The sequence below is a fragment of the Oryza sativa genome, chromosome 10, assembly GCF_034140825.1.
Source record: "Oryza sativa Japonica Group chromosome 10, ASM3414082v1".
Lineage (NCBI taxonomy): Eukaryota > Viridiplantae > Streptophyta > Magnoliopsida > Poales > Poaceae > Oryza > Oryza sativa.
In genome coordinates, this window is record NC_089044.1 from 17,897,486 (window position 1) to 17,967,008 (window position 69,523).

Below are 69,523 nucleotides of genomic sequence, written 5' to 3' on the forward strand. Positions count from 1 at the left end.
AGCAGCAATTGGCCTGAAATTGGAACTGTTTAGTTGTACTAGCTGCGTATAATTCCTTTGCCAGAAGTCTGAAATCCGACCGTTGATGTGTGGTTATGTTATCACTCTATAGCACTATAATTAAACAGAAGTGTTTTTACGTCATAGCTAGCAGCTTGAGCTTAGTAGGACGCTAGGACGTACTCCCTCTAAAAGTTATAAATATTTAACGTTTAAAATAGGATTTAATCAAACTTAATTTTAAAACTTTGGCCACCAATAATTTCTGAATTTCTTTGTTTAAAAATAAACTAGCTGGGTGGCTCGCGCAATTGCGCGGCTAGCACCCATATAAAATTATATATTTTTAATATGATTTTACTTCAAATTTATTAAATAGTTATCTCGTTGTCTTAAGATTTTTAAAGACTAAACCTTATTATCCTCGTGTTTCTAATTTCCTTAGTTTCTAAAGTCACAACAACTGCTACCCCTTACTTCTGTCATATTATTCTTTATTTGCTTGCTCGATCTACCACCGTTTTCTATTCATTCTCCTTAGAATCTTTATATGTTTTAGAGTTTATTGTCCTATTGGGCATCTTTTTTATAATTTCTAGAAGTCCCGTCAAACACTATCATTATACTCATCTATGTTCGTCCATTGCATCTTCTCTTTATTGTCATTGCTATTTTAAAAATCGAACATAATTATCCTTTAGGTTTATTTTTTTACTTTCTAGAAGTTTCTCCAAAACGTCAGCGACTTTGTCACTATACTACTCTACGGCTCACCCGCTGCCGCCCTTCTTTATTGTCATTGAGATTTTAAAATCAAACAGGATTATCATTGGGGTTTATTTTTTTTACTTTTTAGAAGCCCGAACCTTTAAAAATTGGAGTTTATTATCTTGTTGGGTTTCATTTTTATTTTATAATTTTTAGAAATCCCATCAAACGTTACCACTATACTCCTCTATGACCCGTCCGCCGCATACTCTTTATTAGGATTGTAAAAGTCAAACATAACTATCATTGGAATTCATTTTTTTTACTTTATAGAAGACCCACCAACCATCGGCGACTTTGCCATTGTACTCCTATACGACCCGGCCGCTGCCTCTCATTTTATTATTATTGAGATTTTAAAAATCTAATATGATTATCATTGGGTTTATTTTTTTACTTTCTAGAAGTCCTGCCACCTACCTTGACCGATTGCTTCACGACCTGCCCGTTGTACTTCTTTTTAGTCATCATTAGGATTGTATTTGGTGTTTTATTAATAGTTTTTAGATGTCCCATCAACTGCCACTACTCTGCTTATATTTTAATATTGCTTATATTTAATTCTGAATTTTAGTTAATTTTAAATTATATTCCTACTTGAACTCTTCTTTTCTTTTCCTTTTTCTAATTTTGATTTTTTTTATTTTTTATTCCGAAATTTAATTAATCTCGTATTGGATTCTTATATGACTCTTCTTTCAATATTTCTTATTTTTAATTCCGAATTTCTGCTATTTTTAAATTGTAATCCTACTTGGACTCTTTTTTTTTGGCTAATTTCCGATTTTATTTTATTTTTATTCCGAATTTTGATTAATCTCGTATTGGGTTCCTATATGGACTCTTCTTTCAATATTCCTTATTTTTAATTCCGAATTTCAGCTATTTTTAGATTATATTCCTACTTAGACTCTCTTTTTTCTTTTGCTAATTTCGGATTTTATTTTATTTTTATTCTGAATTTTGATTAATCTTGTATTGCGTTCCTATATGGACTCTTCTTTCAATATTGCTTACTTTTAATTCCGAATTTCAGCTATTTTTAGATTGTATTTCTACTTGGACTCTTCTTTTCTTTTCTCCGATTAATGTGGAAATTTCTAGCCCCCACAGTGAACGTAAAAATCAAATATGATTATCATTGGGTTTATTTTTTTTTACTTTCTAGAAGTCCCGCCAAACGCCTTGACCGATTGCTTCACGACCTGCCCGTTGTACTTCTTTTTAGTAGTCATTAGGATTTTATTTGGTATTTTATTAATAGTTTTTAGATGTCCCATCAACCGCCACCACTCTTCTCCTATATAGGCATGTTACTTAATTAATCTCGTCATGTGTTTCAGATGGTCTTTTCTTTTAGTAATCTTTATTTTTTTATCACCAATTTTAGTTATTTATAAATTGTATTTCTAGCTGATATCTTATTTTTCTTTTTCTAATTTCAGAATTTATTTTATTTTTCGTATTGTGTTCTTTAGATTTTTTTATTTTTATTTTGAATATCAGTTGTTTTAAAATTGTATTTCTACTTTAACTCTCTTTTTAATTTGCCTAATTTCAGATTATATTTTATTTTTTATTCTGAATTTTAGTTAATCTACTATTGGGTTCTTATATGTACTCTTATTTCAATATTGCTTATATTTAATTCTGAATTTTAGTTAATTTTTAAATTATATTCTTACTTGAACTCTTCTTTTCTTTTCCTTTTTCTAATTTCGATTTTTTTATTTTTTTTATTTCGAATTTTAATTAATCTCATATTGGGTTATTGTATGGACTCTTCTTTTAATATTCCTTATTTTAATTCCGAATTTCAGCTATTTTTAAATTGTATTCCTACTTAGACTCTTTTTTTTCGCTAATTTCGGATTTTATTTTATTTTTATTTCGAATTTTGATTAATCTCGTATTGGGTTCCTATATAGAAACTTCTTTCAATATTGCTTACTTTTAATTCCGAATTTCAGCTTTTTTTAAATTGTATTTCTACTTGGACTCTCCTTTTCTTTTTTTTCTTTTTCTCCGATTAATGTGGGAATTTCTAGCCTCCACAGCGAACGTGGTGCCTCCTTTCAAAGCTGTTTAATAATATAATAGATAGATAGATTCTCCCTAAACGTCAAATACACCGGCCAGAGGAAGCAGTAACCATCCATCAATATTCAATCACGCGCGTAAAGCGCCTTGATGCAGTCACCTTTAGGGTTTCCCAAACCGCCGGGGCCAGGGTTACCGCGCCCCAGCGGTAAGCACGGTTATCGCGGTAACCGTAAAAAACCGTGTAAAATTCATCAAAAATTTAAATTATTTTTTAAATTTAAGAAGGTTACCGCGGTATTTACATTACCATACCTCCACGGTAAACGCGGTAAACCCGGTAACTGCGGTAACCACGCGGTTACCGGTGGTATGGTGAACCCTAGTCACCTTCCTACACTTTCCTCCTCATCGCGATTGTCTTTCCTAGCTCTCTGCCTATATATCATCGTCTGTCATGCATATTGCTCCAACGAGTGCAGAGTGCTTATGCAGTTATGCTTTACTGTACTAATTCAGTTTCATCACCAAAACCTTTCTCGATCGGCAACGTGGACAGCCATGGTCCTAGCTAGCTGTTTGAAGTCAGGGCCGGGCCGTTAAATTTGTAGGCCCTGTACAAAACACTAAGTGAGGATACAAACTATAACTAAAATAATATATATACTGCAGAGCAAATGCGATATATCAAGAATAGTATATTTTTTATCACTTGTTTTGCATAATCAGAAACTGTCAAATTGAAAATGGAGAATGTTCGTTGTTGTTGCTGGCTTGCTGCCTAGTGCCTTACTTGTTGGTTGCTTGCTAAGTTGCTATTCGCTGGTTGAATGAAAATTTGAAATTGGATGAGCCGGCTGGTGGCTTGCTGCTCGGAGGAGACAAGACGTCGAGACTCGAGACGAACTGAATAAGTCACAGATACGAAAAACGAAAGAGAATACAAAACGCCGTGGGGTCTCGGGGCTCGGAGTTGAGAATACGAAGCGCCACGCACGCGAAGTCGCCGCGCGGAGACACGCGCGGACTCGAACAGGGTTATGGCGCTCTGGCCTCACACAAATGCATGGGCCTTATTCAGTTGGGCTGATTTTCTGAGGCCCTAAAAATTTGGAGGTCTATACGGTCGCATGGGCCGCATGCCCATGTGCACGGCCCTGTTTGGAGTGCATTCGTTCGCAGCAACGACCGACCACGCGATATCTGAACTGAACACACAGATTGTCGTCGTTTGAACAAGAGACACGGCCACACCGTCATGTCAGCCAAACGGGCATAAATTAAGCCCTGTCGTAGCATGGCAACATCCAGATATCTCGCCTAAACTCGACCATTGTACAACCCTCACTGTAGCTGCAAGCTCTCTCATTGTTCATGTGACATTATATTTCCCCCACGTTTTGCTGTGTCAATTGTAAAACGTGTAGATGTGTAATATGCCTCAGACGCTAGCTAGTGGCGCTCAGATGCCTACGTACGGCCGGGAATATAATGACTACATCGATCTGCATAGATATCTTTCACGGGGTTTAATTTTTCGGTTTGACCGATTCTATCGGAGGTCACGGATATACCAAATTTCTAAAATTTTGATCCGAAATTTCTGAAATTTTGAACAAATGTTGGTCAAATTTGAACAAAATATTATCAAATTAAAAAAATTAAAAAAATCGGCCGAAATAATAATGTATGGGGTCCGAAATTTCATTCCGGCCGGACTTTCAAACCCTAAGTTTCACGCACAACATTTCAATTCGGCAGCAGTTCGATCGCGATCTCGGCCACGTATCCACGCATGCATCTGGCTGCTTCCGCTTTCGCCGTCCACTACAACATTTCAGGACGGCAGCGAGCATCGATCGATCGCGCCTCGACACGCCGACTGATCTATCTCCAAACGATCGATTATTCCGATCGATCAACATAGCTTTTGCTCTCCTTTAATTTATGCTGCGATGGAGACGGCCGCGTTCGATCGCCATTTCCCACCTCACTGCTCACGCTACCTAGGTTAATTAGCTACTCCCTCTGTTTTAAATTATAAAATGTTTTAACTTTGATCAATGTTAAACTCCTTTAAATTTAACTAAGTCTATACACAAATATAGTAATATTTATAATAACAAATTAGTTTCATTAAATCAACAATTGAATATATTCTCATAATAAATTTATGTTGAGTTGAAAATATTATTATTATTTTCTATAAATTTAGTCAAACTTAAAGCAGTTTAATTTTAATCAAAGTTAAAATGTCTTGTAACATTAAAAACGGAGGAATACCTCTAAAGCAAAAGGCTTAGCCTATATCTACGATGCTCTCCTCCTCTTTCTTGGCTATCTCCATCCATTGTTTCTGTCCTTGACCACAGCGGCAATGGGAGAGAGAGAGAGAAAAAAAGATACCTGAAATCCACTTTAGCCCGGACCATTCCGGCCGGCCGGTGAGTGGCCGGCGGGCCCCGCCACCGGCGATGATGCCCAGCCATCCTGCGAGCTTTATATAAGCCGCAGGTGAGGGACGCTAGCTTAGCTCACAGCAGCGCGGCGAAACAAGATTTGCAAAAACTCCTAGGCTTGTGTTTGATCTCGAGTACAGCAAGTCGATCGAGAGAGTGATCTTAATTTTGTCAGTGAGAAGAGATGGCGTTTCTGGACGGACTGTACGGCAGCCGGAGGAGGATGGCGACAGCGAAGGGCGCCGGCGTAGCAGGGAGGCGGCGGTCGTCGTCGGCGGTGGCGGCGCCGCGGCCGGTGAGGCAGCTGTACTGGAAGCTGAGGTCGAGGTTGCGGTCGTCGTCGAAGAGGCACGCCGGCGGCGCGGCGGCGGCGAGGTTCGGGTACGACCTGCAGAGCTACTCCCGCAACTTCGACGACGGCGTCGGCCTCGTCGTCTCCGGCCACCGCTTCTAGGCTCTCTAGCTAGGTAGCTCATTCGGTTCGATCCCGAGATCGCGCGCCCTGCCATTGCTGGAGACCGGAGATTATTGTTCTGGTCTACCTGCAACTCTGCAAGTGGTATTAGTGTTAGATTGTACTACTGTTTTTTTTTCATAGTGCTCATCTGGGATGGCAAAATTAATGGAGAAACTACGATCCTAACACGCTCTTGTTCATGTATTGTGTACATATACTGTATGGACAGTATGGTATGGGATGTATATATACGTACGTGACACATGAATATATTCGGTTGCCATAATAAGCCTGAAGCTGAAGATGTTTGTGTATTATACATGTATATGTCAATTTGGAGTGACATGAACAATTGAGCGTACATATATATCTGGTTGCCAAAAGCATGAAACTACTGAAGAAATTATTGTATTCAGTGATTAATTTTTTTTCTTGAGACCTGATAGCACATGTTTTCTTAATTAGGCGAATTTTGTTGTTGGGTTCATGTAGGGATATCTGAAATCTGAACAGAGCTTAGCTGCAGCTGTGTTAATTAAGGTGGTATGTGTGTCTCTCTGAATCTCTGATGAAATTAAGATCTCTTGCTCGAAGCTGGTTCGCCATGGACGCCGGTGACTCTCGGATAATTTGACAACCGTTGTTTTCTGTTTGAATTTCCCAATCATAATTAAAAGATGCCACACCATGGCCGTCCTTTTGTGAGATCTGTGAATCAGCCGATCAGGTGGGTGAGTCATCAGCTCATCAGCTAATCCCCTTTGATCTCGTAGGTAGATTTAGCTTTAGCACTTAGTGGTTTTCCTTTTTTGCTTTCCATCGTTTTCCTGCGATGCTTACTGTGTTACTTTATACCTAGAAGTGAGTACTGCAGATAAGATCATAAGATTACTAGATAAATGACATCATGTCACTAAGTAGATATGTGTTTATCCTCTTTAATTTGGGCATGCATGCATGTGCTTTAATTTAGCATCACCACCACTGATTTAATTAAACTTGATGGATATTTCTTCTGGAGATCTTACTGCAATGACAGTTCTGTTCTTGTTGACGAATTAATAATGAATGAAATTATTTAGAGCTTTTGGTCTGAGGTGAAGCCTGACTAGGATCACTTGTTTAGTTCCAAGTCTGAAATCTCACACGAGATGCACTGTTGTAGAGTACTGCAACCGTTTAAATATATACTCCCTCCGTAAAAAAAAAACCATTCCTAGCATTCCAAAATGAAAATAGTGGAGAGCGATAATGACTAAAATATCCTTAATCATTAAAAAAAAGTAATAAGAGTGGTAGGTAGGTAAAGGTATTGAAGGGATAAAGCTTCTCGTTTGAAATAGTGGAGAGTGAGAATGACTAAAATATCCTTAATCATTAAAAAAAAGTAATAAAAGTGATAAGTAGATAAAGAGTATTGAAGAGATAAAGATTCTCGTTTTACGTGTTAAGGATATGTATGATGGTAGAAGTTAGTTTTTGTGGGACAAAATTTAAACTCTATAAGTTAAAATTTTTGAACGGAAGGAGTATGATATTGCCAGCTTATCACTTCTGACACGATGTTATCATTCATCTCATTCAGTATTATTTATTTTATTGTGAATTGTTTTAGCATTAAAGATAATTTAAGTATAACTTATATTAATCTTCCTATTAAAGATAAGACAAATATTCAAACGTCATGTTTAAATATACTAAAAATGGAAGGACTGTCATTTAGCGGAAATGGATTGGGTCATGTCTTCAATGACACTAGTATGCTTTTCCATTTTTTTTTAAAAAAAGGTGTGTTTCCTTCCCTCCATCTCCTAACAGCTTAGTACAGGACAGTACTAGTTTTGTTCTTCTTTTGATATCGTAATGATCATGCTGAAAGTTGGTATATGGTAGACCGTCGTAGCCACAGATCGATCAGCAGATGTTCAGTTAAGCAAAAAGTAATTAGCCAGTCGGTCTCGGTCTCTTTTGTGCAAAGGATTCGGTTGTTCCACGCGGCGCTAATCAGCGCCAGTGCGTTCGTCAGAAATTGATTTAGAACTCGCGGCTTACACGTTACACGTCAGGTTGATCCATGGAATGGATATGGCACACAAACCCATCGGTCATCATGCGCGTAAAGCGTCTCGATGCAGTCATCTCCCTGCACTTTCCTCTCATCCTATCCATCTACGATCATTTCGTAGCTGCTTCCTATAATCTTGATCTATATATTGCTCAAGTGCTTATGCTTTAATTTAGTTAATTAATTACATTATATCACCGACCTCAACCTTTCTCTCGCAACATCGTCGTACGTGGACGGTCAGGGTCTTCGCCGTACATTTGCAGCAAGGATCGTGGATCGTGTGTTATCGTCACCATGCATGTCAGGCTGAATTACATGGTGATGGATGGTCGTGAGATCAGGCACTTAGACATAAAACCCTCTTAAAATGGATTGAGATATTCTATCTTTAAAGTCACCGTACATTTTATCACTCAGATGTGGATTATCCAAGGTTTATTAGATTCATATATTTTTTTATATAATGGAATTTAACGTCCCAGCCTTTGCTAAAAAAGAGCTACAACCAATTATTATACAGTAGCATCCAAGAGTGTAGTTCAGATAAATAGAACACACCAAACAAAAACAGAGGAAACTAAGCCAAAATAAAGAGAACACATTTATTGAAGTCTATTTATGAACCTCCATTCATAATTGGCAAATAGTTGCATAACCATCGACTCCAACTTGCGGCATGCAACCTTTAGGAACTCCGCATCATCCTCACACCTTTGCAGCTGTGCCCAAAACCGGAGCCAGTGCGTTGCCCTGAAAATTACCTGCATAAATAAAATAGATGGTGATTTGTTAAAAACCAAATCAGTTCTACTCAACCATAAAGCCCAGCAAATGGCAGAAGCTTCAACCAGTATCAGTTTACTCCTTTTCTTGTCAACCCCCATAGTTCAGTATTAGATTCATATGTCAAGGATAAAATCACGTGACTTCGAAGGTAGAGTATTCTGATTCACACAGAACATGCATCAGATTCAGATATATCTCCCCTAAGGCTATGTTCTAGTGAGGTTGAAAGAGAAAAAATTTCTCTAGTTTTTCACATACTTCTCAAATTGCTAAACAATGTATTTTTCTTAAAAAATAATATAAAATTGTTAACAGTGAAATTTGGTAAGCCCAAAGTTACCATCGGCTTAGAGTCAGTATCGGCTTCAAAGTTCTAGAATCAGTCGATGGGAGTCAAGTCGCCACGATGTCGTGTTCTTGGTGGAGTCGGATCAATCAAAGGAAGCTTATCTAGAAGAGTTCGAGTTCAAGAAGGATGCGACATGACAGTTATCTATTAATTAGGTATAGTTTGTTAGTTTCCTTTTATCTTGAGGAAAGTGTGTTTAGTGTCCGGTAAGGACTTTATCTTTTCCTTTTTAGTTTCTTTCTTGTCCGACAAGAACTAGTATCTCCCTATGGGTATAAATATGTACACCCGGGGTCATTGTAATCTATCAATCGCTACGATCAATACAATTCGGCGCATCGCCACCTTTTACCTTTTCTACTTTATTTTATCATCTGGCGGGACTTGGCACCTGACGCGGGGCTGCATCGGTGTTCGATCTCCGGCGAAGGGGTAAGTCTAATGTTCCGTCGGTCCAGGCAATTGTATCGTCTACGTCGGCGTCGTTCAAGGCTGCATCAGTACATTCGACCACTTGGATTGCTCTGGTTTGGATGATATATTTGTCTACCTATTTATCATATGTCTCTGTTAATATAGTCCTAGCATATCAATTTAGCTCTATCGGCTGCTTCTTGTTTTAGGGTTTCTGCCGGTATCGGCTAAATCGCGTTGCTAGATTAGATTAGCTTAGACATCTACCACCCTGAAAACTCAGTCAACGGTTTGATTGTCTAAATATTATGTTTCTTTTCATACTTAGTTATGCATCAGTTGAGTTTGATCTACTAAGTCGTGCTTAGAACCATAATCTCTAGCCTGCTTCTTGATTGCCAATAAGGGTTTCATCGGGGTTTCAGCCGGTGAGTTATGTGGACGTTGCATCGGCTCATAAGGATTGCAATACATATAAGTTCGATTTAGCCGATGACAACAAAGGTTTCACTGTTTAATCTAATCTTGTGGATCTTGTGACATCGGACCTCCAGCCGATATGTGCTTTAACCATCGGATCAATATTTGTTTTACTGTTTCATATTGTTAGCCGATTGGTTTCTACTGGATTATATTGCTATATTATATTATCATCAGCCGATTGCCTTTATATCATTATCTACATTGGACATATAGCCGATTGCTTAAACCCTACCGCTATCGGCTGGTATCGGCATCGGCTATTATCGGCTATCGGCTGGAACTACTCCATCGGCTTGTCAGCCGATTGAGTGTTTGATCTATTATTTGCAAATCTTGTCAGTTGCAGGATCAAACTGACTGGCACACCTGCATCTCATTAATCTTTGGACCTGCACAGGAGCTAAGCAGATCTCCTAGACCGGTGTATTCGATTTTTTCGTCAACAAAAATTTACTTAAAATCATATTAATCCTTTTTTAAATTTTAAAATAATTAATACATAATTAAATATATACGCTAATAGCTTACATCTCTTCTCTTTTCACTTCCACTTAAACACGCCCTAACTCGACCACATGTTGTTAATTAGATCATAACACGCGCTTAGAGTGGAGCTCGTCACTACTACACAAAGGCTCTTTCCATGCGGTTGGGAAGCATCTTTGCATACGGTTGCCCCAACCGCATGGACGAAATCGTCTGCAAAAACCACTCTTTTTGCATGTGGCCGGCGCATCCGCATGTGAAGATGGGATTTTCGCATACGGTCGCTTATATCGGCCGCATGCGAAAATAAATTCAGCAAACAAAAAAAATAAAATCCAAAAAACCCCCCAAAAAAATAAATATCAAAAAAATCCCAAACCCTAGCCCGCCACCGGAGCGACGCATCCATGCCGCACGCCGTCGCCGGCGGCGGATCCGTCGCCCCTGCCACCCGCCGTCGTCGTCCCCACTGGATCCGTCGTCGGCTGCACCGGATCCGTTGCCCCAGCCGCCCGGCGTCGTCGCCGGCGATGGATCCGTCTCCCCCGCCGGATCCGTCGGCGGTGGCACCGGATCCGTCGCCCCAGCCGCCCAGCGTTGTCGCTGGCGGCGGATCCGTCTCCCCCGCCGCCCGCCGTCGTCGCCCCCGCCGGATCCGCGCGGTGCGGCGGCGCCACCCGAGGCGGCCAAGCCGCCCCCGCCGCCGCGGCATTGAGGAGGGGGGGAGGGTCGCCTCATCGTCGTCGTTGTCGGCGGCGGTGAGGAGGGGGTGGCGGGCCGCCGAGTCGCCGCCGTAGCCACGCCGCCCGCCGATGCCATCGACGTACGGAGCAGGGGCTGTAGCTGCTATGCCGAGCCATCGCCGTAGACGCGCCGCCCGCCGCCGCTGTAGCCGCTCCCTATGGCGGTGGATCCGGCCCTCCTGAGGGCAGCGCCGCCAGATCCGCCACCCGCCGACGCCATCGACGCTGTCGCCATCCGCCGCCCGGCTGCTCTGAGAGAGGGAGAGGGAGAGAGAGGAGAGAGAGAGAGAGGGGAGTGTAATAAATTAATTAAAAGGGGAGAGAGGAGATGAGGTAGAAAAAAATTTAAAGTGGTGGGAAAATGATTTCATCTGAAAAAGAAAATCACTTTGTCGGATGAAGAAATGACAAAAATAGAAGTTATAGATCTTGATGAGTTATATAACTTTGTTATTGATGACTTTTTCCGATGAAATCATTTACTGCTTCAAAATATTATTTGAACTTTTGAAATTCAAAATTTTAATTGATAAAACAAAGTCATAAGAAAAAACAGCCAAAATAATACCAGTAAGAACACGATATTCTATCATGATTTTAGAAACATTTAGAAAAAAATTATTCAATTTGGAGTTCATATGAGTGAGATACACTAGTTTCAAATTTTATTTTCGCATACGGCTTCTTAAGTGGTCCGTATGGAAAAATCGATTTTTCCATGCGGGGCGCTTATGTGAGCCGTATGCAAAAATGAGCTCATTTTTACATGCGGCCCTCTTAATAGGTCCGTATGGGAAAATCGATTTTTTCATACGGGCCACTTAAGCAACCGTATGGAAAAATGACTCTCGATTTTTACAGACGCCACTAGTTATGGTCCGCATGGAAAAATGAGGGGGCCTCATACAGAAAAATCACTTTTTTTAAGTAGTACGTTAATTGTGGTTGTACGTTACCTACACAAATTAAGCTCATTGTTCATGTGACGTATACGAACATCTCAGTATGGCACACATGCCCATAGAAATGACCACATTGATCGATCGATCGATCTAGCTCTTAATTAGCTCTGCATGAGTTTCGCGCACACGCACGCATCGATCGGCATCTGGTCGCGCCGCTTTCGCCGTCCACTCCGATCGAGCAGAAAGACATACACCGAGCGAGCTTGGAGCATCAGAGACTCATACGGGTTTCACATTCTCTATTATAGTAATACTATTATTATAAACATTAACATATAAAATAATAAAAAATAGCATAGATCAATTAATATAATGATCGTGATATTATGACAGAGAATCCATAGTCGATCGAGGATTCGAGGCCAGGCCGATCGACCAACTCTATCTCTTCCAATCCTTTCATTTATTTTGTTCCTAGCTTTGGGCGAGGGTGACGGCCGCGTTCGCCATTGCCACCTCACTGCTCACGCTACCGCCTCTAAAGCAAAAGGACGATGCTCTCCCCCTCCTCTTTCGTCGTGGCTATCTCCATCGTCTCTTTCCTTGACCACAGCGGCAATGGGGTAGAGAGAGAATAAAAGATACCTGAAATCCACTTTAGCCCGGACCATTCCTGCCGGCCGGTGAGTGGCTCGCTGGCCCCGCCGCCGGCGGTGATACCCACAGCCATCCTGCGAGCTTTATATAAGCCGCAGGTGAGGGAGACGCTCTCGCACCGCAGAGCAAGAAGAGTTTGCAGATTAACTCGATCTCTGGACAAGCTTTGAGTACTGATCTCGGAGTGATCTTTGTTGTTGTGAGTTGTGACCGGCCTGCAGCCGGAGAAAGGCGGATCGAGATGGCGTTTCTGGACGGACTGTACGGCGGCGGCGGCGGCCGGAGGAGGATGGCGACGACAGCGAAGGGCGCCGGCGCAGGGAGGCGGCGGTCGTCGGCGGCGGTGGCGGCGCCGCGGCCGGTGAGGCAGCTGTACTGGAAGCTGAGGTCGAGGTTGCGGTCGTCGTCGTCGAAGCGGCACGGCGGCGGCGGCGCGGCGGCGAGGTTCGGGTACGACCTTCAGAGCTATTCCCGGAACTTCGACGACGGCGGCCTCGATCGATCGTCTCCGGCCAGCTACCGCTTCTAGGCTCATGTAGCTAGGTAGCTAGAGAAGAGTGCCCTGCCATTGCTGGAGACCGGAGAGTGCAATATATTCTGGTCTACCTGCAATAATTATGCAAGTGGTATTAGTGTTAGATCTACTTGTAATTGTAGTGTTGTTCTGTCTTCATACAATTTGGTCAGATTTGCTTTTTTTTATATTGCCATAGATAACTAAATTAATGGAGGAACTAAAACTTGGTTACGTATATATATACTAGCAAAATGTCCGTGCTCCGCTACGGATATAATAAAATTAGAATAATTAAAGTAAAACTTAAATTATTTTTTTTAATCGAAGCTATTTTCACCCAGTGCTTTTGCTCGCTAAAATAAATCTCAAATTACGAAGGAAAATATGATAGCTCATGATAAACTAATTTAAAAGAATAGTTTTGAAGTAAGCATGATTTCCAAATTTACATGGTGCTTGATGACGCATCAACATTTATAGCATGTTACCGTTTGAATACTTCTACTCTATAGATCGTAGAAATTATATAAGCCTTTTTATACTCTCGTTTAAATCTTCATGAAGAATCATATGTTGAGATTATGGTGTGTTTCATAATATCCTAAAATGGCAAGGACTTCTCTATATATTGAAATTTATCTGACTCAAATTTAATCGGGCCGAATCTTGTGTTTGGGCTAGCTCGTAACCTAGCCGAGCTCATGAAGTAGTTTATGGCCCATCAAATCTGTATATAAACACAACCAGAAACAACTCTGCTTTTCATGGACGGTGCATGGAAAAATTAGAAATCGGGAAGGAAACGGTGCGCCGGAAAAATCGGAAATCGAGAAAGAAAATAAAAAAACATAATAATATTTTTTTTTGCAGAAACGTGTTTTTTTCCGCGTGGTGGATGCCTTTTTTTCTCGGTTTTTTTTTCAGCCTTTTCTATTACGGAGTCGAACTTTTTTTTGCGTGGTGTGGTACGAACCGTTTTTTAAGGCATTTTCGTTTGTTTAACAGATGACTTTTGTATTACGGACTGTTTTTTTCGCATCGCAATCGAATCTATTATTTTTCGCCCTTTTTTTTTCTTGTCACGGACGTCGGAACGTTTTAAATTTTTTAAGTAGTAGAGATATGCTGTATGCAACAAAATCGTTTTGAATTTTGGAAGCACATGCAACAAAATCAAAACTCGCCACCATGCTCTGCTGTCTCCACTTCGCCCTCGTCAACGTTCAGTTCGGCGGTTTCTTCGCCACGGGGAATTTCTCTGGCATCAAATCCCAGATTCACATTAGATTTAAAGTTTATATGTTAAATTATAGTGATTAAAAATGTATATTCTATTTTAAATAAAAATAAAATGATTCATCTAAATGTTATCAGCGTGATTGCAGAGCTATAAATTTATAGTATTAGGAATGCCCGGTTTCAAAACATCTTGAATTCGAAGTTATATCAAACAGGATCTAAATGATCCATCAGTGTTAGTACGTGTTCAACGAAGCGAGAATAATGAGCTCTTTAATTAAGTGAACTGAATAAATCTATCGTACATCGGGTCAACCCCATGCGAAAACATGATAAACGAGTTAACAAGATTTAACTGCGGGAGTGGATTTTTATCTCTCGAGGGGATATCCTATCGTTGTATGCATGTCACTCAAATGGTTATGAAAAAATATGAAAAAAATTAAGAAGATGTATTAACATGTGATATATCACTCCACAAACATGCAAGTTGAAATTCAACTTCTACATCTCGCAACGAAAAAAAAATTAAACTACAACTAGTTAACGTATATTCACAGTCAAATTTGTTTTTTTTGTTGTGAGATATGGAAGTTGAATTTGAACTTGCATGTTTGTGGAGTGATATATCACATGATAATACATCTTTTCAAATTTTTTTACATTTTTTTATAACCATTTGAATGACATGCAAATAATGAGGGGATGTCTCCTCGAGGGATAAAAATAGTTTCCCTTTAACTGCTTGTTCAGAACATAGGTTGTATAATAATCCTGCATGATCCATATGAACACATTGGTAGATCGATTAATTAAAGGCCCAGTTGACTAGCAATGTTATTAGTTGATTCCTGCATGGGAGATATGAAATCTGAACAGAGAGAGAGAGATCATGTGAAGCTTTTTTTTTTTTGTTTCTTGCGAGCTTTTGCGCTGATGAACTTTAAGAATATATATACATGCATGTGTCTTGTGTTGTCATCATGCATGGTAGATGATGCGCGAAGAAGCTGGTCGCCATAATCCCCGAGCTGTCAGCCATCGTCGTTCATTAATCTGTGAGATCTATCTGATCGATTAGCTGGTCGGAACTCGGAAAATGAGTATACTCATGAAGCTCATTTTTCATGTGGCAGCTCCACACCTCGTAGCTAGCTATTGGATCATGCATACGCATGTTGATGATCATGTCACATTTCACACCTGATCTGTAGCTGCTAGTACAGTCTTCGTCTCTTCGACGCTAACACATGTACTACGCACACGGTATACATCTCCGTACCATCACGTGTTTCACGCGCGTTAACAGTACGTCGCAACACATTCAGCATCTGGCCCCCAGGGAGAAAGAAGAAGCTACCTGCAGAAATCCACTCTTGCCCGTGCCATTATTGTCATCAGTGGCCGACCACGGCGGGCCAGGCCGGCGGCCGGTGACATTCTCCGAACAATCCGGTCATCGTCGTCGTCGTAGCCAAGTGCGAGCTTTATATAAGCCGCAGGTGGAAGGAGGCGAAGAAACGAGGCCATCGAGTTGCAGACTTGCAGTTAGCTACTCCCTCCGTTTCACAATGTAAGTCATTCTAGTATTTCTCATATTTATATTGATGTTAATGAATCTAGACATATATATCTATCTAGATTCATTAACATCAATATGAATGTGGAAAATGCTAAAATGTCTTACATTTTGAAACGGAGGAAATACCTCTGTTCTGAGTGAGCCGTGAGGAAGAAATTAATTAAGATCCCTGGCAAAGTTGTTGGGAAAGATCCTGGCAATCCGTCTGTCCAGACAGATCAACGGTCTAATCTCGTAAGCCCAGAGTGCGTTTTATCAAAACGCGTTGCATCCAAAACAACTTCCTTTACGTCTCCAATTTGGCAAGGAAAATGCACAGATCCAAGAAACCCACCCTCTTTTTCAAGTTGGACATTGCCAAGGCCTTCGACTCGGTCTCATAGGAATACCTGCTAATACTCCTAGAGAGAATGGGCTTCAGCGCCAAATGGCGCGACTGGGTGGCGTTGATCCTCTCAGCCTCCTCCTCCAGAGTCTCTCTAAATGGTATTGAGGGGGAAAGGATCGACCATCGAAGGGGGTTAAGACAGGGGGACCCCCTATCTCCGTACCTGTTCATCCTTGCAATGGACCCTCTGCACAGACTCCTCAAGATAGCAACTGACGAAGGCCACCTAAGCGAGCTAGCGGATCGCAGCGCGCGCTTCAGGTGCTCCCTAGATGCTGATGACGCGGCAATCTTCATCAAGCCATCTCGCCAAGATGTGGATAGCCTAATCTTGATCCTAAACGGTTTCGGGGGAGCAACCAGCCTCCAAGTCAACCTACAAAAAAGCTCAGTGCTTCCAATAAGCTGCGACGCGGTTGACCTCGACGAGGTTCTACACAATTTCACCGCCCACGTGGAGTCTTTCCAATGCAGTACCTAGGAATGCCCCTCACTGTAAGCAGACTGCGCAAGGTCCACCTACAATACTTAATTGACCGAATCAAGGCACGACTTGCCAGTTGGAAAAAGAAACTCCTCTCAGCCGGGGGCAGAAGAGAGCTAGTACTCTCAGTACTAAGCTCCATGCCAATCTACGTCATGACAGCGCTCAAGATTCCAAAGCAAATAATCCAAGAAATTGATAAAGCAAGAAGAAAATTTCTTTGGGACGGTGGCGATGAGTTCCACGGTGGCAAGTGCAAGGTGAATTGGCAGCGAGTTTGCAGACCGATCAAGTATGGTGGCCTGGGGGTCTCGAACCTCACCAAGATGGGACGGGCCCTCCATTTACGATGGCTGTGGTACGAATGGACCTTCCCAGACAAACCGTGGATTGGTATGCCAACCCCATGTGACGAACAGGACGCCGAGCTCTTTGCAGCATCCACAACGGTGACCATCGGGGACAGCAGGAAGGCGCTCTTCTGGGAATCCCCTTGGGTATCCAGCTCCCCACTAAAGACAATGGCACCAAACCTCTACCGTCATGCTAGAAGGAAGAAAAGGACTGTTGCAAATGCCCTACAGGACAATAAGTGGATCAATGACATCAGACACAACTTGACATCAATGCTCGTCACGGAGTTCTTCAAGGTTTTCGAGATACTTTGGGAATCAAACACTACCCTATCCCAAGGTGTCCAAGACAGCATACAATGGAAATGGACACCAACCGGATCCTATACAGCAAAAGTCAACCTATCAAATGCAGTTCCTGGGCAGCATCCTATCATTATCGGCAACTGCAGTTTGGAAGTGTTGGGCACCGTCCAAATGCAATTTTTTTGCCTGGCTGCTCCTTCAAAATAGAATATGGACGGCTGATAGGCTGCAGCAGAGGGAGTGGCCAAACAACTACTTCTGCCAACTATGCTTTAGGAACCTAGAGACGGCACACCACCTCTTCTATGAATGCCCGATCACAAGAGCAATATGAGATGCTATAGCGACAAGGCTGGTTGTCCCCCAACTACGGCCAGTAAATTGGACCAAGACGACATCCCTTGAGGACTGGTGGACTCAGACCGTTCGCGCAATGACAAAGGAGAAAAGGAAGGGCGTCAAATCAATCCTTACCCTACTATCCTGGGAAATTTGGAAAGAAAGAAATAGTAGGGTATTCAGAAGCATAGAGACTCCGCTGCAGGGAATCATTGACCGAGCGACTAACGAGATCTGGCTTTGGCACGCAGGCAGGGCAAAAAGCCTCCAATGCCTACTACCGAGCAACCATGGAAGTGCAGACGACGCCACGTAATCGACTAATCAAAATCATACGTCTCTTCTAGTAGCTACACCCCACCCACCCTCGTTTTTCTCACTTTCTTTTTTCTTGTAATCTCCTAGCCTTTTTGGCTATTGTACAGTGTTTCCCCTTCTTTAATACAAATATACCCCGTGGGGTTTAAAAAAAAAAGATCCCGCACTGTAGTCTGTATACTGTGGAGCTAGATATAAGAGATGGTGTTTCTGTTGGGGCTTTACGGCGGCTGTGGCAGCCGGAGGAGGACGGCCGCGTCGTCGACGGGTGGCGTGGAGAGGCGGCGGTTGGCAGCGGTGGCGATGGCGCGGCCGGTGAGGCAACTGTACCGGAAGCTGAGGTCAAAGTGGAGGAGCTCGGCGTCGACGCAGCCGGGGAAGAAAGCCGGCGGCGCGGCGAGGTTCGGGTACAGCCTGGAGAGCTACTCCCGCAACTTCGATGACGGCCTCGCTTCTCTGGCTCCTATATCTTATAGTTAGCTAGAGAAACTTCTTCTGCCTCTTGCCATTGCTAGAGTCAGGGGGATCCAAGTCCAATACAAGTTCTGCTAGCACATTTGTGATTTTGTACACATTGTACTATTGTTCATATATATACAGGTCGCTATTGCCATGGATTAGACAGTGCAATGTCTGAGTACTTATCTAGCTGGTCACAAAACTAATGGAGATTTTTACTTTTTTAAAAAAATCTTTAGCTGCAGCTTTCAAGCACCATATTCTCCATTGTTTCGCTTATTAATATGTTTATCCGAAATGCTTATTAGTGAATAAAAAGTTATTTGTAAGTAAAATTTTTATGTATATATTCTTAGTGAATTAAAAACAAATGCTGTAAAATAAACAATAATGAACTAATAAAAATCAAATTTAAAATTAAGTTTTTTTAATCTTAGCTTTATAAGTATAAATATAAGCGAAATAATTACAGAAAACCAAGACAATGGTATCCCGTTGGAACGCGATACCTTCTATAAGACAGTATCGGATACCTGATATCTGTTGTGGTACTAGCTGCATGGTACCTGATACCTGTTACCCGGTACCTGTGATACCTAAAACCTGATACCTGTGATACTCGTGCAAGAGAATAGTTAATATGCCTGTCCCGTTGCAACGGGATCCCGTTTTGTAGTTGCCCTCAAATAATTAATGAGCCCCTTTGTATTTGCATGAACTGGATGTTGCTGAAGAGCCCATCGTTTTCCTGAGAAGGCCCATCGACAGAAGAGCCCATCATCCTCTCTAAGCCCGGCCCATCGTCGCCTCGTGACGTCACCACCCCCGTCCCGTCTCCCTCAAGGCTTCTCTTTTGCGCCTCGCCTCTCCTTTCTCTCCCACACGCACACACACCGCCGTGGACGCCGAGGACTACACTAACCGGCGGCTGCGGCGGCAACTCCGGCGGATCCACCCGCAGCTAGGCCGAGTCGCGCTGCCGGGGAAGAGGCAGCGGGAACCCTAGCCGGCCGAGCCTAGCCCGGGGGAGGAGGAGGAGGCAGGATGCTGTTCCAGGTGGGAGGGCAGGGGGCGCGGCCCACCTTCTTCGAGATGTCGGCCGCGCAGCAGCTGCCGGCCAGCCTCCGCGCCGCGCTCTCCTACTCGCTCGGGGTAAAGTGGATGAACTCGCCTCGCCCCCGCCCCTCTCCTCATCTCCTCCAAATTCGATCCAAATCGCTCGGGATAAGGGTGTTTTGACTTCGTGGCTGTAATTTGTTTAGATGTCTGGGGTTTCTAGGGGGTGATAGAAAATTATAGTGTCACTCGACGATGCTGGCTTCCTGCGCATTGTAGTGGTCTAGCTTGAGGAGTTGGAGATGATTGAATGGTGCGGGCTCTGGGTTGTTGTTTTATTTGTTTCTGTGCCAGATTCTGTTGGTTACTGGTGCAAGCTCGGAGTATAGTTGATCAGTGCTAGTTTTGTATATGCAATTCGCAGTCACAGAAGTTGGTTCTTCTGCTGATGGATATTACAGCTCTTTAGGTTGTTTGGCTAGCTGCACTGAATTGGGTTGATTCATTGGGATCATTGCTATATGTAGTTTTGAGCAAACTTCTTTTAAAGGACATTGAGCTCACATGATGCTGTTCATTTTTCTATACAAATAATATTAAATTGGTTGTTGTATATCACATGTTTAAGAACAAATTGAATGTGACCAAATGATGCAATTAGAATAGCATCCCAACAAACTGAAGGTGAAGTGTTTTGTAGAGCATCTGTGGAACGTATGTAGAAGTATATTACGAAGAAACTCCAATAATACTGTTAAAAAGTACTAAAAAACAGTGTGCACTGGGCACGAAATAGCCAAGAGGATTACATGCGGAATGGAAGTTTTTGGATTGCCCTACACAAGGTTGGACCTTTACCTAGCACAACATACTGTCAAAAGCATGATACAAATTCTGCTCTATCTGGTTCACAAAGATTCTTGCACATGCAGTTAAGTATGTAATTGCGCTTTGTGATTCTTGCACAGGCAGTTAAGTATGTAATTGCGCTTTTACTACTACCTGTTTGAAAAAAGTGTCTCAACAATGGAGAGCGATAAAGCAGAGTTTAATGTAGTATATGCACCATTTTTAATAAGGGGAAAAACTTGTGACTAGAGGAGTCATTTTTTCAGCTGATGCTTTCTCTAAATTCTTGAACATATCACTTTGTGTGTGTGTTTAATTTTAGTACATCATGCCTCTTAAATAGAGTTCTAACTAACTCATACTATTACTCACAGGTTTTTGCACTAAGACGGCCGTTGTTACATAAAGTTTTAGATTACGAGGATGAATTCTTTGCCTTGTTAATGGCTGTCCTTGAGTCCCATAGTTTGCGAACGACAGGTTTGTCATCACAGAAACATAAGGTTCTTTTGCTGTAAAGGATTTGCTGTGTTCATGACCTTTGTACTAACTTTTCTTTGAGACATCTCAACGCCTCTGTGATTATAACTGTCCAGGTTTTTTTTTTCAGATGGTTCTTTTTCGGAGTCATTGTATGGTCTCAGGCGGAGACCTGTTAAGGTTTCAGTAAAGAGAAGTAGTTCTGGTGCAGAATCCAATGATAAAGCCTATGATTCTGTTCTAAGGAAGCGCCAGAAAGTCCTTTCTGTTGTTTTTTTGGTATGATGTCGTTTAGCAGCAAGCAGCTTTAGTGTCAAATATTACTGCTTTTTTTTTTTGGTATTGGCTTTGTTGTTTTCGTGGTAAATACTTTTGAGCTGTTCTGTCTTGCTACTCTGCATATGCAGCTACTATCAAAATCTACGAAAACAGTACCTCTCTCTACCAATTTGATTAAATTGGTTTATCATGACTTCAAGAGTTGAACACCTAGAAACAAATCTAACCCATATGTTAACCTTGTGTGATTTTGCATGGTTCTATTATGTGCCCTGAGCTGCTCTTTTATTAAAGCTGGCCTTGTTTATCAACGTTTTACAACTGACACCAATGCCTAGTCTATTTTTACTATGTACTACTCCAGTATGAATACAGAATGTCCTTTTGCTTTAGTTACAAGCTACGATGCTCTTACTGGATCTCTGTGTTCAGTTATTTTCTTATTGAAAGTTGGTGCAGATTAGAAAAAAAAGTTTCGAGTCTTCAATCTTGCTTTGGTCTATTATCCTTTAATGCGTATTCAGCACCAAAACTTAGTGTAGTTGTTAAATGTATTAGCGATGCTCTTGATGAAGTTGTTATTTTTGGCATTTATGATACAATTTCATGTGCTACCTCAGTGACTCAAGTAAAACGACAAACATATGGATATCACTATCAAAATGCTCATAAAAAATGGGTGTCACATTTTATTTATGTTATGATGAAATTTCTCAGGTTTGGAATATTTTTTTTATGGTGTTCTTAATATGTTTGTAGGTTGTTTTGCCATATTTCAAGTCAAAGCTGCAGTCCATATATAACAAAGAAAGGGAGGCCAGGTTGCAGGCAAGCCTTTGGGGTCAGGGTGATGTTAGATTCGATGAAGCTGACCTTGTTTCAGATCAAGGGGAGACTTCTCAAGCACAAGTCGAGGCTACAACTGGAGAAGTATCAAATATGGCACGTATTAAGAAGAATTTTGCGGCATTAATAGGTGTTTGCTATCCATGGATTCATGCGACCAATGAAGGTTAACTACCCTTATGCCTAGACACCTTGCATAAATCATAAGTGTTCCAGCTTTCTTCTGTATCTATTGATTTTAGACATCTTATTACAAGTGCATTATTCTCAGTTAAAGACCAATAAAGAATGAGATCATTCCAGCGGCCCAGCTTTAGCTTATTTTGTATAACCTACTTTTTATTGTCTTAATCCTTTTGTTTTGCTGTGTGTGGATGTAACTCATGTTTTATACAAATTCAATTACATAGCTGTGCACCGCTGATTTGTTTGTTTCATCAGATGGGCTATACGGTTGCCATAATTTTTACTTATCAGGTCTTAAAATTGATTTGCAGGTCTCTCATTTGCTTACCAGTTGCTGTATTTGTTGGATGGTACTGCATTTTATAGTCCAGCACTGCATGCTCTTGGGCTTCATGTTTGTCGTGCTACAGGACAAGAGCTGGTATTTGATACTTAGTTACTTACTAATTTGTGTCCTTGACTATTGGTTAGCTCAAATATGCAGAAGCCTATTTCTAATCCTATTACCTTGATACAAATGCCCTTTTTCTTTCTTATGATTATGATTTCTCCATGCAGACCATTGTCCTTTTTTAAAATCCAAGAAAACATATCAGATATCAAATTGGGTTAAGTTTTCATATTTAGAGATGGTTAGCCTTTATTTTGCTAATTTATTTTCTATTGTTTTTTCTTGAAAAATTAGATGGAATCATCTTCTAGGGTATCAAGAATCAGAAATCGAGAACTTGAGAGACTTCGTGGTCCTCCATGGCTGAAGGTAGTAAAGGATTGTATCACTACTCATATAGTGGATTTGCTCAAGTTTGAGTCATTTAATAATGGCGCATAACACTAATATTTTAATATTATCCCTGCAGACCATGCAAAGGGTGTTACTTAACTGTATGTACACTAGCCTAGATTATGCACAAACTGGTTTGATTGCTGCAGTTTTCTTTTTCAAGGTCAGCTCTCCAATTTCTGCTCTAGGAACCCAAGTTCTTCGTTTGTCTCGGTGGTCAAATTTGTTTTTCCTTGCACACTCTCTTTATCTTTAATCTTCTCAGTTCTCCCTACAATGGATGTAATATGATGAAAAAACATGATCCCCCATCGTGCTTCGCTTAATGTTCTCTATCTCGTGATCTTATCTAGATGATGGAATGGTGGTATCAATCTGCTGAGGAAAGAATGTCAGCTCCGACTGTATATCCCCCACCCCCTCCTCCACCTCTGCCAAAGGTACATGTTATATGCTAGTCAATATATGCAGAAAGCAGTTACCCTTGTCTGAAATCTCAATTTGCAGTAACATGGTGAACAGAACTCTTTGTTTTGCCACTGTGCAGTTGGATATATTTTGTGGTTTAATAGTTCTTTATATGACTACTGTTTGATTTGAGCGTCTACTTCTTTCATCAGGTTGCTAAAGATGGACTTCCCTTGCCCCCTGACAGGACATTGTGCCCCTTATGCTGCCAGAAGCGCAATAACCCTTCTGTTCTTTCTGCTTCTGGTTTTGTATTCTGCTACAGTTGCATTTTTAAGTCAGTCTCCCAGGTAGATTACTGTCACAAAGAAGCTTTCCATTATTATGATCAGAAAGAAGCAACCCACAATCTATTTATCTTAGCCACCAATCAGTCGCTAATTTGATTTTGTTTTGCTCTACAGCATAAAAGGTGCCCCATCACATTGATGCCTGCCACAGTAGAACAAATCAGACGCCTCTTTCATGATTTGTAGTTTGATTAGACAGAACACACTCTTCTCCCCAAAGATCAGGGGAAGCCGGATATAAAGAATCGTACTATGCAGCTATTCATTTTTGTTGAACAGACCACAAGGAACTCAGCCCTTCTGACACTCAAGGCATGGCCATCTACTCAAGAACAGTGCTGTTGATTCTTCCCCCGTTAGGAAATTCTATGTTCATACAAAGCTTGTATTCGTTTTCTTCTGTTGAAATCAAAAAAACATGCACAGCTCGAGATTTTGGTACTGATGTGCAATTACTGTACAAATGTCACTTTGACGAGGTGACTGGTTACACAATTTGAGAGGTCCTTGCCCAACTGTATCAAATATGAAAGTCATCGAAAGCTTATGGCTCTGTTCGGGAGGAGGGGTTGGGTTAGGAACCCCTCCTCCCCGGCACGCAAAACGAAGTATCTATTATTGCATGATTAATTGAGTATTTGCTAATTTTTTTTGAAAAATGGATTAATATGAATTTTTAAAGCAACTTTCGTATAGAAACTTTTTTTAAAAAACACACCGTTTAGCAGTTTGAAAAGCGTGCGCACGGAAAACGAGAGAGATGGGTTGGGAACTACTTCTACCGAACGCAGCCATAGATATTTCACTCTCATCTCTCTCAAGGAAAACTTCTTGTGTTTCTGAATCTATCATGATGCTGTGAGCATGATTTGTGGAATTTTGGATGTCATGTGTTTATGATGCTGTGAGCATGATTTGTGGAATTTTGGATGAACCTATGACAGACGTGTTGGGCTGGAACGGCATAACGGTGTGGAAAAAGTATGATGCTGTGAGCATGATTTGTGGAATTTTGGATGAACCTATGACAGACGTGTTGGGCTGGAACGGCATAACGGTGTGGAAAAAGTACACCGAAGGTCCCTCAACTTGTCATCGAGTTACAAAATCGTCCCCCAACCGCAAAACCAGATATATGACATCCCTCAACTTACAAAACTGTTCACTTTAGGTCCTTCGGTGGTTTTGACCCTGGTTTTATCTGACGTGGCGGCTGAGTCAGTGTGGGACCCACGCTGGCCTCACATGGTCAGGGTGTCCACATCAACACCTTATCTCTTTCCCCTCTTCTCTCCCTTCTTTCTCTCACTTCTCTGTGCAGGGGCGTAGGCTGGTTGACGGAGCGACGCGGGAGACGAGGGTGGCGGCGGGGCGGGGCGAGGCGGGACTGCTCACTGCACCAAAAGGGCGGGCAGAACAAGCGAAGCGGCGGCGTCGGCGGGCGAGCGCGGCGCGGGGGGAGGAAGAACCCGAACTAGCTTAGGAAGGGGCGGACCCGGGAAAGGGCGGGGCGAAGCAGGACTGCTCACTGCACCAAAAGGGCGGGCAGAACAAGTGAAAGCGGCGGCAGCGGCAGGCGAGCGCGGCGCGGGGGGAGGAAGAACCCGAACTAGCTTAGGAAGGGGCGGCGTCGACAGGCGAGCGCAGGGGGGAGGAAGAACCCGAACTAGCTTAGGAAGGGGCCGGGGGGGGAGGAAGAACCCCGAACTAGCTTAGGAAGGGGCGGCGGCGGCAGGTGAGCGTAGCGGGAGGGGGGGAGGCAGGCGAGCGCGGCGCGGGGGGAGGAAGAACCTGAGGCGCACCGGGAAGAATTTCCCGGTCAGTCACCCATCCCAAAATTGCTCTAGGCCATGCACACTTAACCTTAGAGTTTTTTCGAGATCGGCTTCCGGAAAAGAAGTTGCAACTTGTTGATGAGTATTCTATTAATCCTATTAAGCCCTGAGCCGGGATATCACATTCTCACCCCCTTAAGATACCGACGTCCTCGTCGGTCAACCCAGGCCAGGAATGTCTCCTATTAGCACCACGTATATGCAGACATTTTTCGGCGCACATACGTCATACCATACGACCACATCGTGGATCATCCCGTATACACTGTATGCCCGCGTGCATATTCATATATACGTATAGCTACAAGAGTCGGCTCTGATACCATATGTGACGCCCCCACACTCTCCGAGGCCGGGCCCTTTCTACATCTGGCAGCTTTCCTAGGATATAGACTGCCCTCACAAACCAACACTAGTCTTTTCTGCACACTTTGTTCTCACTCATGCACACTCGGGAAGAATTTCCCGGTCGGTCACCCATCCCAAAATTGCTCTAGGTTAAGAAGAATTTCTCGGTCGGTCACCCATCCCAAAATTGCTCTAGGCCAAGCACGCTTAATCTCAGAGTTTTTTCGAGACCGGCTTCCGGAAAAGAAGTTGCAAGATATGAGTATTCTATTAATCCTATTAAGCCTTGAGCTGGGATATCACATCCTCCTCCCGCCGCCCGCGTGCCGCTCCTTTCCCCACCGCCCACGCGCCGCTCCTTCCCCTACCGCCCGCAACTCCTCCCCCTGTCGCCTGCGCGCCGCTCCCCCAGCGTTGCCGCCTTGCACTGTTGATCTCGCTGAGAAGAGAGAGAGATGAGGAAGGCAGAGAAGAGGGGAAAAGAGAGAGGAGGCTGACATGGCCACGCTGACATGTGGGTCCCACGCTGACTCAGCCGCCACGTCGGATAAAACCGAGGTCAAAACCACCGAAGGACCTAAAACGAATGGTTTTGTTAGTTAAGGGATACCCGATATCTGGTTTTGCGGTTGGGAGACGATTTTGTAACTCGATGACAAGTTGAGGGACCTTCGGTGCACATGAGGCCCATTTTATTTGTGTCGGGAATGGGTTTCGTTTCACGTGAGGCCCATCTATATGGGCCACAAGGAGACTGCGATGTACTTGCGTCCCGTTATAAACGGGCCGGACCGGGCCTCTAGTGGCATCGTGGGGTCGTAGCCCAGGTGAAAACGCAGCACATCTCCCTCGCCAACGCGGCCATATCCAGAAGCCGAAACCTTCTTCCCCTTCTCCTTCTCTTTCCCCTCGGCGGCGGCGGCGGCTTCTCCCTTCTCTTCTCTCTCTCGCATCGCCTACTCGTTCGTTTTCCCTCGAGGAGGAGCAGAGGCGGCGGCGGCGGCGGCGGAGCGGACATGGCTGAGGTGGAGGCAGCGCCGATTGCGGCGGCGGAGACCCCGGAGGTGGCGGCGGCGGAGGGAGCGGCGGCGGCGAAGGCGCCGCACAAGCTGCATAGGCAGTGGGCGTTCTGGTACGACATCCAGTCCAAGCCCAAGCCCGGCGCCGCGTGGGGGACCTCGCTCCGCAAGGCCTACACCTTCGACACCGTCGAGGAGTTCTGGGGGTACGTGCCGATGAAGCGCCCTAAGCCCTTGCCCGATCCGTTTCCCGGTCTTCGGATCTGATCTACTTTCTGTGTTTTGATCCTGTCTGGTAGCTCATATGCTTGATTTAGTGGCTATGCCGTGGGTATTTCTGGTGGTGTAGATCGGGGGTTCTGATTATTCCCATGCGAGCACAATCTAGAATGATTAGAGGGTACTTCGGTTAGTTTTTTTTTTCGCTGATATGTTTGTTGATGCTATCGTTGGCTGCAGTTTTCGTCAGATCTAATTACTACAATGCATCGATGCTGATTACTTTGGAGCTGATTTTAAGTGTAGGCTGCATCGTGGATTACTGATGTTTAGGGATTGTCTGGATGCTTGTTTCCCGAAGTGCAACCCTGGTCGTTTGTTGTGTCTTATAAACAACAATTGTCCCCTCCCGCATAGTCGTAACAACTGATTTTGAATGTTCAGATTTCTCTACGGCTTTGTATTGCTGAACCAGCTGTTGATAGACTAGAATGTTTAAGATTTCTCGAAGGCCTCGTATTGCTGAACCAGCTGTTGATAGAGTTGTCTTATTTCCATACATGCTGCATGGAGTATATTTTCTAGCTTCTTTTATGGATGTTCCGGGACTTTTAATGTGGTTAAATGTACAAGGGTAGCAATTATACAACATATGAACACAACTATCTTTGTTGTTTATTTATTATTCAAGCTTGCATGCGACTTTTTTTTTTGTGTCTAAAGATAAGAAAAATAGTTATACCTTTTGAGACTTACAACTAGAATGACATTCAATATTGTGGGCACATGGAGGCGTAGGTATTAATTACTCTGTTGTATTTTTTCTATGTTTTGGCAAGTTCTTACTGTAGGTATTCCTGCCTATTATCGGATACTTTTGAATTTGATTGTCCTTTTATCCTATATGTGCAGGCATGATCTTCCTTTCATTTAAATCCCCTTATTTCTTGCTGCAGCTTGTATGATCAGATTTTCCGTCCAAGCAAGGTGACAGTAAATGCTGATTTTCATTTATTCAAGGCTGGTGTAGAACCAAAGTGGGAAGACCCAGAGTGTGCAAATGGGGGCAAATGGACTGTGCCATGTAGCAGGAAGACCACCCTTGAGAACATGTGGCTTGAAACGGTACATTTCCTCTAAAATCATTGCTTAGTTTGGTCGGAGGCTCTGAAGTGCTTTGGATATAACATCTGTTGCTTGACCTATCTTCTAAAGTTTCTATCATTTCTGCTGACAAACTTTTCGAACATGCAGCTGATGGCTCTGATTGGAGAGCAGTTTGATGAAAGTGAGGAAATTTGTGGAGTTGTTGCTAGTGTCCGCCAGAGAGGAGACAAGCTTGCATTGTGGACTAGGACTGCCAGCAATGAAGCCGTTCAGGTTGGTTTTTTGAAAAATACTGTAGTATAACAATATGAGTGTATTTGCTCATATATTTGATGTAGCAAGCAATTTAATCTGTAGTACATTGTTTTCCCACCACCTCTATAGTCAACATTAAACATGTTGTTCAAAGCTGCCATGTTCTCTTTAGTATTCTGTTCATCAAATTTGTCCACTTCACTAATTTTGCTCAATTTATTTGGGATACAGTTGACAAGTATTTGATGGTAGGCTAGACTTTACATTTTGTTTGCTTTTCTGAGTTCCATATCTTATTTGATACCATTTATCTGCTTGTTTTATTGGAACAATTTATTTCTGTCTTGAGTAGAGAACTATTTTGTTTGATTTGACTTTCAGTCAATTTAAGCTATGCTTGATAAAGCCTATTGTGTGAGCTAAATCCCTATTAGGTAATTTGATGCCGTGTCAAAGAGACTCAAGACTCTTAAAGTCATCTGGTGCCCACATCATGCAATACTATTGATGGTTGATGCATCCATTATGATTGCCATCTATTTTGTTTCTGATATAGTGATATATTGCATTGGTATGATAACAAAAACATAAACACAACATCAATGCTGGTTTGCATTGATGAGCACCATAATAGTACTAAAACGTTTCACATTTTGCAATGAAGCAATCGCTTTGTAATTCCCTAACTCTTCAACCATCCTGTCTCTTTTTTCTGCACTTCATAAATTTTTCATTGTTACCACAGGTCTGTGCATTCAAAGGACATCTCTATATGTGTTTTTTTTTGAGATTTGAGCATTACCTTTTGAAACATGGCTTCAACCATAGACCAATGATAACTAGAGAAAACTAACATGCCTTTGCTTTGCAGGTAAACATTGGCAAGAAATGGAAGGAGATTGTTGACTACAATGATAAGATGGTCTACAGCTTCCATGTATGTGTTTAGACTATTTTTGTTGTCTCAATAACATATTATTTTTTAGTCACCTGTAGAATAGATCAAATACGTCCATAGCTCATTCTATTTGGATGGTGCTTCAACTTCAATGCAGGATGACGCCAAGAGGGAGAAACCAAGCAGAGGTGGACGGTACAACGTGTAAGTCACCGCAAAACGTTGCAGCTTGGATAGTGGCCATCGAGTGGTGTGCCGATACCGGCGCCTGTTCTTTACAGCCTCAGCTAGTGTTGTTGTCCGAGGCAATTTTTCCGACCTATTGTGTTGCTTTCCTCTCTGATAGCTTATGGTAAAAGATACAAAGATGTTGAGGAGTTTGTACGCCACTTAATTTTGCTCGTAACATACATTGACAATCAAGAGGAGCCATGGCATTGCGATCTGCTTACACGGCATATTCTTACTGGATGGTGTACACTACTTACCCTTTTTAATGCAAGCATCAATCCATTGCTTTTCTCACTGCACACCTGATTCGTACTGAAAACGTGAAACATAAAAAAAAACAAAAATCTAGCTGATGTTGGCTCTCGGGGCCTCGAGTCTAGTTTGTCCTAGATGGCTAACCTGATATGTGTTGGTCACGCTCACGTTTGAACCGAGAAAGAGTGTGTGTGTGTGTGTGTCGGCGTGCTGCTACACCAGAGCCTCCCTGAATCGCAATGCGTGTTAACGCCAGCATCGCAGGATTTCATCTCACTTGACAGGTTCAGATGGCCTTCCTCCTACCGTCTGCCATTTATACACGCAGTGACTTAACGCTTACACGAGCCGGATGGCCCGGATCTCCCCCCTGCACCATCTCACCAGAAAAACGGTGAGGCGTCACCGCAACCCACCCACCAAACACATCCACGTCCCTTCACCGTTGGCCTTCGATTTTGCTTCAGCTGCACTACGACCCCTCCAACACATTTCCCTCGCGTCTCGTTGCGATCTCACCTTACGACGATCTCGTTCCAGCAGCAGCAGCATCGGCAGCGGCGGCTTGCTTCCGAAGCGAGCAATGCATGGCGCGCGCGGCCGCGTGCGTGCGTGCCTTGGCTTGCGCTCTAATCAAACCGGGACGCCCCAACTCACGGTTGGTGCGGGACGCCACCCCGCCACCTTACCGCCCCCGCCTCCCTGCATCTGATCATCAACCAGCTGCTATATCACCTAGCTAGCCGCCGCCTCCTCCTCGCCCACCAACGTCGCTTCCCCGGCACCTCACCATGGACACCGCCTCCGTCACCGGTGGCGAGCACAAGGGGAAGGAGAAGACGTGCCGGGTGTGCGGCGAGGAGGTGGCGGCGAGGGAGGACGGGAAGCCGTTCGTGGCGTGCGCCGAGTGCGGCTTCCCGGTGTGCAAGCCCTGCTACGAGTACGAGCGCAGCGAGGGCACCCAGTGCTGCCCCCAGTGCAACACCCGCTACAAGCGCCACAAAGGTAACATCATGTGTTGTGTCCATGTGATCAATCGCAATTTAGTTCACAAGATCGAGCTTGACAAGAATGTCTGTCTGTCTGTCTCGATCGATCGGTCGCAGGGTGCCCACGGGTGGAAGGCGACGAGGACGACGGCGGCGACATGGACGACTTCGAGGAGGAGTTCCAGATCAAGAGCCCCACCAAGCAGAAACCCCCCCACGAGCCCGTCAACTTCGACGTCTACTCGGTGAGAGCTCAACTCGACTCGATCGATCCATCGCCATTGATTTCTCACTGCAATTGCTCTGCAATCAAGTGCTTGTAAACTGATGCGAAACCTGTATACAACCTTTGTCTTGCAGGAGAACGGCGAGCAGCCGGCACAGAAGTGGCGCCCTGGAGGCCCGGCGCTCTCTTCCTTCACCGGAAGCGGTCGGTACTCAAATCCCGCAAGAAATTGCGTTTCTTGGTGTAACAATTCATCTGAAGATGTGTGTGTGGATTGCTGTGAAATTGCAGTGGCTGGGAAGGATCTGGAGCAGGAGAGGGAGATGGAGGGTGGCATGGAGTGGAAGGACAGGATCGACAAGTGGAAGACGAAGCAGGAGAAGCGGGGCAAGCTCAACCGCGACGACAGCGACGACGACGACGACAAGAACGACGACGAGTACATGCTGTAAGCTTAGCTCTCCAAAGATCTATCTATCGATCGACCTCAGATTTTTCAAATCTTGTGAACTTTGGCATGATCGTGATGATCGAATTTCTGCATGCAGGCTCGCGGAGGCGAGGCAGCCGCTGTGGAGGAAGGTGCCGATCCCGTCGAGCAAGATCAACCCGTACCGGATCGTGATCGTGCTCCGGCTGGTGGTGCTCTGCTTCTTCCTCAAGTTCCGGATCACGACGCCGGCGATGGACGCGGTGCCGCTGTGGCTGGCCTCGGTGATCTGCGAGCTGTGGTTCGCGCTGTCGTGGATCCTCGACCAGCTGCCCAAGTGGTCGCCGGTGACGAGGGAGACGTACCTGGACCGGCTGGCCCTCCGGTACGAGCGCGACGGCGAGCCGTGCCGCCTGGCCCCGATCGATTTCTTCGTCAGCACGGTGGACCCGCTCAAGGAGCCGCCCATCATCACCGCCAACACCGTGCTGTCCATCCTCGCCGTCGACTACCCCGTCGACCGCGTCTCCTGCTACGTCTCCGACGACGGCGCGTCCATGCTGCTCTTCGACACGCTCTCCGAGACCGCCGAGTTCGCCCGCCGGTGGGTCCCCTTCTGCAAGAAGTTCACCATCGAGCCCCGCGCCCCCGAGTTCTACTTCTCCCAGAAGATCGACTACCTCAAGGACAAGGTCCAGCCCACCTTCGTCAAAGAACGCCGCGCCATGAAGGTAAACCTTCTCCACTCCATCTGCGGGTTGAGTGTCGTGGATATACCGGATTCAAGGGTTTAATATATTGTTTTAGGCATTTGTGTTGGGGGGACCGATATAGCCGGTTATTTCGATCCAAAATTATTTTATTTTATTTTGAAAAAAAATGATTAAAATTTGAATAAATATTATCAAATTCACAAAAATTTGAAAAACATTTAAAAGTTTCGTCCGAAATAATATCATATCAGGTTGTCCAATAGAACTGAAATGTCAAAAATTATGTTATGTAATTTTGAACCCTCATTCAATTGGAGCATCTCGTGATCAGTCTGTTTTTGGAGATGTAGGCTATGGCTAAACTTCGTTACCGATATATCCCTTCTCGATGTTGTCATCCAGTTTAGATCGTCTATAAGTTTTTTAACACCTACTCTTGATGTGACAGAGAGAGTATGAGGAGTTCAAGGTGAGGATAAACGCGCTGGTGGCGAAGGCGCAGAAGAAGCCGGAGGAAGGGTGGGTGATGCAGGACGGGACGCCATGGCCGGGGAACAACACGAGGGACCACCCGGGGATGATCCAGGTGTACCTGGGCAGCCAGGGCGCGCTCGACGTCGAGGGCAGCGAGCTGCCGCGGCTGGTGTACGTGTCCCGCGAGAAGCGGCCCGGCTACAACCACCACAAGAAGGCCGGCGCCATGAACTCCCTCGTTCGCGTCTCCGCCGTGCTTACCAACGCCCCCTTCATCCTCAACCTCGACTGCGACCACTACGTCAACAACAGCAAGGCCGTCCGCGAGGCCATGTGCTTCCTCATGGACAAGCAGCTCGGCAAGAAGCTGTGCTACGTCCAGTTCCCCCAGCGCTTCGACGGCATCGACCGCCACGATCGCTACGCCAACCGCAACACCGTCTTCTTCGACGTGAGCACTGCCTTCTTCTCCGGCGTGCGTGCGTCGCGCCGTGACGTGAGCTAACGATGGTGTCGTTTGATGTGCAGATCAACATGAAGGGGCTGGACGGGATACAGGGGCCGGTGTACGTGGGGACGGGGACGGTGTTCAACAGGCAGGCGCTGTACGGATACGACCCGCCGCGGCCGGAGAAGAGGCCGAAGATGACGTGCGACTGCTGGCCGTCGTGGTGCTGCTGCTGCTGCTGCTTCGGCGGGGGGAAGCGCGGCAAGTCGCACAAGAACAAGAAGGGCGGCGGCGGCGGCGAGGGCGGCGGCCTCGACGAGCCGCGCCGCGGGCTGCTCGGGTTCTACAAGAAGAGGAGCAAGAAGGACAAGCTCGGCGGCGGCGCGGCGTCGCTCGCCGGAGGGAAGAAAGGGTACCGGAAGCACCAGCGCGGGTTCGAGCTGGAGGAGATCGAGGAGGGCCTCGAGGGGTACGACGAGCTGGAGCGCTCGTCGCTCATGTCGCAGAAGAGCTTCGAGAAGCGGTTCGGCCAGTCGCCGGTGTTCATCGCCTCCACCCTCGTCGAGGACGGCGGCCTCCCCCAGGGCGCCGCCGCCGACCCCGCCGCCCTCATCAAGGAGGCCATCCACGTCATCAGCTGCGGCTACGAGGAGAAGACCGAGTGGGGCAAGGAGGTAATCCATCAAAAAATCTCCACCATTTTCAAGCTCGAGGAAGATGATCGAAGCTAACCAAAAATCAAAATTCTTGCAGATTGGGTGGATCTACGGGTCGGTGACGGAGGACATCTTAACGGGGTTCAAGATGCATTGCCGTGGGTGGAAGTCGGTGTACTGCACGCCGGCGAGGGCGGCATTCAAGGGGTCGGCGCCCATCAACCTGTCGGATCGTCTGCACCAGGTGCTCCGGTGGGCGCTCGGCTCCGTCGAGATCTTCATGAGCCGCCATTGCCCGCTCTGGTACGCCTATGGCGGCCGCCTCAAGTGGCTCGAGCGCTTCGCCTACACCAACACCATCGTCTACCCCTTCACCTCCATTCCCCTCCTCGCCTACTGCACCATCCCCGCCGTCTGCCTCCTCACCGGCAAGTTCATCATCCCCACGGTAAAGAACCAACCAAGAACATCAAAATTTCCGCTAAAATTTCAAGCTCCAAATGATCTTGCACTGACCGATCGATCGCGATCTTGGTGTACGTGTAGCTTAACAATTTGGCGAGCATATGGTTCATAGCGCTTTTCCTGTCGATCATCGCGACGGGGGTGCTGGAGCTGCGGTGGAGCGGGGTGAGCATCGAGGACTGGTGGAGGAACGAGCAGTTCTGGGTGATCGGCGGCGTGTCGGCGCACCTGTTCGCCGTGTTCCAGGGCCTCCTCAAGGTGCTCGGCGGCGTGGACACCAACTTCACGGTGACGTCCAAGGCCGCCGCCGACGAGACCGACGCGTTCGGCGAGCTCTACCTGTTCAAGTGGACGACGCTGCTGGTGCCGCCGACGACGCTGATCATCATCAACATGGTGGGGATCGTCGCCGGCGTGTCGGACGCCGTGAACAACGGGTACGGGTCGTGGGGCCCGCTGTTCGGGAAGCTCTTCTTCTCCTTCTGGGTCATCCTCCACCTCTACCCCTTCCTCAAGGGGCTCATGGGGAGGCAGAACCGGACGCCCACCATTGTCGTGCTCTGGTCCATCCTCCTCGCCTCCATCTTCTCCCTCGTCTGGGTCAGGATCGACCCCTTCATCCCCAAGCCCAAGGGCCCCGTCCTCAAGCCATGCGGGGTCTCGTGCTGAGCTGCTGCTGCTACTTCTCTGTGTCTCTGCATTTTGCAAGAGGGATGACCGGATGGATGATTCTTGTTGTATGGAGTATTTTGACTTGTTCATGTACAAGTTTTTGTGAGTGGGATAAAAGTGTTTTGGGGGTAAAATTTGTAAGAACTGAGGTGGAGATTATACTCGAATTTAAGAACAATTGTTTTTGAATTTTCTTTTAAGATTTTTGGGAGTAAATTCAGTCCATAGTTCGGCCGAAAAGGTCGTAAAATTGGCCCCTTATTTGAGCGTTAGTGCGGACCGAAAATGAGCGCAAATTTAGCCCATTAGGCCCGTAAATTTGGCCCAACAGTGAGCGTTAGTTGGACCCAATGAGGATAAATTCGGCCATTATTTGACGTAATTTCAGCCCAATGCTTTCTGCTCAATGGTCCGTTGGTTTGCGCATATTTAGCCCATATATGCAGGTAAATCTGACCCAGAAATGCTGGTCAATCTGGCCGACAAGTTTACGTCGATTGAGCCCAAAAGCTGGCGTGAATTCGGCCCTTATGTGAGTGCAAATTCAGCCGATAACTGTGCATAAATTCAGCCCGTAGGAAGGCATCAATTCAGCCCAAACGTTCGGTAATTTACATGTAGATTTTACCTCGCCTTTCGTTAGTACTTTCAAACTTCTAAACGACGTGTTTCATGAAATAACTTTCTCCATAAAACTTGTTTTAAAACATAGATAGATAAATCCAATTTTTAATTTCTTTTTTAAAAAAAGTCAATCAACACTCTTCATCATCTGTTCTCAAACGGGACTAAATATCACTGTACAAAAACTATACAGATGCTAATGAGAATCTACTAACGGAATCACATAAGCACAAAGCAATCGATAATTTGTCACAAATTTTCTCTCTCATCTGTGAGAATTTGTCAGGTCGCCTATCTTGATCATCTCGAACGGCCTGTCCAGGATCGGTCGCCGGCGAGCGGCGAGCTCCTGCGCGACGGCGCGCATCGTCGGCCGGGCGTCGGGGCTCGTCCGGACGCAAGACAGCGCCACGACGAAGGCGAACACGACCTGCCCGGCCAGCTTCCCCGCCGGGGCGTCCAGCCTCTGATCCACCACGTCCTTGAGCAGCAGCCGGCGCGACGCCGACGCCGACGCCTCCTCGCCGCCGCCGCCGCCGCTGCCGTCGTGCCCCTCGGCTGACAGTGACTGCGGCGAGTGTTGCAGCGAGCTGATGAGCCCGCCGGGGTACTTGCCCATGAGCATCTCCATCGCCACGACGCCGAAGCTGTACACGTCGCACTTGGTCGTCACCCTCATGTACGCCAGCTCTGCGGCAAGACCGCAAGATAAACATGGTATCAGCGTCAATGGCGGATTCGGTGTGTATAAGGGGTGAAAATGGTCACGAAAATTCTCAATCAATTGGGCGCCGTTTATGTTTAAGGGGCACTGTTTTCAACGGTTTTCCTTTTTTTTTTTGGCTATACTAGCTTAGAGTCCGTGCATTGCAACAGAAAACAAATTAAATTTCTAGCTTATTGAATCAATCAATCAATCTATTATATTATTAAAACAGCATTGAAAGGAGGCACCATGTTCGCTGTGGGGGCTAGAAATTCCCACATTAATCAGAGAAAAAGAAAAAAAAAAAGAAAAGAAGAGTCCAAGTAGAAGTACAATTTAAAAATATCTAAAATTCAGAATTAAAAATAAGCAATATTGAAATAAGTTTCCATATAAGAACCCAATACGAGATTAATCAAAATTCAAAATAAAAATAAAATAATATCCAAAATTAGAAAAGGAAAGGAGAGTCCAAGTAGAAATACAGTTTAAAAATAGCTGAAATTCGGAATTAAAAATAAGCAATATTGAAAGAAGTTTCCATATAAGAACCCAATACGAGATTAATCAAAATTCGAAATAAAAATAAAATAAAATCCAAAATTAGAAAAGGAAAGGAGAGTCCAAGTAGGAATACAATTTAAAAATAACTGAAAGTCGGAATTAAAAATAAGGAATATTAAAAAAAGAGTACATACAAGAACCCAATATGAGATTAATTAAAATTCGGAATAAAAATAAATCCGAAATTAGCAAAAGAAAATAAAAGAAGAGTTCAAGTATGAATACAATTTAAAATTAGATGAAATTCGAAATTAAAAATAGGCAATATTGAACGAAGAATCCATATAAGAACCTAATACGAGATTAATAAAAATTTTGAATAAAAAATAAAATAATATCCAAAATTAGAAAAATTAAAAGAGAGTTCAAGTAGGAATACAATTTTGAAACAACTAAAATTGAAAATAGAAAATAAAAACATTAAAAAAACACAATACGGTATTAACTAATTTTTCTAAAAAAAATTAAATTCTGAAAATAGAAAAAGAAAAATAAGATTTCAATTAGGAATACAATGTATAAAATTTGTGATAAAAATAAAGACTATTGAAAGAAAACCATCTAAAACACATGACGAGATAAATTAAGTACCATGCATATAAAGGAGTAGAGTAGTGGCGGTTGATACGACATATAAAAATTGTTAATAAAACACCAAATAGAATCCTAATGACGATTAAAAGGAGGGACGTCAAGTAGGCCGTGAAGCAAACAAGTAAGGCGGTTGCCGAGACTTCTAGAAAGTAAAAAAAAAACACCATTGATAATCATATTCGATTTTTAAAATCTCAATGACAATAAAAAGGAAAAACAGTGGGCAGGGTGTATAAGAGTATAGTTGCAGAGCCGCCGACGGTTGACGGGACTTCTAGAAAATAAAAAATAAATTCTAACGATAGTTATGTTCGATTTTTAGAATCACAATGACGATAAAGAGTAGGCGGCGGACGGGCTGTAGAGGGGCATAGTGGCATCGTTTGAAGGGACTTCTAAAAATTATAAAAAATAAAACTACAAGTTTAATTTTTAAAGGTTTGGAACTTCTAAAAAGTAAAAAAAAAACAATAATAATCATGTTTGATTTTAAAATCTCAATGACAATAAAGAAGGGAGGCAGCGGGCGAACCGTAGAGGAGTACAATGGCAAAGCCGCTGATGGTTTGGCGGGACTTCTAGAAAGTAAAAAATGAACACAAATGATAATTATGTTCGATTTTAAAAATCTCAATGACAATAAAGAGAAGAGACAGTGGACGGGCCATAGAGGAGTATAATGGCAACGTTTGACGGGACATCTAGATATTATAAAAATGAAACCCAACATAACAATAAACTCTAAAAACTATAAAATCCAATTTTTAAATGTTCCAAGAAAAATGAATAGAAATAGTGATAGATCGAGCAAGCAAATAAAGAAGGAGATGACATAAGGGGTAGCAACTGGTGTGACTTTTAAAAACTATATAATTAGAAACACGAGGATGATAAGGTTTGGTCTTTCAAAGTCTTAAGACAATGAGCTAGTTATTTAATAAATTTTAAATGAATCATACTAAAATAATATATGATTTTGTTTGGGTGCTAGCCGCGTAATTGCGCGGGTCACCCAGCTAGTTAATAATAAGACCCTATTTAGTCTAAGTAATACTATAGTTTTTCTTATTTCAACAAGTAGGTGATTTTGAAATTTGGGAGAGCTAATGGTGAAATTGAAGATTTGCTGAAAGGTAATAGTATAGATTATGAGACCCATATGTCAATGGTAGAGATTGCGTGCGAATGGACACCACCACTATTAAGATTTTAAATATCATAGATATAAAATTTGTTTTTTCTAATTTCTTTATGCATCACATTAATATCGTACTGAGTAGTTTAAATGATAAATATAATCAACTAGCAGCGTCGTTAGATTCCGACCGTTTTCACCCTGTGTGGCTATGGATGTACGGACAGTTTGTACCTGGTGCCATGTAGCCGTAGGAGCCGGCGATGCTGTCGCAGGTGGAGCGGCCGGGGACGAGGAACCTCGCCGTGCCGAAGTCCGACACCCGCGGCTCGTAGTCCGGGTCGAGGAGGACGTTGTTGACGGAGACGTCGCGGTGGATCATCGGCGGCGAGCAGTCGTGGTGGAGGTAGGCGAGCGCGTGCGCGACGCCCCTGATCGCCCTCATCCTCGCCGGCCAGTCGAACCTGCAGCCGCCGCCGCCGCCGCCGCCGTACAGCACCGCGCCGAGGCTGCCCCGCTCGGCGAGCTCGTACACGAGGTACATGTACCCGCCCATGGCGCAGAAGCCGTGGAGCTTGACGATGTTGCGGTGGCGGACCCGCGTCAGCGCCCTCACCTCGTTCTCGAAGCTCCTCTCGCTGACGCCCCAGCACGCGTCGCCGGTCTCCGACGCGTCGAGCCGCTTCACGGCGACGGCGCGCCCGCCGCCGAGGTCGGCGCGGTACACGGTCCCGAAGCTCCCCTTGCCGATGCAGTACGCGTCGTTGAAGTGCTCCGTCGCCGCCAGGATGTCGCCGAAGGAGAACGTCGTGTCCTTGCTCCATATCGAGGCCTGCACCGCCGCCGCCGTCGAGCTCCCGCCGCCTCCGCTCGCCGACGTCTCCGCCTTCTCTACGACGACGGCGGCTCGCCTCGCCTTGCGTGACACCGCGCAAACCACGGCCACCATGGACACCAGCAGCGCGGCGGCGACGGAGAGCGTGACGGCGAGCACCAGCCTCGTCTTACCGGAGTGGCCGTCGCCGGTGGTGGTGTTCGAGCTGCAAGAGTTCAGCCCGGCAATGTCGTGGCCGCACAGGCCGGGGTTGCCGCTGAGATCCAGCGTCGTCAGCGACCTCATCTTGCCGAGCAGGGGCGGCACCTCGCCGGAGAGGTTGTTGCTGCTCAGGTTGAGGTACCACATCTCGGCCAGCTTCGTCAGCTCCACCGGCACGCCGCCGTCGAGCGCGTTCCCGGACAGGTCGAGCATCTCCATTCTCGCGGCGTTCCCGAGCGTCGCAGGGACACGTCCCGACAAGGCGTTGCGGCGCAGGTTCAGCTTGGTCAACGGCAAGCTCCCGAGCTCCGGCGGGATCTCGCCGGCGAGACGGTTCGACGAGAGGTCCAAATCTTGCAGGGACATGGCGCCGTAGCTCGCCGGAATCGCTCCGGCGATCTTGTTGCCGCTCAAGTGGAGGAACGAGAGGCTCTTGAACTGCGCCCAGTGCTCGGGGAGCTCGCCGTCGAACGAGTTGCCGGACAGGTCAAGGTAGTAAAGGTCGGGGTGCGACGCGAGGATCTCCGACACGTCGCCGGCGAGCTTGTTCCGTGCCATCCGGAGGCGCACAAGGTTGGTCAGGTTGCGGTAGCACGCCGGCACGGTGCCGGAGAATTGGTTGTCGTCGAGGCCGAGCCACCGGAGCCGCGGCGCGCTCGCGCACACGCCACGAGGCAGCTCGCCGGAGAAGCGGTTGTTCGCCATGCTGACGATGGAGAGCTGGCCGTTCCGGCCGAACTCCGGCGGGATGGCCCCGGAGAGGAGGTTGTCGAAGGCGACGAGGCCGACGAGCCTCGGCAGCCGCGCGAGCCCCGCCGGGAGCTCGCCCTCCAGCATGTTGCTGCTTACGGACAGCCTCTGCAGCGCCGCCATGTCGCCGAGCTCGTCGGGGAGCCGGCCGGTGAGCTTGTTGGTGTACAGCCGCAGCGTCTCGAGGCTCGTGAGGTTGCCGATCGTGCGGGGGATCGCACCGGCGAGCTTGTTCTCGGCGAGGTCGAGGAGCTTGAGGTTGGCGAGCGTTCCGATCACCGGCGGGATCGCGCCGGAGAGGTTGTTGGTCGCCAAGGAGAGGAACTCCAGCCTCGACGCCATGGTGATCGCCGTGGGGATCTCGCCGGTGAACCGGTTGCCGTCCGCCTGGAACACCTCGAGGTTGGTCCAGGCGGTGAAGTAGTCGGGCAAGACCTCGCCGGAGAGCATGTTCTTGGAGACGTTGAACTCCCGCACTCTCGTCAGCCTCGCCAGCGCTACCGGCAGCTTGCCGGTGAGCTTGTTCCCGGCGAGGCCAATGACGGTGAGGTTGGCGCAGAGGCTGAGCTCGTCGGGAATGGTGGACTCCAGCCCGGCGAGGCTGACGTTGATGTGTTCCAGCGACCGGAGCTTGCCGAGAGTGGTAGGGATCGCGCCGCCCAACGGGTTACCGGAGAGCTCGAGCGTTCGCAGGCCGGAGATGTTGCCGATCACCGGCGGCACGCCGCCGTGGAGGAGGTTGGAGCCAAGAACGACGCTCTGGAGCTTCGTCAGCTTCGCGAGGGACGCCGGTATCTCGCCGGAGAACTGGTTGGACGAGAGGTTGAGGTGCTCGAGGTTGGGCATGAGCGCCGGCAGCGCCGCCGGGATCGGGCCGGAGAGGTTGTTGCTCGACAGATCGATGGACCGGAGGCTGAGCAGCGGCGACGACACGTTCGACGGGAAGGAGCCCGTGAGCGAGTTGAGGCTGAGGTTGAGCGCGGCGAGGCCCGGCAGCGACGAGAGGTCGAGGGCGTCGAGCGTCCCGGCGACCCCCGCGCCGGCCACGTCGACGCCCACCACGACGCCCGACGCGTCGCACGCCACGCCGCGCCACGCGCACGCCGCGACGGCGGGGTTCGCGTTCGGCTGCTGCGGCGACGGCGTCGCCCACGACCCGAGGACGCCGGCCGCCGCCGCCGCCGAGCGCGGCAGGGTGTCCTTCCACGCGAGCAGCGCCTCCGCCTCGCCCGGCGCGGCCGTCGCGCCGCGCAGCGAGGCCGACACGAGCAGCAGGTGGAGCACAAGCACGCCGCGTGCATGGTCGCGCGCGCGCCGCGGCGGCGTTCCCGCGTCGTGGCGCTTCATACTCCGCCGCGGGTGGCTGAACCACGGTGATTGGAGCGGCGCCGGCGAGTAGGGGCTACGACGACTGGACGCGCTCCGGCGAGAGCGCGGCGGCGGCCATGGCTAGCATTGCTTGCAAGGAGGTGATCGAGAGGTGTTAGAGCGACTGAGCCGGCGGTGGTTGGGCGGGCGCCATCAAGCGCACTGTTTGTTCGAGATATGATTTCTCTATATGTGATGAGTAAATATATCTCTATCAAAAAATAGGATTGCTAGACTTTTGGCGTCCAAAAATTATGAAAATTTGAAAAATTCAAACCATGAGGTCACGATTGGATTCATATGGAGATTGATGCTCCGGCTATGACACGATGCTGGCTTGGTAGGCACTTAAAGATACAAGATCATGGGTCCAATACTCTCTTTGGAACTTAGGAATATAAAAAACATAAAAATAGAATGTCAGTAACACCTTGAATTGTAAGGAACAAAAAATACAGGAAAACTACGTGGGATGGAATACAAGAAAAGCACAGGATATGGCAGAGAGAGGTAGGCATAAATGGAAATTCCAAAGAGATTAGAGAGCTCATGCCAGGAATCCTTCAAAATTCCCATGAAACATGCCATTCCACACAAATTTCAAAAGAATTATATGGGCTGGGACCTGATTCGTTCCAAAAGACCTAATAGAAAATTTTACTATAAGATTTAAATCCTTTGAAATCTTATTATTTTTCCTGTGTTCCAAGGTACCGTTAAGCATTGGTGGCAAAGAGATGGGTGAAAGGACACAAACATTCTGCATAGAGCTAGAGACTAAGTGAGTGAAGTGGGTCAGAGCACAAATCTTGAAGCAATCTTATATTTGCAAAAAAAAAAAAAACTTTAGATAACCGTTTCAAATGTGGCAATAACCATTTGGTTATCGTGGTTATCAATCTTATCTATCTAGCCGTAGCCGTATTTACGAATCGCTCGATAAAGTAGATAACTTTAAAAAGCATACAATTTTTTCAACAAGTTTTGCTGGTTTTCGATAATAACCGCTTGATTATCACGGTTGTCTTAAGGCAATCGGTTCTGTAAACCTTGGCTGGAGAATAGAGAATCCCCTCATGAATTATTTTTCTCGTTTGAAGTTGATACCCTAAATTCTTTTAAAAAACTGGGTATTCCTTTGAGTGTACGGTTACCAACCATTGTGTACTTTCATAGTCATCCCAGTGCATATACAACAGTAGTAGTGATCTAGTGGACAACTTGTGCAAGCCTATCTATCCGATATGCTTGAGTTCCAAAAGCCACATTTCAGCGAAAAAAGAAAGTTCCAAAAGCTACACAACAATGTATAATCTATTTGACACGCAATTACAACATTCTATTAGCTCTTCCATTGCGTGGACCAGTACAAAATTGAACTGTTTAATCCTCTAATTATTTCCCTCATATCCCTAGTTTTTTTAGATAATGACCTCCTTAGTTGAGCTCTCGTCCTTGCTTCAGCTGCTGACCATGTACGGGTAGTTGCAACACCAATTGACTAGAACATTATGTCAGCAATTTTCTTAGGGATTTTTTAATGTTATAGAGGTCAACCAAGTGCAATTAATTGTTGTTGCTGCTGGCTGGATTGCACTGCATGTAATTAAGGTGACATAAGTTTTTTATACTTGCAAACCGTGTTTGTTTAATTTGCTTGTTTGTTTATATGCAGTTGATCTTGCATCATTGCTCTTACTGGTAGGACGCTTTCTACGACAGGTTGGTACATCAAGCTTGAGATGTTGAGAAGCTATAATAGTAAACTCTTCAAAATGTTGGAGCTGGCACTAGCAGATGAAACAGTGCAAGCGATGGACTAATTTAATCCTTCTTCTTTTTGCCGAGTAACTTAGAATAAATCTAAATGTAAGGTGCCAATTGCGATAAGGAAAATATTTTATTTCTATGAAAATTTTGATTGTTTGATCATTTTGCTATTGATGTCATTTTCAGAATTAGGTGGGAAAAGATGAACTGATTTTGTACAGTTCAGTGTGCTGACAAAGCTGAAGAAAGGAGAAACAGGGGATGCCAATTCCCGCTGTTTGGCACTGTATATATGCTCAGTTAAATGTCCGATAAACAATAAGGGTGTGTTTGAGGAGATTGGGAAGATACGCAAAACGAGGTGAGCCATTAGCTCATGATTAATTGAGTATTAACTATTTTAAATTTCAAAAATGGATTAATATGATTTTTTAAAGCAACTTTCTTATAGAAAATTTTTACAAAAAACACACCGTTTAATAGTTTGGGAAGCGTGCGTGCGGAAAACGAGGTGCTTTCTCCCTCAATGTCCTCCAAACGAACGCTGCCTAAGTGAAGAAAAAGTACATAAGCAAAGAGGAATTACACTGTGTCGAAACAAGATTTCGGCAATAATAAAAGGGGGTGGCTATCAAGCTAGGAAAGTGGATGGGTTTGAAGACAAGGAATTTTATACAGGTTCAGGCCTTCTTATTCAAGAAGTAATACCCTACTCCTGTCCGGGGATGATTCCGCCGAGTGTGTTATTGATTGTATAATTGGGAAAAAAGAATCGTGCCCCAAGAGGCACACGGACCCTCCTTATACAGGGGAAGGGATCCGTAATACAAAGTACAACCCATATCCTAACGGAATATGGGATTACAGATAAAACACAATCGTAACCGACTAGGATCCCGGGTATTTTCTTGACATACAAGTTTAGAATCTAACCCGAGTCCTCGTAAAAATATTTTATCTATATTTGGTACCGTATATCCAGCTGGAATATAACCGCCATGTAGATATGGGGTAACCATAATCTCCACAGTAGCCCCCGAGACCTTCACAGTTGACCAAAATAGTCTTCTCGAAACAAAAACAATAATCCGAGTGCTTTAATTCAACTTGCTCCGGCTTGCCGAGTGCTAAAAGACTGTAAAGGGCGAAAATAAAACATGGTGCATCGAGTAGATGCACCTAATTAGGTGTAGCCCCTGACTATGTGATTAGTTGAAAAACTAAACATATAGTCAAGAACCGAGTGGTTTTATAGTGAAGCACGCATGGTACTTAGTAAGATACCCAACCGACTGCTTCTCAATCTTGAATATATCAAGGACAAAAAATACAAGAAGGGCCGAGTGATAAACACTCAAAAGGTCTAAAAATATATATATTTGGTAGGAATCCGAGCAAGAAACTCTTAAAATGATCCACCAAATATGATAAAGATCATGGTAATTAAGAAGTTCATTAGCCTAGGCTATAACCTTTACCATAATCAAAATAAGCATATAACATGCTAAGAGAATAACTATGAATAAACCAGTCATCTCAAATCAACCCAAACAGCTTTTGTAGCCTAATAAAGCTTACAAAAACGGCATAACACCTTTCTGTCAGGCACCTTTTGTTTGCATCGTGTTAATTCTAAAGAATTAGCAAACCGCATTAAAAAGGATTTAATCAGCATTGGGCCACAACATTGTGAGTACAAATTGCCAAAGCAAAAAGTGCCTAAGTCCCTAAGAATCACAACGGGCCACGCTGGAAATAAAATTGGGCTGAAGTACTGTACAGGCCCAGGCCCATTAGTACTCACGATACCCTAAAAAACACCGAAGTCCAAGCGACGCTTCGTCTTCCCCGCCAAGACTCTCGCCATTTCCCCATTCCTCGCTACAGTACAAGACTACGCCGACGGAGCTAGGGTTCATCAATCCGCCCCAATCCATTCTCAAAAATCCCACGAATCTTCTCCACGCGTCCACCGCACCGATTCCCCCATCCCTTTCCATCCGTATCTCGAACCAAATCAAACCATCCAGTTCACATTCATGGTGGAAGAAAGAGAAAGCTTCGAGAGTCAGTGGGCGCCCTCCGATGTGACAGAAGATAATCTGAAGGAGATGGTGGCGCACGGCGTTCTTCCAGCGAAGGAGATCATCGGGTGGCGACCGGCATTTGGCGAAGCATTCCCGACTCCCGATACGCATGAAATCGTGGTATTTGCTCACTTCTTCTATGGCGGATTTTCTCTTCCAACCTCAAGATTTTTCCGGGGCATTCTGAACTTCTACGGGATTAGCTTGCATCATCTGAATCCAAACTCCATAGTGCATATTGCCAATTTTATCCACGCCTGCGAAGCTTTTCTGGGCATTAGGCCTCATTTTGCCTTGTTCCGCCGCATCTTCTTCCTCAAGCCCCAGCCAAATAAGAGCAAACCATGCGTAGTTGGGGGTGCTGGTTTCCAACTCAGGGGAACACTAAGCCAAAAATACTTCTCCATGCCCTTCAAGACCTCAAATAAAGGCTGGCACGCAAACTGGTTCTATGTTCAGAATCCTGAGCCCGCACTCCTGAGCACGCAAACTGTCTTCCTCCGGTTTACCAGGACACATGGAACTCATTGCCTATGGGAGATGAAGCTGCTCAGGCAGTAGAACTGATGGAGAGGATGATAAAGCTGAAAGAACAGGGTCTTCAAGGAGAGCAGATCACCCAGCACTTCATCAAGTGTCGGTTAGCTCCAATCAAAGAAAGATCCCGCACAGCTTTTGAGTTCGACGGCAAGCATGATCCAAATCGGGAAGATCCAGATTCTCTTGACTTTAAGGTCATGAAAGAAAGAATGTACAAGATCTTCTCAAACGCTATTGTCGTCAGCTATTCACATCTGCTGCCCGTTGTGCCATTCAACGCATTCAACCCTCCTCCACCGGTATGCACTCAAACATTTCAACCTTCCTCAAAATATGATCTTGTCTTCCTGTTGAATCAATTAATAATGAAAGATATTACACCCAGGAATTTGCTTTGATGAAATCGGATCCCCCAATCGCTCAACGCCGATCTCCCCGCCACCAAACTGGGCAAGGGAGCGGAGGACCAAGAATTCGGTCTGAAACTCAACCAAGTGCTTCTGATTCAGTCGGCCAGTCAGACTCTCGAAAGAGGAAGCTGGTTCTGAGTGACGACGAAGCCGATGATACCACCAGGAGGCCTGGAGACCGAGAGACAACCAAGAAACTATCAAAACAGGCTACTCCAAAGAAGAAAACATCCAGTCGCCCTGCGCCAAAGATCAGGAAGTCTTCTAGGTACAACTCATATAACGATCTCTCTTGCATTGATGCACATCCATTGCAGCAATAATACTAATAATCAAATTTGCAGGAAACCATCTGATATAGATCCGTCAGGGAAAGACTCTGACCCGACTAGCGTGGACGCAAATTCTTCCAAAGAAATCGGGACAACTGCCGAGGACCGTCCAAGTGACAATCAGCCGGCAACCGATAATGTAGAATCCGGTGATCAACCCCCGATTGGAAACCAGTCGGCCGAAGCCGAAGCCGGGGTTAATCAGGAGCCCCCGACTAGAAACCAGTCGGACGCAAGGCCAAGCCAAGAGATTCCAGAGGTTGGAGCTCAAGCAGATAGCCTTCGCAGTCAAGACGCCAGCAATAACCAGAGATCTAGATCTCCTTTAAAGGCATCCGAATCCACTCATCCTCATCCAGAAATCATTATGGGTAAAACACTTTGTCTGAAACCATGTCAACCCAAATAACTCTGACCAATTGTCTAACCTCTGTTAGTAGATACATTAGGGCCAATGATCAGTGATGAAGAAGAAATTCCCCGCATACAAGCAGCTGAGGATTCACGCCCTCCGATTCTGGTCAAGTGGTGGGATGACAACATGCAGCCTCAAGGGACCGTGATAAATAAGCAAAAAGAGGACGAAGAGTTATGCCTACTGAAGAAGGCACTTGGTCAGGCAACCCACATTGTAAATGTAAGCCCTCTGGTACCTGATCTCAACCATCTTGTTTGCCATTTAATTCAGGCGCTAATTAAACTGTCTTGCAGAGGATTCATCTTAGGAACGAAGCTAAAACGGAAACCTTAGAGAGGCTAGTCCCTCATCTCGGGACCCTCGAAGCCACCAGGAGTCTGCTGCACGAGACAAAAGAGCTTGCCAGGAAGAATGAGCATGATCTGAGGAATCGAATTGCTGAGCTCCAGGAATCAAATTTTGAACTGAGTGGCTCATCAAAAGGTACGTACAAACCCTACTTAACTGACTCATATTGTTATCTTTGCAATCTTGATTAACCGTAGTCAATGTAGTGCAAACTGCCAAGATATCTCAGTTGGAGAAGCAGATTCAAATTCTGGAAAACGACAAGGCAGAGCTGGCAAGACAAAGAGACCTGGCTTTAAAGGAAGTTGAAGGTATCAACAATCAATATCTCAAAAGCCATTATCCTCCATATGCTGACTTATTAATGTGAATCTGTTGATGCAGACCGCAAGATTAAATCTCAAGCTCAATTCGACGTCCTGGTTAGCAAGATCAAAAAACTTGAAGGAGCCCGGGATGAGGTTGATAACGCTGCTGCCCCAATTGTTCAAGCGATGTTCTTAAATAACAACGGCCCGAGTGCACTTGATGCTTCCGAAATTTTCGACAAGCTGAGAGTTGCTCCGGATATATATTTCAAGAACATCAAAGAAGCTGGAAGTATGGGAGTAAGTATGGCGTTGGCGATGACTAAATCCCTTTATCCGAGAGTTGATATTGACGTCATTGATGGCTTTGCAGACGGGACGAGCGAAGAAGCTGCTCTTGACCTCATCAGTGATGCGCAGAAAGCGGCTGACAAAATTGCTGCTGATGTAGTTGAGAGATTTCAGGACACCGATCTTCGACCGACTGGTCCTGGTAATTCTGATGATGAAAAGACTGAGACTGATTAATGTACCGATAATTTTGATGATTAATGATGATGGAGGCACAATTTGTACAATACTGATGAATTTATGCTGTGCTTGATATCTTAACTTTGCTCCTGATTTCTTAAAAGTTTTTGTCAAACCTTGTTGAGCCTAAAACCCGCAAAAGTTGTTAAAAAACTTTCAGTCCTCATTGACTAAGCCAAGAAATCAAACAGGGCAATGATACATCAAGTAGGCAAATTGAATTGATAAAAATCACACTCCATTATTATTATAGTAGCCCCCTAACTGAAAACTTCAAGAAAAAACTTGAAGTTAGCAGTCAAAGAGGAAAGATACAAACGAAATGCCTAAGCATAAAATTGACGAAGGTGTTCAATGTTCCAAGAATTATTGATGATAGTACCATCTTCGCGCTTGAGTCGATAAGAACCCGGCCGAGTGACTTCAGCAATTATGAACGGTCCTTCCCATAAGGGAGATAATTTATGCCGATCCTGTGTTTTTTGAATTTTCCTTAGAACCAGGTCACCGACTAAAAAGGCTCGCGATCGAACATTCCGATTATGATAACGGCGCAACCCTTGCAAATATCGAGTCGACTGAATTAAAGCTGCTTCTCGGGCTTCTTCTAGTCGGTTGATGTCGTCTACTCGGCCTTCTTCATAGCCCTCCTCGTTGAAGTTCCAAAATCGTAGTGATTCAAATTCCACTTCACTCGGCAACATTGCTTCTGCGCCATAAACCAAAAAGAACGGCGACTGGCCGGTAGCCCGACTAGGAGTAGTGCGTAAAGACCAAAGTACGGACGGCAGCTGATCTACCCACTTGCCAGCATAGGGGCGTAATCGGTCGAAAACTCGTGCTTTGATCCCTTGCAGTATCATGCCGTTAGCGCGCTCAACTTGTCCGTTACTCATAGGGTGTGCCACGGAGGCATAACAAATTTTAATGCCGAAGTCTTCACAAAAATCTTTAAATGCTCCGCCAGTGAATTGAGTGCCATTATCAGTGATGATCCGATTAGGTACCCCAAACCGATGCACAATGTTGATGAAAAAATCTCTAACTTTATCTGCTGTGATCGTGATGACCGGTTTAGCCTCAATCCACTTGGAGAATTTGTCGATAGCCACAAAGAGATGCGTGTAACCACCGACTGCCCTTTTAAATGGGCCGACCATGTCAAGCCCCTAGACCGCAAATGGCCAGGACAACGGGATGGTTTGCAACTCTTGGGCTGGCAAATGAGTTTGTCTGGCAAAAAATTGACAACCTTCGCATGTCCGCACAATCTTGTCCGCATCGGACACAGCTGTAGGCCAGAAAAAACCTTGCCGGTAAGCTTTGCCGACGATGGTCCGTGCAACAGCATGATTACCACAAATACCAGAATGTATATCCTTCAGCAATTGTCTCCCTTCCTCCAAAGATACACAACGCTGCAGTATTCCTGATGGACTTTTCTTGTACAGTTCAGCTTCGTGAATAATGTAAAGCCTGCTGCGCCTGGAAATCCGCTCGGCTTCATTTTTGTCTTGAGGGAGTTCTTGTTTGGTCAAAAATTTTATGAGAGGTTCTCTCCAGTCGGCTTCAATCATGCTTACGCCTTGAGTATCCATGGCTTCAGTTGTCTCTTTTCTGGGCACGGTCGGTTCGTAAAGATGTTCGACGAACACATCTGAAGGAGCTGCTTCCCGTTTTGAACCAAAATTGGCCAGTCTGTCGGCTGCCTCATTGTTATGTCGGAGGACATGGGTGAGCTCAAGTCCATCGAATTTGTCTTCCAACTTGCGTACCTCTTGTCGATAAGCGGTCATATTATCATCTAGACAAGACCACTCTTTCATGACTTGATTGACAACCAACTGAGAGTCTCCACGGACGATTAATCGGCGGATGCCTAAAGAGATTGCAATCCTTAATCCATGGAGTAGCGCCTCGTATTCCGCCACGTTATGGGACGCAGAAAAATGTATCCACAATACGTCGCTCAATCTTTCTCCAGTCGGGGAAATTAAGACGACCCCAGCTCCAGTGCCTGTAAGCCTCTTCGACCCATCAAAAATGCATAGTCCAATATTCCATCTTTTCCTCTGGCATGTCTTCTTGGCACTCGGTCCACTCAGCAAGGAAATCAGCTAAAGCTTGTGACTTGATCGAAGTTCGTGGTTTGAAAGATATGTCCAAAGACATCAATTCTAAGGCCCACTTCGCAATCCGTCCATTTGCTTCGCGATTATGAAGTATATCCCCGAGTGGAAACGATGTGACCACCGTGATCGAGTGACTTTGAAAGTAGTGAGATAATTTCCTAACGGTAATTAAGACACCATATAATAACTTTTGAACCTGAGGATACCTTGTCTTGGAGTCGGCTAAAACCTCGCTGACAAAATAGATCGGTTGTTGGACTTTTTGAATATGGCCTTCCTCTTCACGCTCGACAACCAGGACCGTACTCACAACCTGGGAGGTCGCTGACACATATAACAGTAGCGGCTCTTGCGGATGTGGCGAGGCCAAAACTGGTGGAGTAGTGAGGAGTTTCTTGAAGTCTTCAAAGGCTTTCTGTGCTTCGGGTCCCCACTAGAAATCGTCAGTCTTCTTCAGCAGCTTGAAAAAAGGCATCCCCCGCTCACCGAGTCGTGAGACGAACCGGCTGAGCGCCGCCATGCAACCAGTCAGCTTTTGGACGTCTTTTTGGGAGCTTGGCGGTTTCATGTTGAGGATGGCATTGATTTTCTCTGGGTTGGCCTGTATGCCTCTTTGAGATACCATAAATCCGAGCAACTTCCCTGACGGTACTCCGAAGATGCACTTTTCCGGGTTTAGTTTCATCTTGAAAGCACGAATGCTTGTAAAAGTTTCTTCTAAATCCGCAATCAGGTCATCCTTCTGCTTGGTCTTGACGACTACATCATCAACATAGGCTTCAACATTGCGACCGATCTGAGTTGAAAAACACTTTTGAATCATGCGTTGATAGGTTGCTCCTGCGTTCTTCAATCCAAAGGGCATGGTGATGTAGCAGTAGGCCCCAAAGGGCGTAATAAACGAGGTCTTCAAGCAGTCGGATTCTTTTAGTCGGATCTGATGATATCCCGAGTAACAGTCCAAGAAGCTGAGTAACTCGCAGCCGGCCGTTGAATCAACCACCTGGTCAATGCGAGGTAACCCAAAAGGGTCTTTGGGACAAGATTTATTGAGGTCGATATAGTCGACACACATGCGCCATTGCCCCGTCTTTTTCCGAACCAGGACTGGGTTAGCCAGCCAGTCGGGATGAAGGACTTCCTTAATGAAGCCTGCTGCTAACAGCTTGGTTAATTCCTCCTTGATCGCATCCTTCCTGTCCTGTGCAAAACGGCGGAGTCGTTGCTTGATGGGTTTGGCGTCTTCCTTAACATGTAAAGAGTGCTCAATCACTTCTCTGGGGATACCAGGCATATCGGATGGTTTCCACGCAAAAATATCTTTATTATTCTGAAGAAAGGTGATGAGCGCGCTTTCCTATTTACAATCTAACTCAGCGCCTATTACAGCAGTCTTGTCAGGATCGGAGGGATCTAAGGGAATCTTTTTCGTCTTGGCATCACTTTCTTCGGTCTTCGTCAGCTTGGTTGCAGGCACTTCTCCCTCGCTTGCCGTGGTCGCAGCCAGTCGGATCTCTTCGCGGGCGAGAGTGGTCTCGTGGGTTTGAGCCATCTCGCAACTTTCTTTGTCACATGTGACGGCTTGCTTGATGTCGCTCCGTAGTGATATGACCCCTCGAGGACCAGACATCTTCATCATCATGTAGGTGTAGTGCGGGACAGCCATGAACTTGGCTAGAGCCGGTCGTCTGAGTATAGCATGATATGCTATCTCGAAATCAGCGACTTCGAAACAAACATTTTCTGTGCGAAAATTCTCCCGAGTGCCGAAGGTAACTGGAAGAGTGATCTGGCCGAGTGGTGTAGCTGACAATCCTGGGATAACGCCATGGAAGGGTGCATTACTCGGCTTTAATTCCGTGCGAGGAATCTGCATATCGTCCAGGGTTTTAGCGAAAAGGATGTTGAGTGCGCTGCCGCCATCGATGAGAGTCCGTCGGAGCTTGACATTGCGAACCACTGGGTCTAGTACCAGGGGGTACCACCCCGGGTGGACCACTCGGTCGGGATGATCCGAGCGGTCGAACTTAATTGCTGTTTCTGACCACTGAAGATATTGGGGCGTGTTAGGCTGAACCGCATTGATCTCCCGTTCCATTAGCTTCTGTTTTCTCTTGGACTCATAAGCCAGGGGTCCGCCGAAGATGTGATTAAGTTCTTTGCGATGATCTTGAAAACCAGTCGGGGCATCGTCTTCATCATCTCTTCTTTGATGTGCCTTGATCTCCGTCTGAAGGTTTACGTGCGTTCTTGACGTATTGTTCTGTGAACTATTTGTAGACGAAGCAATCTTTGGCCACGTGGTTGGAGTTGGGATGATGCGGACATTGGGAGTTCATTATCTTGTCGAAGGTGTTGACGCGGGGACGTTGTCGGTAAGATGGAGAGGTGGTCGCCACAAGTTCTTCGGGCTTATGCTTGCGATCTTTGTGGTTGTTACTTCCACTCCCCCCTGCAGTCGGTGCGTCCTTCTTTGGCTTCCAAGTGGTGCCCGACTGTTTGGACGCGGTGATTGCATCTTCGGCTTTGGCATACTCGTTGGCTTTTTCGAACATCTGCTTAACCGTCCTGGGAGGTTTACGTCCGAACTTGCCGACTAGGTCCTCGTGGCGAATGCCTTTAGTGAAGGCGGCGATGATGACGTCGTCGGTGATGTCGGAGATCTTGTTGCGTTGTTCAGAGAAGCGTCGGATGTAATCTCGAAGGGATTCTCCAGACTTCTGAACGATGTTGTAGAGGTCAAATTGTGTGCCGGGGCGCTCAAAGGTGCCCTGGAAGTTGGCGATGAAGTGATCGCGAAGTTCCGCCCATGATCCGATCGTGCGACGGGGTAGTCCGTGGAGCCAGGATCGGGCGGAGTCCGCTAGGGCCACAGGTAGATAGTTTGCCATGGCCTTGCTGTCTCCTCCTGCTGCACGGATCGCGATTCCGTAGACGGTGAGCCAAGACTCCGGATTAGTGGTGCCGTTATACTTCTCGATTCCAGTCGGCTTAAAGCCGACTGGCCAATCCACTCGACGTAGGTCATTAGTGAAGGTAGCCACTCTATCCACGTCGTCGTCGTAGCGATTTGGTGAATGGCGGTGACCTCGTGCTGCACGGTGCTGGTTGATCATGTCGCGAAGATCGACGGGGCGCTGATGAGGTGGAGAGCGAGGCCGTTCGACTCGGCGCTCCCTGTGACGTTCAGGAGGCGAGTGAACAGATCGTTCGTCGTGACCCCTGCTCCTGCGACTGGATCCTGTGCCGGTGATGCTGAGGCTTGGCTGATGATGATCATGAGATCAGAGGTGAGGGGCTCGGCTACCAGTCGGGGTGCGGATGCTTACGGAGTTGGCTGGAACCGAGGCAGCGATCATGGTCTTCGTCTGGTTCAAGATGTTGACAACATGATCGGCTTGGTTGAGTGCGTCTTCCTTGAGGAGGGTGTCGAGGAGAGTGATTGCTGCAACCGCGTTCTGCTGGGCGGTGCGGAAGACCGATGTCCCGTCGACGTCTTGTTGCCCAATGAGCTCTCTCGCTCGGCGCCCAGATTCCAAGGCGCGTTGCCGTCGATCTTCAGCCTCCTTTGCAATCCGTTCGCGATCTTGTTGCTCACGCTGTAGTCGTTCTCGCTCCTGTCGCTGTCGCACTTCCTCCAGTCAGCGACGTTCAGCTCCTTGCCGTGCGCGATCTTGGTCCGCTTCTCGGGCTCGGCGCTGTTCTTCCGTTTCGTTGTCAGCCATGAATACGCCGAAGAAGAGGGGCATGTAGTTATCCTCATAGCTGTCGTCGAAGTTGTCGAGGTCGCCGTGGTCGTAGTGGTAGCCGAAGTCGTCGTAGTCGAGGATCTCGGTTGGTCGAGAACTGACGCCGGGGGAGCAGAGGGAGCCATCCAATTCTTCCGTCGAGACTGTCCCAAGAGGTTGGAGTATAACGCCGACCTTCCTGGATCTAGACTGGATCGGGGCCGATGCCGGAGCTCGCCTAGATCTCCGAGTGGGAGATGTTTTGGCTGTGAAAACGGCGGCCAAGTCATCAGGAAGTTTCATCAAGATTGAGGGGTAGGACCCGTCGTCTTGATCTGGTCGCGGAAGAGTAGATTGGATCTCGTCCGAGTGGTTTGAAGCCGACTCGAGAGAGATTATCTTGGAGTAGGCCTTGGCCGAGTTCAGAATACCGAATGGCACGGGGACCTGGTCTCTCCCCGACTGGTCTGAATCCGAGTCAAGGAGAGAAATCTTGCCGAAGTTGTTGGTGATGAAGTCGAGGCTGCCGAACCGGAACGCCTGCCCGGGAGGGAAGGCGAAGTCGTCGATGCCAGAAACGAAACCCATCGCACTTAGTAGGCGAGAACTTGACGCTACCCCTACCTGGCGCGCCAACTGTCGAAACAAGATTTCGGCAATAATAAAAGGGGGTGGCTATCAAGTTAGGAAAGTGGATGGGTTTGAAGACAAGGAATTTTATACAGGTTCAGGCCTTCTTATTCAAGAAGTAATACCCTACTCCTGTCCGGAGATGATTCCGCCGAGTGTGTTATTGATTGTATAATTGGGAAAAAAGAATCGTGCCCCAAGAGGCACACGGACCCTCCTTATATAGGGGAAGGGATCCGTAATACAAAGTACAACCCATATCCTAACGGAATATGGGATTACAGATAAAACACAATCGTAACCGACTAGGATACCAGGTATTTTCTTGACATACAAGTTTAGAATCTAACCCGAGTCCTCATAAAAATATTCTATCTATATTTGGTACTGTATATCCAGCTGGAATATAACCGCCATGTAGATATGGGGTAACCATAATCTCCACAGTAACTATCGAAACAAGATTTTGGCAATAATAAAAGGGGGTGGCTATCAAGCTAGGAAAATGGATGGGTTTGAAGACAAGGAATTTTATACAGGTTCAGGCCTTCTTATTCAAGAAGTAATACCCTACTCCTATCCGGTAATTCTGATGATGAAAAGACTGACACTGATTAATGTACATAAGCAAAGAGGAATTACACTGTTTATTATTCTTCAGAAAGGAATCAGATTATCACACACGCACATAACATTCCAATGTGACTGTGACCTAACATGTTTACATATTGTCACTGAAATTTCTATGTGCCAACCTTTTGATGGTACTAGGATTTGTGCACGCGATCACCCTTAAAAAAGATCAGAAAAAGATGACTTGTGAAACCAACTTACGCAAAGTCACTATTAGGGTGTGCGCATGTGGTTACTAGCTAGTGTTTCTTTTAGCCCATGGAATGGTGATAACCAGGGAGTTTGATGGGTAAGTGTAGAATCTCTCTTCCTCTTCTCTGGAAGACACAATTTTCTATCTGATCGTGGCAGAATTTGGGTAATCAGGGCTAGTGTACTGTTGTCGTGCCATATAATATACTTGTGTCATTGCAAAATATAAGCAAATTGTAGAGCAGAATGGTTATGATTGGTTCAAGCAGAAAAAAAATATATAAACAAATTAACTGATAGATTGTGATTGGTTAAGACAAGAAAGTAATTTGACTTGAAAATAGGTTGATTAGTTGCTATATCGAGGGAAAAAATTTAAACATTAAAAATACTTATATTATGGAACGGAAGAAATAGTTAATTAATGAGTAAATTTTACAAAATTCTGGGTAAGTGCCTCCTTGGCTGACACCTGTAAGATTATTTTTCTACGGTAAGTGCCCGTTCCTACCAGATGCATTATCTCATGATTGTAAATACTTTTCAGGACTGTGAAAATATTATTTGAAGTGGTAAAATATACTCTCCCAAGTCCCAATTGTAAAATATTATCCGTACTGGGCTTGCGCCATGGATACTGGATAGAAGAAGACAATAGTACGTGTACAGTATATAATTTGAAAGAGAAAAAAAAAACTTGAAACCTCAAAGCTTTGAGTTTACACATGGGCTGTTCTGCCAAGTTCACAGACGGGCCATGGCGTTCTTGACATCTGGCCTGTTTCTGTCATTTTCGTTGATTTGCCCAATTTTAAGAAAGCCCGGACCTGATCACCTGAACCAAATTGTTCATCTACAATTACAAGCCCAGTACGGCAGTACTGTGTGTAAAGTACACAATCGGCAATTTTCGTGAGACATAGTCACATGGACCAGTTTTTCTTTTTTAATTTGAAGCGCAAGAATTTTTCTTCCACGAAAGGAATTTAACTTTTAGACCTCCTTTCGAACGGGAGATTTTGGAGGAATTTCGTGGGATTGAACCCAACTCTTGCAAACTTCCCCGTTTCAGACCAGACTTGGCTGGCGAATACCGATATCAGATTTCAATCAAGCCTCTGTTTGTATTTCTCTTCATGTTTCCCTACCAATATTAATTATATTCTCTTGAAGCAATTTAGAAAAAGAAATGTTGCATATTTTCTTCTTCATTCTATTTGAAGCTTCAAATATGGATTAATAGTGCTTTCTTGAGTACTTTTTTTTAGAAGAGTAATTTTTTTCCGGCCTCCATATCTAATTGGATATATGCAGCCTTTTAAATTGGGAACTTAACCTCTCAAAATAGCTCAATCTAAAATTCACTCCTATGGAGATTTGAAATCAAAACCTTCGAGTGCTACTTAGATCACTGCAACCGCTAAGTTATATGCCCTTTTCCTTGAAATGTTGCATACTGAATGCAACATATATACCAATTACTAAAATGTTGTCGCGGTTGAGCTTAGTGACAGAGCCAATGACGATGTCAAGCCCAGCTACTGAAACCCATTTTTATCAACTTATAACTTGAGAATCCGAGAATGTTTAACCAACACGGGTTAGATTGTACGATTATTGGGAAATTGATGGCACCTTACTGTAGAGAGCAGCCAATCCATAGTACTACTCTCTCGATTCCAAAATAAATATTTTCAATATACAAACATAGAATTGTAGTTTTAGTTGCATAGAACTAAACCCATTTTGACTTGAGCGCGCTCTCCTATCCCCATTCCATGTGCCTTGCCCCCTTCTTCCGCGCTATATACTGATTGAAATACCTTCTGGTTCCATGTGAGTGTGATTCAAAGATTGTATTACTGTACAGCAGTTCATGAAGCTAGCTGTATCAGGTGGCTAATGAAAGTGCCATGTCCCTTTGACTTTGAATTTGAGATCCTCTCTGTTCTGACTTCCGAGTGTGACTGGCTCAAGCGACTCCATTTCTTGTTTGTTCCTCTGTTCTCTAATGTGTCACTTTTGACCATGGGTGTTGTACTTTGACCATAAATTACTAATGATGAATGATAACTTATAGGGTTATATTTATAATGTTATAATTTCGATAATACAACATATTTTCGAGTATCTATATTTTTTTCAAAAATAAGCGTGAATATTACGAGTGTGAATTATTCGAGAATAGAGGAAATATTTTATTTTGATGCATGATCTTCTGCTACAGGAACCGAGGATCGAGGAGTAGGATCAAAGAATCTATGGTTTCTTTCTATTTTTTTACATATTTATAGTATATTATTTTGTCCGGAGTTGATGCATACGCTAGCCCTGTCGCTGTCTGCCATCTCGTTATGCTGATGGTGAGCTCATGTGATCCTATCTTGCGACCTTTTTCAGTTTGAAGATAAGAGCTGTGGATTGATAATCAATTTCTGAAAACAAACTCCACGGTTACTGTCGAAGAAACGTCCATGGTTAATAACTAGTACTAGCAACCAGCAAATAGTTTGGTCTAAGACGGCAAAACAGACTGGGTTTGCTGACTAATAAGGACCAAAAAAGGAAAATTGGCATCGATTTCTTGCCTGTTTTTAAGCACTAAACGGATTAACGAGGGCGTAAGGCTACATGCAGTCGCTTTCGCTCAAGAATTCCAACGCGTAAACAAACAACTAGTGCGCCGCATAATGCAAGCTGATCGGTCAACTAGCGGAAGCCCCAGTACCTGAGTTCAAAACGGATTATTGACACTTGACTGACAGTATCATTGTGGAGTACGTAGTATTAATCAGAGAACATAGCAGTATCATTGTTACTGCTATGTTCTCTGTGTTCGCTCCTCTGGGGCAAAGGAAAACTGTAATCCTCCCTTTGAGGTTTCTGCTTCTAGTTTTTTTCTTTTTCTGCTATTCTCCCTCTCCTCTCTTGCTCTGTAAGACACTTATTCCCGTTTCTGGTAATAGAAATGGGGGCAGTGATGCCCTAGCTCTAAAAAAAGAGAGTATTGTTATCAAAGTTAGTCGATATAGCGGAATGACGACTAACCCTCCCGATCGTTTCAGTCATTGATCACCCAAGACATGCCAGATGACGACACAGGAACACACGATATTTGTTAACGAGGTTCAGCCGAAGCCTACATTCCCAGGGCTCTGATTATGGGCGCTCCTCCCCAACCAATATATCTCTTAGCCGCTACGAGTCCATGGCCAAGCCGCCATCCTCTCCCTGCGTGTCTATGCTACACTGTAGTCGCCATGGTTACATTGTGGTGTCCCCCTCTCTATTTAAGAGAGTTGCCGGGTTATAGAGTCCGACTCTAACTCCACCCCTAACACCTATTACAACTCCAAGTCCAACTGTAACCAAATAGGACTAGTATATTCGACACCTATTCTAACAAACTCTACCTTGGCGAATATACGCCACCCAGAAGTAGTAGAATCACCATGCCAATCCATCTGTCCTCCAGACTTGGGTTGTTTCCTTTTGCAGCTTCACCACGAGCCGCCTGACGAGCCTGCGCCAGACCCGCCGCCTTGAAGAGACTCCGCTATCCCTGCAATTTCTTCCTCTTGAATCCACCTGCAACAGTGCTCCACCTTCTTACCTATCATCTCAGTCGTCTTGCCAAGCGAAATTGGATTTCTTCCTAGCTGTCACATCATAGACTCCCCGAAGACCATGTTCACCTCCATCTTCCATCTTAAATTTGAATTGATCTAATCCATGGCCAGATAACCTATGTCATCACCAAATAGATAAATCAAACTCACCAGACTTGAAGAGAACCATTTCTTCCTTGTTGTCTTATGAACCGAGCTAATAAATCCAACATCCTCGCTTTCCCGCATCCGTAGACTGAACCTATGATACTTTGAGAAAATTCACTGTTGCCTTGAATCCCTTGAAGAAATTAACACCATAGCGCTTGCTTTTCCTCTTCAGTGACGCAGATTTCCATATATCCCCCATCATGCCGACCTGCATATCCTGGATATATCCTGTATTGCCAAACAGTTTCGTTGACCCCATCAACGATATTTGACCCGCTGTTGCCCGGGATCTTTTTTTTCCCTTCAGTTCTGGTCTAACTCCATATATCTCAACTCCTCGTCGAGTCCCATATATATCATGTCTGCCAGATAATTCCATATGCGACCTGACCGACCTGTCGCCGCCAGTCTATTCGCCATTGTCACTTGCAAACTATCCAGACCGTAGAACCTTTTTGCCCTTCTTCTGAATCCGCTCACAAGTTTCTGCAACGAACCACCGGTCCGTTGAACCCGGTCTAACCGTCCAAGCTCCGCAGTCTAACCAGTCCGTCGGTCTAACCACCCTGCCGGCCCAGTTTAACCAGCCTCGATCCTCTCTGGACCGAATGCCACATGATGTACCATCTCCTAAGTCACCGTAGACCATACAAGTTCCGTCTTAGTTATCATGGCAGCACCACACCAATTGCCCCTGCGCCTGTGCATCTCTCTACTGAATCACCACCACCTTAATTATGCCAACCAATGCGTCCTAGACTCCTGGTAGCCTTGCACGCTTTGATCTCCACGTTTAATTAGCACCACCACACAGCTAGCTTATTGGTCTTCCTGGCTCCCTGCCATACGTAAACCAATGTTGCACAGTAGTATAATGCATGCACGTACTATGGCAGCCAACATATGCTTGCATACACATGTAACCCTATCATAATTAACGTGACCAGCAAAAGACTACTACTCTCTCCTTTTTTCTTGGTCCACCGCCTGACTTTGTGGAGGTTAACACCGGTCCATGCACTTTTTACACATGCCACTACAAGAAACTTGTTAATCCATAACGGATTCTTGGTGACGGATTCATAAACCGTCACTGACAGAGGCAATCCGTGACGATAATTTGTTTTCCGTCATGGACGTGCACTAGTGGATATTCTTGGCCCGTTAACTCGTGACGGTTTTATCCAGATCGTCACAGTGTGTGATTTTAAAATCATCACGGTGTGACGATAATCAAAAGGCATTTCAAAACTTGTTTTGCTTGAAAAGGATTTGAATTTGAGGTTCAAATGAATTTAAAAAAATGAAAAGCTACACTCTCTCTTGGACCATTTCTGGCTCACTCTCTCCTCTTGGGCTCGGGCCAGCCTCCCTCTCGCGCTCTGCCCCTTCAGCTGGGCCAGCGGCCCATTTTCCACATGGGCAGCCAAGACAGGCTAGCCGCAGGCCACCCTGCGCCTTGTAAAAAAACAAGAAACAAAAAAATGTAGCCCTCTAGGGGACTCGAACCTACGACAACACGCACAGTATTCATGAGGAAACCCCACTGAGCCACTGAAGCGTTTTGCCAAACGACGTGCACTGTATTTTATATATCAAACTGTAGCAGGTAATGGACCTGCCACCTGCTCGTGGTGTTCATCATAAAATTCACGAGAATAGCTGCAGATTTTTACTTTTAATGCGTGTATAAAAATTTAAATTAGTTTATCTCCCTCATACTAACTTCAACTTTAATTATTCTTTTTTATAAAATTTTCTAAACTCATGATCTATCCATTTATTGTGCTATTACAACTATTATTTTTGTCATACTTTCATGTGACTTTGTTTTATCAATTGAAGATTTAAATTTCAAAAAGTGGCAACTTCAAACAACATTTTGAAGCAGTAAATGATTGCAAAACAAATCAAACCCAAAAGACAAATTTTTTTTGAACTAAATTATTTTGTTACTAATTTGTTACTTGTATATGTTGCATATGGTAAAACTGAAAATATTTGCATATATATAGTGTGCGAACAAAAAATATTTGGAGCTTGTAGGAATTTAACCTAACACCTATAGTTATCCAGCAACATTCATAGCTACTTCTTTTAGTTGATTATGTATGCACTCACTTATACTTTTCACTACAGGAAATATATTAAAAGTTAAAGCAATTTAATCAAGTGAATTAATGAGGAAACTAAATTTTTCCTTTAAAAATCATGGCCGGAAATATTTTTGTAAAATTCTAAGTGGTCTAAATTATTCTCTAAAATTTTCCGTGAATTTTCGGAGCTCAATAAATAGTTTTAATACCACAAAGTTCATTTAACCTATTAAAATAAATGGAAAATAAATTAAAATATCTCTCTGTCCTTGGGCCTTTTTTGGCCCAAGTGTTACTCTCTCCCTCCCTCAGCCCGCAGCCTTTCTCTCCGTCCTGGGCCGGCTTCCCATTCCCCTCCTTCTTCTTCGGGCTGCCAGCCTAGCCCATTTGCTCCCCCCTCGCCGAGAAGTCCATTTTGCCTCCCTCTTCTCAATTAATTTCAAAATATAAAAAATCCGAGTCAAATTTTATCATACTAAATAAACTTATGTGAAAAAGTTATCAAAAACAAAGTTGTATAACTTAATTAGATCTATCAATTTTATTTTGGTTATTTCTCCATCTGACTTTGATTGACCTATATAAAATTTGAATTTTAAATATAAGAAAAATCAAATAATTTTTCTGGTAGTAAATAATTTGAAATGAAAAAAAAATGTCAACAACAAAGTTGTATGACTTATCAAGATCTACAACTTTTGTTTTGGTCATTTTGCTATACGACTTCATTTCAATAATTTGAATTTGAATTTCAAATTATGACAACTTCAAACAGCAGTTTCAAATACTAAATGATTTCAACTGAAAAAGTAATCAATAACAAAGTTGTATAAATCATCAATATCTATAACTTTTATTTTGGTCATTTCTTCATCCGACAAAGTAATAATAACATTATTTATAAAATTTACATATCTCTCTCATAGTTTATAAACTGTATAAGAGATATGTACATTTTGTGAATAATGTTACAATTCGCTTTAACGGATGAAGAAATGACCCAAATAAAAGTTATAGATCTTGATGAGTTATACCACTTTGTTATTGATGACTTTTTTAGTTGAAATCATTTAGTATTTGAAAATGTTGTTTGAAATTGTCATAATTTGAAATTCAAATTCATATTGTTCAAACCAAGTCATATAGAAAAATGACCAAAACAAAAGTTGTAAATATTGATGAGTTGTACAACTTTATTGTTGATGACTTTTTCAGTTGAAATCATTTATTATTTGAAAATATTGTTTGAAGTTGTCATAATTTGAAATTCAAATTCAAATTTTTGATACAAAGTCATATAGCAAAATGACCAAAACAAAAGTTGTAGATCTCATTAAGTTATATAACTTTGTTTTTGACATCTTTTTCACATAAATTTATTTAGTATGATAAAATTCGATTTGAAGTTTTAATATTTTGAAATTAATTGAGAGGAGGGAGGAAAAACAGACGCTGGGCCGGCGGCCCGAAGGAGCAGCGGGCGCCAAACTTTCAGTGTGGCGGGATGTTGATCAAAATTTCAACGTGAAATGACCATTTTGTCCAGATATTTTAGTGGTAACTTCGGATGCACCATGGGTATTTTAGTAAAATCGCATTGGTTCCTCAACCCTAGCCGATCCAAATCAGATAAGCCGCCACCACACGCGAGGCGCTACTGCAGATGAGACCGCCGGCCTCTGTCTCCGCCGCTGCTGGGCGCCGGCCTCCGTCTCCGCCGCCGCCGGGCGCCGCTCACCGCGCCGGCTTCCTCCCCCTTCGCCGCTTGCCGTGCCGGCATCCGTCTCCACCGCTGCCAGGCGCGGGAGCGGTGGATCCGCTGCCGCCGGCGCCTCTCGGGCCCGGAGGGGGCGTGCAGCGCAGCATCCGGGGCAGCCACCGGTGACGTGAATCGAGGTGGAAGAAGCACCGGCGAGGGAGAGCTCCGACGAGTCCTCCTCCTCCTCCTTCTCCGGCAGCAGGTCAGGGCGCAGATCCCCTCCCAGTAGCGCGCCTGCTTCCTACATCTCGCGAGCTCCGTCCATCGAGAGGCTGCTCGAGGAGGACGACGCACTGCTGCACGCGTGAGCATAGGGAGCACGGCAGGCGATCATGGTGGGCGAGGACGGTTTGACACGGATGAAAAAGAAGAGGAGAGGCGCCAGTCTTTCTATCTTTGTTTCTTGCATTAGTTTTCTTGGCGAGTTTTGACGCATGTGCCTCACCCATGTGCAGGAGGGCGGAGGCGGGATCTGCTACTGTGAGAGGGACTGGTGATTGGTGAAGCGCCCCAACTTCGACTGCGAGCGACCGCATCCCAACTGTAACCAATCTCTCTCTATCCGCTGATGCTAGTTGCTTATCAAAGTTCCTGAATCTGATGAATGCAGAAACCTCTAATTTAGTTAAGCAAGTCAATTCATGCTGTAACAATATGATCTCTGACAAAAAACTGAATTCCTTGTTTCTGCAAATGCAAGTGCAGTCATAAATAAGAAAGAATATTCGTGAAAGTTTCATAGAAACTAGATAAAAAAAAGAAAGTGTTTTAGATAAAAAAAGAATGTGTTTATTTTCAGAAATCCACAGTTGCTATATTTTCAGATATCTTCAAAACTGAATAATGTTTTAATCCATTTGCCAACAAAAAGAAAAAGAGGTGCAGAAAACAGCTTACTTGGGGGATACCATGGATCATGCTTGATTTGATCAGCTCAACGGTGATTTGATGCTATCTAGATTCATCCTTTTTTTTTAAGTTCAACACTGTACACATTTGCTGGACATAATGCATATATGTTGTTTTCAGCGTGACAAATACAATGAAGAAGAACCTAATGCATTTGATTTGTTCAAGGAGTTCCACTACAGCAAGAAAAAAAAATGCTACACCACTGCTGTACAATAGGCTATTGTAAGATAAGTTTCAAACTTTGCTCTTTGTAATGCTTATTTTTAATTCTCTCATCAACAACAATGTTTGCTCCTTGCTTGCTAGACTCAAATGGAAAACAAGCTGTCTACAAGTTCGATGAAGAGGACTCAATCTGAGATGGAAGCGGAAACTTAATCTTTTGCTCAGTCAAGTTCGATCAAGTTAATTCATGCATGATGCTATATCTTTTGCTACTACATGCATTTTGCTGCTATTGCTAACTTGTGTCAAGTCAATTTTTGACTAAGCTAAGCTATACATGCTTGCATTTTGCTGCCGCAGCATTCATTAAGCTCCTAGACTTGTATGCATTGCTTGGAATCTCTATTTGTTGTTGGCTTGAGCCATGGTAAACTGCAAGGTTGTATGCACTTTGAGGGCCCCTTTGATTCGCAGGATAGGAAAAACACAGGAATAGGAAAAACACAGGAATTGAAGTAGTATGATTCTTCAATCCCGCAGGAATCAAAAACATAGGAAAAAATGAAAGGTGCCCTTTGATAGTGCTATAGGAAAAATACAGGATTTCTCTTCCGGTTTGAATTTGAACAGATAGCCGTTGGCGTTCAAAGCAAGTACTAGCCGTTGCATGTCCTTATATATATTGCTGTAGCTGCAACTGGACATCAACAAAACTAGCTCACCTCACCTTCGATTGTATCGGCCAAGCATGACAAGAGCTCAAACGTGGCAATTCATTTGGTAAGTCATAAATGAATTTTTTTTCTTTTTGGTATGTATGTAAGGATTAGCAACTTATTTGCTTGCTTCTGCTCTCCTATATATATTGGTAGACCAAACCATCAGATTTATTATTTGTTGTTGATTTCCCCTGTGATTGTCATGGATCCAAGTTATCGACGACGGTCACAGAATGAAGATGAGTTCATGCTTTTTGTTCTCCCTACCATCGAAGGAGATTCGTCACAACCATCATCTAGTAGGAAACCGATGCACACATCAAAACTTTCAGGGGCTTGTCGTGTTAATGAAATCTTAACAGGTCATCAGAGCCTAAGCAAAAGGAATTTTCGCATGGAAGTTAATGTTTTTCGAGCTTTAGTCGATAAGTTGCGTGAGAAACAACTACTTGCTGATGCAAGAGATGTCTCAGTAGAAGAACAAGTTGCTATATTCTTGTATGCACTAGCAAAAAATGCAAGTAATGAGACCTTGCAAGATCAGTTTCAACACAGCGGGCAAACAATAAGCAAGTATTTTGGGGTTGTGCTTGATGCAGTTACACAACTTACATGTGTATATATACGGCCACCTTTCCTACACCCCCATCATATCTTGAGAAGACCAAAATTTCACCCCTTTTTTGAGGTATGAACAGATTCATGTTTTGATTTTTTTTTTACTTTGAGTTAAACCAATCATTGTACATAAAAAGACTTAATCAAGGTTATATTTGTATTTGTATAGAATTGTGTTGGCTCTATTGACGGGACACATGTACCAATGATACTTCCACTAGACCAGCAAGAACCATACCGGAATAGAAAGCAAACAATTTCTCAGAATGTTATGGTAGCTTGCGACTTCGATCTGAAATTTGTACATGTACATGCCGGCTGGGAGGGATCAGCTTCAGACGCAAGAGTTCTTCAAGATGCACTAAACCATGGTTTTGAAGTACCTCCTGGTAAATTTTTTCTTGTAGATGCTGGTTATGCAAATACAACACAGTTTCTAGCACCGTATCGTGGGACAAGATATCATTTAAAGGAACAGGGCAGAGCTAATCAAAAGCCACAAAATTATAAGGAGTTATTCAATCTTCGGCATGCACAACTCAAAAACCATATAGAGAGAGCAATTGGTGTATTAAAAATGAGATTTCCTATACTAAAGACCGGCTCACACCACCCAGCTCGTAAACAAGTTGATATTTCGGTTGCCTGTTGTGTTCTACACAACTTCATACGCCTGCATAATGGAGATATGGTGTGGCCAAGTAATTGTCGTTTGGAGATTGATCCAGATCATATTGTTGATGTGCCAAATGGAGACGAGAACTATAATGGTGATGTACAAGAATTTAACAACTCTAGAGAAGCTGGGAATAGAAAACGAGATGACATGGCACAACGGATGTGGAACCATTACGTAGCACGAAGGAAATAATATATTGCATTTGACCACCATGGCATTCAAGGTCAATTACTAGTCTTGTACTCCAAGTTTGTCACATTCTACTTAATGAAGTAACTACTTGCATGCACTCCCTCTAAGCAAAAGTATATCCTACTACTATCTGCTTCACAAAAGTACCCCCTTTGTTTCACAAAAGTACTATCCTTCTATTTGCATGCCATCTATTTCACAAAAGTACTATCCTACTACTTGCATGCCATATGTTTCACAAAAGTACTCACTCTAATGCTGCGATTTCCTTTCTAATCCAAGCCAGGCGTAATGCATCACTTGAAAAGGACAAGAAAACTTCCCTATTATCCTTACCTTTGAAGATATCAGCTGCCACCAATATATCTCCTATTTGTAGACCATGTAAACCTTCAAGCACTGTGATACACTTGTTGATGCTGTAAGGATCCTCCAATTTCTTCTCCTCAATTGCAGCAAATCGATCTATGTCTTCTTTTTTAAGTTTTAGGTATCTCTCATGAAATCCATCATCAGGACTAACAGATTTGATCTTTTGTTTCTTCCCAGGTCGAGATTCAGGAACCTCTGAAGGTGTTTGTGCCGAGCTAGGTGGGACTTTTGTGAGATGGACAGGGGTAGGTGAATGCTGTGAAAAGTCCAAATTGGCTGTCTCAACCTCTTCACCAAAAGGAAATTGCAAACCTGATTCACCTGGAGCATTTGAATTAGGGGATGGTGACTGATATGTATCAACCGCATTTGCTTCTTGTGTTGAATGAGCTGGTGCATTCTTTGTCTTCCTTGCATAATGGTCCATACCATGGCGAGTTCTCCCTTCAGCATAACGACCTGCACAATTATATTCTCCTCACGATCAGCATAACTTGCCTAAAACATTTCAACAAAACAAACAAACCACTGATAAAAAAAATATAAAGCTCACCATCATAAAGTGGAGCTAAATCATCAAAATATGGGAACGACTTATCTCGCCAATGAATTGCATCTTTGTTCTTGCGATCAGCAAAAGTGTCCCAAACACTTTGTGGTGCACTCACCATCATTCTGTCACTATCCCACCCAAAACCACTTTGATCCAACAAATCTTTAACACTGCGATAATCTTTCTTCAAATCCTGCTCCTTTTGCTTGACTTGGTTGGTCGTAAATGATGTACCGAATTTTGTATTCAGGCGGCAAACAATATTTGTCCATGCTTCCTTACTCCAAGCATTTTGTGTTCGAAAACCTGGCACGTCATGATCTGTTAGGAGCTCAATAAGGAACATCTTCATCTGGTGACTCCATCTGGCTCTCTTTGCCGTCCCTAAATTTGACAAACATTTAACAATTTCAGTTTCAGCAGCAATATGAAACAAAAAAGGTTTGATGCAAACAACAAGTGAAACTGAATTTGCAAATATTACCTATTTCTTGACGCTCTGCAGTCCCATGCTCACTGTCAACATCAACATAAACCTGTGATAGAGGTTGCTGGGCTCGTCGATCGGACAAATTGCGTTGATTTGTCATGGTCATCTGAGAAGAGCCTTTCGATGGCATTGCTTTCCTAACCCCCCAAAAAAAAGAAAGAAAAAAGAAATACACAATCCTTATCAGAGAGGGATTTACACCTACAGTGCCAATGAAACAAACTAGTTCCAAGTAGTCAGCTTAAAAATTCACTAATCCATAGATCCAAAGTACAGAAGCACTAATAAGTCAATAATAAGTCAAGTATGAAAGCTCAAAAGTGCAGACAAATACCAAATCGATGGCCCTGGCTGCTGCCCTCGATGGCGGACCTGCCGCACGCCTCCGCCTAGCGGAGCCCAACCTGCGCGCCAGATGGATGCTGTGCTTGGTTGCTGCGTGCTGCTAGTTGTTGGGCCGGCGTCCCCAGCGGAAGCCGCATACACGACTGAGCCGGCGAGCCTCGCCTCCGCCTTGCACCCCCAGCGGCCGGCTCAAGCTGCTGTCTATCTCTATCACAGTTGGCTTTCTTGGCTGCTAATATGTGGTCCTCGGTGTTCTCGTTCCCATCTTTCTCTCTCTCTCTCTTTTTTTCTGGAAGAAGCGCGAAGGGCCACGGTTTACCGCCAAACACACAAAAGTGGCGCCAACGACGACGTGCGCACGCGTGGGCGCGCCCTTCTTTCGCGCCAGGAAAGTTTCCAAAGAGGTCAGACCTCTTTCTTATTTTCCTGTGAAAATGAACTAAAGGAATGCAATCCTAAGGAACGTTTCCTTTCATTTCCTATGAATCAAAGACATACTATGGAAAAAATCCATAGGATTGTAAATCCTACAAAAGTCCTATGCCAATCCTTTGAATCAAAGGAGCCCTGAATGTTGTAATCTGATGTTGGATGAAAAATCATGTGATATGATATTGAATGGAAAAATGATATTTCTATTTGATTTGCTGCTGCAACTATTAGTTGCATGGGCTGTGTATATGGGCTTTAGTTATGAAATTAAGCTGTATATATGGGCTGTAAGCGATGTAGTAGTGGGCTGAAAAGGGCACCAAAAAATGGTGACAAAATTGGGCTGCAAAGCTGCTGAAATGGGTTGTAAAGCTATTGAAAATGGGCTGCCAAAATGGCTGAAAAGGAGCTGCGAAAATGGATGGAATTGGGCTAAAAATTGGCCCATCTTTGATTTTGGCCTGTTAATAAATAGGTTGAGGTAGTGTCTACGTCATC

At 44.7% G+C, this 69,523-nt stretch overlaps 8 protein-coding genes across 8 annotated transcripts; 6 read left to right on the top strand and 2 right to left on the bottom strand.

The window, feature by feature from the left end:
* Positions 1–5,143: 5,143 nt before the first annotated feature.
* LOC4348847 (uncharacterized) lies at positions 5,144–6,020 on the top strand. Its single transcript, XM_015757879.3, has one exon. The coding sequence runs from the start codon at positions 5,452–5,454 to the stop codon at positions 5,719–5,721; it is 270 nt and encodes an 89-aa protein (XP_015613365.1). The 5' UTR covers positions 5,144–5,451; the 3' UTR covers positions 5,722–6,020.
* Positions 6,021–12,536: 6,516 nt separating this feature from the next.
* On the top strand, positions 12,537–13,311 carry LOC4348848 (uncharacterized). Its single transcript, XM_015757985.3, has one exon. It carries the CDS (start codon positions 12,857–12,859, stop codon positions 13,142–13,144), a length of 288 nt encoding a protein of 95 aa, XP_015613471.1. The 5' UTR covers positions 12,537–12,856; the 3' UTR covers positions 13,145–13,311.
* A 6,130-nt stretch (positions 13,312–19,441) lies between these two features.
* LOC4348849 (peroxisome biogenesis protein 12) lies at positions 19,442–24,363 on the top strand. Its single transcript, XM_015757410.3, has 10 exons — positions 19,442–19,752; positions 20,880–20,985; positions 21,116–21,264; positions 22,024–22,276; positions 22,608–22,717; positions 22,982–23,056; positions 23,157–23,243; positions 23,434–23,520; positions 23,701–23,838; positions 23,953–24,363. Exons 1-10 carry the CDS (start codon positions 19,645–19,647, stop codon positions 24,022–24,024), a joined length of 1,185 nt encoding a protein of 394 aa, XP_015612896.1. The 5' UTR covers positions 19,442–19,644; the 3' UTR covers positions 24,025–24,363.
* Positions 24,364–26,880: 2,517 nt separating this feature from the next.
* On the top strand, positions 26,881–30,050 carry LOC4348852 (eukaryotic translation initiation factor-like). Its single transcript, NM_001423059.1, has 5 exons — positions 26,881–27,246; positions 28,216–28,384; positions 28,514–28,639; positions 29,493–29,558; positions 29,677–30,050. Exons 1-5 carry the CDS (start codon positions 27,038–27,040, stop codon positions 29,725–29,727), a joined length of 621 nt encoding a protein of 206 aa, NP_001409988.1. The 5' UTR covers positions 26,881–27,037; the 3' UTR covers positions 29,728–30,050.
* A 616-nt stretch (positions 30,051–30,666) lies between these two features.
* Positions 30,667–35,267, top strand: LOC4348853 (cellulose synthase A catalytic subunit 7 [UDP-forming]-like). The gene is made up of 9 exons (NM_001423060.1): positions 30,667–31,010; positions 31,112–31,239; positions 31,355–31,424; positions 31,512–31,668; positions 31,769–32,381; positions 32,812–33,288; positions 33,366–33,959; positions 34,039–34,389; positions 34,488–35,267. The coding sequence occupies exons 1-9, from the start codon at positions 30,797–30,799 to the stop codon at positions 35,073–35,075; spliced, it is 3,192 nt and encodes a 1,063-aa protein (NP_001409989.1). The 5' UTR covers positions 30,667–30,796; the 3' UTR covers positions 35,076–35,267.
* A 584-nt stretch (positions 35,268–35,851) lies between these two features.
* LOC4348854 (MDIS1-interacting receptor like kinase 2-like) lies at positions 35,852–42,023 on the bottom strand. The gene is made up of 2 exons (XM_066304677.1): positions 38,936–42,023; positions 35,852–36,392 (listed from the first exon to the last, which is right to left on the bottom strand). Exons 1-2 carry the CDS (start codon positions 41,832–41,834, stop codon positions 35,968–35,970), a joined length of 3,324 nt encoding a protein of 1,107 aa, XP_066160774.1. The 5' UTR covers positions 41,835–42,023; the 3' UTR covers positions 35,852–35,967.
* Positions 42,024–65,500: 23,477 nt separating this feature from the next.
* Positions 65,501–67,613, top strand: LOC112936637 (uncharacterized). Its single transcript, XM_066304631.1, has 4 exons — positions 65,501–66,032; positions 66,132–66,864; positions 67,120–67,254; positions 67,383–67,613. Exons 1-2 carry the CDS (start codon positions 65,547–65,549, stop codon positions 66,831–66,833), a joined length of 1,188 nt encoding a protein of 395 aa, XP_066160728.1. The 5' UTR covers positions 65,501–65,546; the 3' UTR covers positions 66,834–66,864; positions 67,120–67,254; positions 67,383–67,613.
* Positions 66,824–68,850, bottom strand: LOC107275978 (L10-interacting MYB domain-containing protein). Its single transcript, XM_015758655.3, has 4 exons — positions 68,583–68,850; positions 68,243–68,385; positions 67,759–68,142; positions 66,824–67,664 (listed from the first exon to the last, which is right to left on the bottom strand). Exons 2-4 carry the CDS (start codon positions 68,376–68,378, stop codon positions 67,081–67,083), a joined length of 1,104 nt encoding a protein of 367 aa, XP_015614141.1. The 5' UTR covers positions 68,379–68,385; positions 68,583–68,850; the 3' UTR covers positions 66,824–67,080.
* Positions 68,851–69,523: the final 673 nt, after the last annotated feature.

Coding starts and splice junctions, on each gene's coding strand:
- LOC4348849 (XM_015757410.3), top strand. CDS start 19,645: ATGCTGTTCCAGGTGGGAGGGCAGGGGGCGCGGCCCACCTTCTTCGAG. Junction 19,753..20,879: donor CGCTCTCCTACTCGCTCGGG/GTAAAGTGGATG, acceptor TATTACTCACAG/GTTTTTGCACTAAGACGGCC. Junction 21,265..22,023: donor TCCTTTCTGTTGTTTTTTTG/GTATGATGTCGT, acceptor ATATGTTTGTAG/GTTGTTTTGCCATATTTCAA.
- LOC4348848 (XM_015757985.3), top strand. CDS start 12,857: ATGGCGTTTCTGGACGGACTGTACGGCGGCGGCGGCGGCCGGAGGAGG.
- LOC107275978 (XM_015758655.3), bottom strand. CDS start 68,378: ATGCCATCGAAAGGCTCTTCTCAGATGACCATGACAAATCAACGCAAT. Junction 68,143..68,242: donor TGCAGAGCGTCAAGAAATAG/GTAATATTTGCA, acceptor TGTCAAATTTAG/GGACGGCAAAGAGAGCCAGA. Junction 67,665..67,758: donor TTTAGCTCCACTTTATGATG/GTGAGCTTTATA, acceptor ATAATTGTGCAG/GTCGTTATGCTGAAGGGAGA.
- LOC4348852 (NM_001423059.1), top strand. CDS start 27,038: ATGGCTGAGGTGGAGGCAGCGCCGATTGCGGCGGCGGAGACCCCGGAG. Junction 28,385..28,513: donor AGAACATGTGGCTTGAAACG/GTACATTTCCTC, acceptor TCGAACATGCAG/CTGATGGCTCTGATTGGAGA. Junction 28,640..29,492: donor CCAGCAATGAAGCCGTTCAG/GTTGGTTTTTTG, acceptor TTTGCTTTGCAG/GTAAACATTGGCAAGAAATG.
- LOC4348853 (NM_001423060.1), top strand. CDS start 30,797: ATGGACACCGCCTCCGTCACCGGTGGCGAGCACAAGGGGAAGGAGAAG. Junction 33,960..34,038: donor AGACCGAGTGGGGCAAGGAG/GTAATCCATCAA, acceptor AAATTCTTGCAG/ATTGGGTGGATCTACGGGTC. Junction 34,390..34,487: donor GCAAGTTCATCATCCCCACG/GTAAAGAACCAA, acceptor GTGTACGTGTAG/CTTAACAATTTGGCGAGCAT.
- LOC4348847 (XM_015757879.3), top strand. CDS start 5,452: ATGGCGTTTCTGGACGGACTGTACGGCAGCCGGAGGAGGATGGCGACA.
- LOC112936637 (XM_066304631.1), top strand. CDS start 65,547: ATGGATCCAAGTTATCGACGACGGTCACAGAATGAAGATGAGTTCATG. Junction 66,033..66,131: donor AATTTCACCCCTTTTTTGAG/GTATGAACAGAT, acceptor GTATTTGTATAG/AATTGTGTTGGCTCTATTGA.
- LOC4348854 (XM_066304677.1), bottom strand. CDS start 41,834: ATGAAGCGCCACGACGCGGGAACGCCGCCGCGGCGCGCGCGCGACCAT. Junction 36,393..38,935: donor CTACGGCTACATGGCACCAG/GTACAAACTGTC, acceptor GTCTTGCCGCAG/AGCTGGCGTACATGAGGGTG.